At 44.6% G+C, this 63934-nt stretch overlaps 1 protein-coding gene across 1 annotated transcript; it reads right to left on the bottom strand.

The window, feature by feature from the left end:
* Nucleotides 1–20106: 20106 nt before the first annotated feature.
* LOC127046927 (C-type lectin domain family 1 member A-like) lies at nucleotides 20107–34176 on the bottom strand. The gene is made up of 8 exons (XM_050944611.1): nucleotides 34146–34176; nucleotides 33739–33834; nucleotides 25798–25893; nucleotides 25285–25377; nucleotides 23061–23228; nucleotides 21949–22100; nucleotides 21104–21207; nucleotides 20107–20489 (listed from the first exon to the last, which is right to left on the bottom strand). Exons 2-8 carry the CDS (start codon nucleotides 33830–33832, stop codon nucleotides 20372–20374), a joined length of 825 nt encoding a protein of 274 aa, XP_050800568.1. The 5' UTR covers nucleotides 33833–33834; nucleotides 34146–34176; the 3' UTR covers nucleotides 20107–20371.
* Between the last annotated feature and the right edge of the window lie 29758 nt (nucleotides 34177–63934).

Raw genomic sequence — 63934 nt, 5'->3', positions numbered from 1 at the left:
ACCCTACTCCTGTTGGCTCTGTCCTTGTCCCCCCCACTTCCTGCGATGCCAGTGCCGCCCCTGGCAATACCTCCCTGGGAGCGGGTTCACTAGTTCTTTCCTGTCCCAACCCCCCAGGGGCTGCTGTTCTCCTTCCACCGCCCCTTCCTGAATCTGGGAGCGGGGCGGGTCGTGTGGCGTCGGTCCATCTGCTGCCACGTTGGGGATCTGCCCCCTGCCTACCCGCCTTGGTGGGCCACGGGGCTGTGACGGGGGCCCCACTGGGAGCCAGTCATCGATCAGTGACCCCACCCCCCCATGCGCTGAGCGAGGAGCTGCAGGAGTTCCTTGAGGACGTCCGTGGCTCCCGGAACAAAGTCCATCTTGCGCTCCAGCGGTGGGGGGATTTCCATCAGGTCCTCCGGGCCCCGCAGGCCCTCATGGGGGAGGGTAAGAGGACCGGGAAGCAGGCCGCCGCGGCCTACCGGCGGGTCCGTGTCTTCCGTGACTCCTTACTCACCTTCGGGGTTGGTCACGGATTGCTGCGCAGCCTGCCGGAGGCCGTGGGCGTGTCTGCCAGCGAGGATCCGCCCCAGCCCTCCTCATGGCGCCGATCATCCTTGCCACCTTAAACACCCGAGGCTGTAGGATGGGTATCCGCAGGAGCCAGGTGCTCTCCTTCCTCCGGGAGGGGGGGTACTCTGTGGTTTTCCTGCAGGAGACCCATACGGATCCGGTCGCTGAAGCTAGCTGGCGGCTGGAGTGGGGGGACGGGGCCTACTTTAGCCACTTCTCTGTCTGCGCGGCTGGAGTGGCGACCCTGTTCTCCCCCGACCTACGGCCTGAGGTGCTAGGGGTCGCCGAGGCTGTGCCGGGTCGCCTGCTGCACCTCCGGGTCCGCATGGAGGGGCTTGTGGTTAATCTCGTCAACGTTTACGCCCCGACATCGGCCCCGGAGAGGCTACGTTTTTATCAGCAGGCATCCGCCTTCCTCGGCTCCCTGGACCCTCGTGAGTGCCTGGTCCTGGGAGGGGATTTTAACACCACCCTCGAGGAACGGGACCGCTCGGGGACCGATCAGTGCCCGGCAGCTGCGGACGTCCTCCGGGAGATTGTCGACCGCCACTCCCTGGTGGACGTCTGGCGCGACCACCACCCGGACTACGTCTCGACGTTCACCTTCGTCCGGGTGGAGGCCCATCGGTCATGCCACTCCCGGCTGGACCGTATTTACCTGTCACGTTTCCACCTTTCACGGGCCCACTCCTCCAGCGTTCGGCCGGCCCCCTTTTCGGATCACCACCTTGCCACCGTGACGGCCTCTCTCTGCGCGGAGAGGCCGGGGCCGGCCTATTGGCACTTTAATAATAGTTTGCTGGAGGATGCGGGCTTCGTGGCGTCCTTCCGGGAGTTCTGGCTGGCCTGGCGAGGGCAGAGGCGTGCCTTTTCCTCGGCGCGGCGGTGGTGGGATCTGGGGAAGGTGCGCGCCCGGCTCTTCTGCCGTGACTACACTCGGGGTGCCAGCCGACGGAGGGATGCGGCGATAGGGCAGTTGGAGCGGGAGGTCTTGGAGCTGGAGAGGCGTCTGGCCATCAACCCCGCGGATCCATCCCTCTGCGGAGCGTGCCGGGAGAAGCGGGAGGAGCTCCTGGCCCTCGAAGACCATCGGACCCGGGGTGCTTTTGTTCGATCCCGCATCCACCTTATTCGGGAGATGGATTGTGGCTCCCGCTTCTTCTACGCCCTGGAGAAAAGGAGGGGGGCCAAGAAGCACGTCACCTGCCTCCTGGCGGAGGACGGCACCCCCCTCACGGATCCGGCGGAGATGTGCCAGAGGGCCAGGGCCTTCTATGCCACTCTTTTCTCCCCGGATCCGACCGATCCTAACGCTTGCAGAGTGCTCTGGGACGGGCTCCCAACGGTCAGCACGGGCGACCGGGACCAGCTAGAGCTGCCTCTCACTCTGGCCGAGTTCTCGGAGGCCCTCCGTCACATGCCCACCAATAAATCTCCGGGCTTGGACGGGCTGACCGTGGAGTTCTACCGCGTGTTCTGGGACGTCCTCGGCCCAGACCTGGTCACTGTCTGGGCTGAGGCTTTGCATAGCGGGGTCCTCCCTCTCTCGTGCAGGCGAGCTGTGCTGGCCTTATTGCCGAAGAGGGGGGACCTCCGCGACTTACGGAATTGGCGTCTCGTCTCGCTCCTCAGCACGGACTACAAAATTGTTGCGAAGGCCATCTCGATGCGGCTAGGGTCCGTGCTGGCGGACGTGGTCCATCCAGACCAGACCTACACCGTCCCGGGCCGCACCATCTTTGATAACTTGTATCTGGTCCGGGACCTTCTGGAATTGGGATGTAGGGATGGTCTGTCGTTCACCCTCCTGTCCCTGGATCAGGAGAAGGCGTTCGACCGGATGGATCACGGGTATCTCCTGGGCACTCTGTGAGCGTTCGGCTTCGAACCCCTGTTTGTGGGTTTTCTGCAGGTGCTGTACGCTTCTGCGGAGTGTCTGGTCAGGCTCAACTGGACCCTGACCGAGCCAGTCAGCTTCGGGCGGGGAGTGCGGCAGGGGTGCCCCCTCTCGGGCCAGCTGTACGCTCTGGCGATCGAGCCCTTCCTCTGTCTCCTCCGCAAGAGGTTGACGGGGTTGGTGCTTCAGGAGCTGGGGCTGCGGCTGGTCCTGTCGGCATACGCTGACGATGTGCTCCTCATGGTCCAGGACCCGGGCGACTTGGCGCGGGTGGAGGCTTGCCAGGCTGTGTACTCGGCGGCCTCCTCCGCCCGGGTCAACTGGGTCAAGAGCTCTGGCCTGGTGGTCGGGGACGGGTGGCGGGCGAGCTCCCTCCCACCTGTGCTTCAGGCCATCCGGTGGAGCGCGGGTCCGCTGCTCTATCTCGGCGTTTACCTTTCTGCCACGCATCCGTCTCCACCGGAGAACTGGCAGGATTTGCAGGGCAGGGTGATGGAGCGGCTCCGGAAATGGACGGGACTACTCCGGTGCCTCTCCCTTTGGGGGAGGGCACTGGTGCTTAATCAACTGGTTCTGTCCATGCTCTGGTACCGACTCAATACCCTGGTCCCGGCCCCGGGTTTCCTGGCCAACCTCCGGACGGTGATTCTGGAGTTCTTTTGGCCAGGGACGCACTGGGTCTCTGCAGGGGTCCTCCACTTGCCCCTGGAGGAGGGGGGGCAGGGCCTGAAGTGCTTACGCGCTCAGGTCCATGTCTTCCGCCTCCAGGCCCTGCAGAGGCTCCTGTTTGGTGCGGGTAGTCCGGCGTGGAGCGTTTTGGCGCACGCCTTCCTCCGCCGCTTCTGCGGGCTCCGATACGACCGGCAGCTCTTTTACCTCCATCCGAGAGGTCTTCCGCGAGACCTCTCCGGGCTGCCGGTCTTCTACCAAGACCTCCTCCGGACCTGGAAGCTCTTTTCAACGACCAGGTCCGTGGCGGCCACCGTGGGAGTTGACCTCCTCGCGGAGCCCCTGCTACACAATCCCCAGCTTCGTGTGCAGGTGGCGGAGTCCCCCACGGTGTGCCAGAGGTTGGTCTCGGCAGGAGTCACCAGGGTCGGAGACCTCCTGGACTACGACCGGGGAGACTGGCTGGATCCCCTGACGCTCGCTCAGCGCATGGGGCTCTCCAGACCTCGTACTCCCCAGCGCGTACTTCAGGAGGTGAAGGCCGCTTTACTGCCCGCTGCTCGGGCTTACCTCGACCGGGTCCTGCGAGAGGGCACGCCCCGCCCTCCCTCCACCCCAGGCCCCATGGACATTTTTATTGGGCCCCTGCCCCGTGGACCCGATCGGCCCCCTCACCCTTTCACTGCCAGCCGGCTGCATGATCTGCAGCCGGTTTTGTTCCAGACCGCGCCACGGAAACATCTGTACTCGCTCGTGCTCCATACCCTTCACTACCTCACCCTCGCGTCCCGCCCTGATACCAAATGGCGGGACCTCCTGCCGCCTCTCGAGGGTGAGGAGCCCCGGTGGGCCAGCTTGTACTCTGCCCTGGTCCCGAGGCCTGCCGGGGATATCAGTTGGCGGGTCCTTCACGGAGCCGTGAGCACGGGCGTGTACTTGGCGCGGTTCACATCTGTCCCTAGCACCTGCCCTTTCTGTGGTGAGAAGGAGACCTTGGCGCACGTTTATTTGGAGTGCGCCAGGTTGCAGCCCCTGTTCCGGCTCCTCCTGAATATTTTCCTGCGTTTTTGGTTGCACTTTTCCCCTCACCTTTTTATCTACACGCTCCTCATCCGTGGCCCCACGAAGTTGCGGGATCTCCTTCTCCACCTCCTCTTGGCCCTGGCCAAACTGACCATCTACAACACCAGGGAGAGGAGGTTGGCCGACGGGATTTCCTGCGACTGTGGGGCCTATTTCCGTTCCTCCGTCTGCTCTCGCATCCGGGCAGAGTTCCTCTGGGCGGCGTCCACTGGCACCCTTGACGCCTTCGAGGAGCAGTGGGCGTTGTCCGGGGTTCTCTGCTCGGTGTCCCCATCGGATTCCCTTCGTTTAGCCCTATGACCTCACTCCCGATCCTGTTTTTTTTTCATTAGTTGTCCCCTGTAATTATTTGGTGTCCCAGACCTGTGGGTCCTCCCCTTAGGCTGGGGGGAGGCCCTTTAGAAGTGGGCGGGCTTCGCCCGCCCACCCCCGCTGGATGCCAATAGGACCAGTATATTTGCCCTCTTCCAGACTCCTGCACCCCACTGGCCTGGGTCTGTCACACCAACCAATACACATAGGTTTTTCCCCTCCTCTCACTTCCAACTGATAAATACCTGACTTATAGCAAAAATTCTTGTTGTTAGTCCCTAAGTGCATGAGCTTGCACTTTGCAATATTAAATTTCACCCCATTTCTATTACTACAGTTTACAAAGTCATCCAGATCTTCTTGTATGATATTCTAATCCTCCTCTGTATTGGAAATAACTCCTTACTTTGTGTCATCCACAAATTTTATTAGCACACTCACACCTTTTATGAAAAGGTCACTAATAAAAATATTAAATAAGATTGGTCCCAAGACCTATTCCAGAGGAACTCTGCTAGTAACCTCCCTCCAGTCTGACTTTTCAACTTTCAGCATGTTAACCAGTTCCCTATCCACCTTTCAATTCTCATATTAATCCCCATTTTGTCCAATTTAACTAATAATTTCCCATGTGGAACTGTACCAAATGCAATGAGGAGTCTTTGTGGCACCTTAGAGACTAACAAATTTATTTGGGCATAAGCTTTTGTGCGCTAGAACCCACTTCATCAGGTGCATGGAGTGGAAAATACAGAAGCAGGTATAAATACATGAAAAGATGTGAAAAGCAGGGCCTTACCAAATGTGAGATAATAATGAGACAATTCAATTGAGAGCAGGATACCAAGGGAAGAAAAATAACTTTTGAAGTGGTAATGAGAGTGGCCCATTTCAAACAGTTGACGAGACGGTGTAAGTAACAGTAGGAGGAAATTAGTATTGGGGAAATGAGGTTTAATTTTTGTAATGACCCAACCACTCCCAGTCTTTATTCAGGCCTAATCTGATGGTGTCTGAAACCTGAAGCCTGTGTCAAATACCTTACTGAAATTCAGGTAGATTAGATCTACTTCATTTCCTTTGTCTAAAACATTAGTTATCTTCTCAAAGAAGGAGATCGGGTTGATCTGGCAAGATCTACCTTTTATAAAACAATGTTGTATTTTATATCAATTACCATTAAGCTCGAAGTCTTTAACTATTTTCTTTTTCAAAATTTGTTCCAAGACCCTGCATATAATTGAGGTCATATTAACAGGCATATTGTTTCCCAGATCACTCTTTTTTCCCTTTCTGAAAAATAGGAATTATATTAGCAGTTCTCCAGTCATAGGGTACAAGACCCAAGTTCACAGATTCATTAAAAATTTTTGCTACTGGGCTTACAATTTCATGTGTCAGCTCCTTTAATATTCTTGGATGAAGATTATCCAGGCCCCTCAATTTAGTTCCACTAAGCTGTGTGAATTTGACTTCCACCTGGATGTGGTAATTTCTGCTTTCATATCCTCGTTCCCATTAGTGAAGCTGCCACTACCCCTAAGCTCTCTATTAGCCTTATTAAAAACTAAGGCAAAGTATTTATTTAGGTGTTGGTCCATGCCTAGACTATCTTTGATCTCCACCCCTTCCTCAGTGCTTACTGGTCCCACTTCTTCTTTCCCTGTTTTCTTTTTATTTATATGGCTATGGAACATTTTACTATTGGTTTTAATTCCCTTTGCAAGGTCCAACTCTGCGTGGCTTTTGGCAGTTCTCACTTTATCCCAACACTTTCTGACCTCCAAGAGATAGCTTTCCTTGCTGATCCCTCCCATCTTCCAGTGTTAATAAGCAACTCTGGATGTGACTCAAGGTCAAATGGGTGTGACAGAATGTACCGGTGTAAAGGAACCAGACGCAGGAGCCAAAGGTGCTGGGCCTGTGTGGAAGTGTCCCAGAAAGTTGAGACAGACTGGTGGAGAAAGAAAGCAGGGCCAGCAGGAAGCTATTGTTTACAGGATCTTTGGGCTGTGAGTAGTGGGTGGGCCTGGGTTCCCCTCCCCCTCACACACACACTTGCTGCTGAAGAAGCGGTGAGACTATGGACTACTAAGCGACTGCAAGGAGTGGCTAGACTGTTCCGGAAGGAGTACTCCAGAAGGAGGGAACCCGGATAGTGACATGGCCGAAGGGCTGTGCCATGAAGCAGAGGCAGTGAGACTGGAACTGCAGTGGGTCTGCAGGTGGAAACAAGGATGGGATAGCCACCGTCACCAGAGGGCACACCCACTGATAATTCCTGAAACGGCCAGCAGGAGGTGCCAGTGTGATGAGTGACCCCACAACACTCTCTTTATTCACATCCTACACACTATTGCAAAAATCTTTGAACAAAAGTATACCTTGTAAAGTATCATTTGAAAACTCATACTTTGCTGATATGTATCATCCTGATAACGTGTGTGGCAGCCGTTCACGTGAAGTTAAAAGATTCCACTTTATGGTGTTATTAACACATGTTCCAAATTGAGGTTGGCAAATAGGTCTGTCTCAGACAAAGGAACATGTGCTTTGCTTAAGTTGCATTTAAGCAGTAAACAGAATCATGAAGAATGAAGGGAAACAAAGGAAGCTCAAACATAGACTCTTTGTATCCTGTGACCCAGCTGCAAATGTTTTCAAGAGGGAGAATGAAACTATAAAAAGGCAGGACAAACACATCAAGGCACCCCTCTCATTTTTCCCATCAGTTCACTGAAACTGAAAGGATAAAGGAAACAGCTGTTGGACTGAGGGAGGGGTCTTGACCTCAGAAGTTTGGAAGGTAAGACTGCTGAAAGCATGTTGTGAGAACTTTGCTTTGAATTTAAGATATTTTACTAAGTTATGTAACAATAATGATTTATTTTTATTTTTTCTTGTAACACTTTCTGACTTTTTATGCCTCATTACTTGTACTCAAAATCTCTCTTTATAGTTAAAAAACTCATTTAATTGTTTTATCTAATCTAGTGTGTTTAAATTCAAGTGTCTTGAAAACTTAATTTGGGATGGCAAGTTGTGTGTGTATATTATTTCTATTAAAGAAATAACTGACTTAATGTAACTTTTATTGTCCATGATAGGGCTGAGCAGAACAGGACATACCCTTTGTCTTAAATTTTCCCCCAGAAATGTATGTTGGGGGTCACCTTGCAGTATATCCAAAGCGGGAGAGAGCCAGAATGTAACCTAAGTGTGTCTGGCAGGCTGCAGTTACACACAGACACTCAGAGCTTGGCTACACTGGAGAGTTGCAACGCTGGTGATGGCTTTACAGCGCTGCAACTCACTTGCCATCCACACTGGCAAGGCACATATAGCACTGTATATCCCTGGCTACAGCGCTGCTTGTACTCCACCTCAACGAGAGGAATAAAGACTATAGCGCTGCTGATGCAGCGCTGCCCCGCCAGTGTGGCCACCAAAAGCACTGTTATTGGCCTCCAGAGGTATTTGAAGGTATTCCAGAATGCCTGTTCAGCCACTCTGCTCATCAGTTCAAAATCTACTGCCCTGGCCTCAGGTGACCAACCATCTGACCTACCCTTTAAATGCCCCGAGAATTTTAAAAATCCCCTTCCTGTGTGCTCAGCCAGGTGTGGAGTGCAATCAGTGAATCTTTCCAGGTGACCATGCCTCCACGTGGCAAACGAGTCCCAGCATGGAGCAATGGCGAGTTGCTGGACCTCATCAGTGTTTGCAGGGAGGAAGCTGTGCAGTCCCAGCTGCGTTCCAGCAGTAGGAATTACGATACCTTTGGGCAGGTATCAAGGGCCATGATAGAAAAGGGCCATGACAGGGACACGCTGCAGTGCAGGGTTAAAGTGAAGGAGCTATGGAGTGCCTACTGCAAAGCCCGCTAGGGAAACCACCGCTCCGGTGCTGCGTCACGACCTGCCTTTTCTACAAATAACTGGACTCGATACTTGGGGGTGACCCCACCTCCACTCCAAGGACCACCATGGACACTTCAGAGCCAGGGGGAGGAGGAGGAGGAAAGCGAGAGTGAGCGTACTGGGTTGTGGGGAGACACCCCAGAGTTCCTGGAGGCATGCAGCCAGGAGCTCTTCTCAAGCCAGGAGGAAGGTAGCCAGTTGCAGCAGGTAGCCAGTCGCAGCAGTTTGGTGGAGGACAAACAGAGGAGCGGGTTCCCGGTAAATGGCTTTTATTTTCAGGGTGGAAATTTTTCGGGAGAGGAGGGAGGGTTAGGGCTGCATGCATGTATGCTTAGATGCAGAATAGCACATTGATGTGGTCTATCACGTCACGGTAATCGGCCTCGGTAATCTCTTCAAAAGTCTCATCCAGAGCGTGGGCAATGTGCTTGTGCAGGTTTCTTGGGAGAGCCACTGTGGTCCTTGTCCCAGGCGAGCTAACGTGTCCGTGCCACTGTGCCGCAAGGGTTAGGGGGACCATTGCTGCACATAGGCAAGCTCCATAGGGGCCAGGGCAGAATCCTCATTGCAGTAGAAGACCCTCTCGTGCTTCCCAGGTGATCCGCAGCAGCAAGATATCTTTCAGGATAAACTCCTGTGGAAAATATTGGGAAAGTGTTTAATGTACATGCCCCCTGCGGCTGTTTGCTTTCCCCAACGCACAGATACCCAGAGGACAGTACAGCCCTGAATCAATCAGTCCCCCTTACTCACCATTTCGGGGCTCCCGTGGGTTATATGCGCTCTCTTGGGGATGGGAAAATTATGTGCCCTGCTTCAATGCAGGGGAACTACTCTGTCTGGTATAACAACGCTGCCTCTGTTAAGTGTTGCATTTTGCCTTTACAGATGCAACCTTGAGATCTCGGCTGTCCTGTGAGATCACCAGCTGAGAGACTACAAAACCTCAGGAAGAGGCCGCGAAAAAGCAAAGAAGACATGCTGCAAGAAGTGATGCACCAATCTCTCAAAGAGAATCAAAAAGTGCAGAAGTGGAGGGAGAGGGACAGCAGGATCCGCAAGGAAAACACCGCGCAAAGGAAGCAATGCACGGAGTGGCTGATAAGCATCCTGGAGCACCAAGCGGACTCTATCCAGGCGCTCGTAGCCATGCAAGCAGAGCACTACTGCCCCCACCTTCCCTGCCGCCCTCGTCCCAAAGCTTTTTCCCTTGTGCCCCCATGTCAGCTCCACATCCCCTTCCCCAACATCCGGGTTCTTACCACCAACACCTGTACGTTCACCAACCAGCCCAGAAACTACAAACCTTACCCTTTGCACTCAACTCCCATCACCATGCAGGATAGCCATCCTGAAGTGCAGCAGGATTGCACAGCACTCCAGACAGGACATATGCAAACCTGTGATTGTACAGTTCCCCACTCCACCCCCTTGCCCTTTCAGATTCCAAAAAAGTTGAGTGTCTTTCAACAAAGTGATTTTCTTTTCAATAAATGAATTTTTGGCTTTGAAAACAGTCTTTATTACTGCAGAAAGTTAAAGATACCTTAGCCCAGGAAAGAAACAGGCATGGCAAATCAGCTTAGGAAACACAGATTCCTACTAACATTGTAACCACTGCACTTCTCTCACGTGCAAGGCACCAAACATTACTGTTGGTTTTCAGCCTCAAATTCCTCCCTCAAGGCATCCCTAATCCTTGCAGTCCTGTGCTGAGCCTTTCTAGTAGCCCTGCTCTCTGGCTGTGCAAATTCAGCCTCCAGGTGTTGAACCTCGGAGGTCCATGCCTGACTGAATCTTTCACCCATCACAAATATTATGGAGGGTACAGCATGCAGATATAACCATGGGGATGCTGCTTTCCCCCAAGTCCAGCTTCCCATACAGAGATCACCAGCGCCCCTTTAAATGGCCAAAAGCATACTCCACAGTCATTCGGCATTGGCTCAGCCTGTAGTTGAACCATTCCTTGCTGCTGTCAAGGCTCTCTGTGCACGGTTTCATGAGCCACGGCATTAATGGGTCAGCGGGGTCTCCAAGGATCACAATGGGCATTTCGACGTCCCTTACTGTGATCTTCCGGTCTGGGAAAAAAGTCCCGACCTGCAGCTTCCTGAATAGGCCAGTGTTCCGAAAGATGTGTGCATCATGCACCTTTCCGGGCCAGCCTGTGTTAATGTCAATGAAACACCCACGGTGATCCACAAGCGCCTGGAGAACCATAAAGAAATACCTCTTCTGATTAATGTACTCAGATGCTAGGTGGGGTGGTGCCAGAATAGGAAAATGCATCCCATCTATCACCCCTCTACAGTTAGGGAAACCCATTTGTGCAAAGCCATCCACAATGTTCTGCATGTTCCCGAGAGTCACAGTTCTTCTTAGCAGGATGCGATTAATGGCCCTGCAAACTTGCATCAACACCACTCCAACGGTCGACTTTCCCACTCCAAACTGGCTCGCACCAATTAGTTGCTGTCTGGAGTTGCCAGCTTCCAGATTGAAATAGCCACCCGCTTCTCCACCGGCAGGGCAGCTCTCAATCTCATGTCCTTGTGCCTCAGGGTGGGGGCGAGCTCCTCACACAGTCCCATGAAAGTGGCTTTTCTCATCCAAAAGTTCTGTTGTCACTGCTCATCATCCCAGACTTTCATGACGATGTGATCCCACCACTCAGTGCTTTTTTCCCGAGCCCAAAAGCGGCATTCCACGGTGCTGAGCATGTCTGTGAATGCCACAAGCAATTTCGTGTCATACACATTATGCGACTCGTTATCATCTTCGGACTCCTCACTGTCACTTTGGATCTTAAGAATAGCTCAACTGCCAAACATGATGTTCTGGCAAGACTCGTCAGCATATTCCTCAGCAGTTCGGGGTCCATTTCCCGCAAACCGAAATGGAACACAAAATCGCACTGCACAGAAACCGCGGAAAGATGGCGCCAATTGTGGATGGAAACACAGGGATTGCTGGGATGTGAAGTGATGCATCACGGGGCGTTGGGACAGGAACCAGAATGACCTGCACACTCCGCCCCCTTCCCACAACCCACGGCACCAGAATAGGAAGAGGTGCTCTGTGGGATAACTGCCCATAATGCACCACTCCCAACACCGCTGCAAATGTGACCACACTGCAGCGCTGGTAACTGTCAGTGTGGCCACACTGCAGTGCTGGTAACTGTCAGTGTGGCCACACTGCAGCCCTTTCCCTACACAGCTGTACGAAGACAGCTTTAACTCCCAGCACTGTACAGCTGCAAGTGTAGCCAGACCCTCAGGGTGTGGCTTGCATGCTGGAAGGCTGCTTGTGAGAGGCACAAGTGGAACTCTTTCAGCAAGGCATTGTAAGGCACCCAAGATTGCAGGGGAAGGGTGACACAGCTGCTCATAGTCTAGATTGTATCCTGGTATGTCACAATGGGATTGTCATATTGTTGATGATATGGTTTGTAAGAGCAATAACATGCTCTTCATCCCTCTTCAGTGCAGAGACAAGGATTTGTCTGTAGGAGAGAGAGAGAGCCTGGAGCACTAGGCCTGGTGGAAGACCTGAGACCTGAACCATAGTCAGCAAAGTCAGGCCATGCCAGGAACCAAAATCAGGTCAAGTATTAAAGCATATGCTTACATGTTTACTGTCCAATACATGACCTTGGCAAAGGTATCGCTAGTGTTACCAAAATACAGGCTTTCCTAAGAAACAACAGATATTGGGTATGTGTATGAACACATTCCAAAAGATCAGCCCAGGTACATCCTGACCTAACACAAAATGAGATGGTTTGACTGAAGTAATGAATAGGGATGTTTTGCCCAAGACACCTGGAGCAGGATACAAGAGGCGGTAACAAGCAGATGTCATGAAACACATAAGGGAATACCTAAGTTGTGTTCTATAAATGTCAAGGTACTTCCCTGTAATCCTTTGTGTGGTGTAGGAGACAGCAGAGATTCCTGCTGCTGACTGAGCTGTTCCTTGCCACAGAGAACTCATGTCTTAGTATACCTGTAACCACAGAGCCAGGGCACTAGTACTGTGCCGTGAGGACAATAAACCTATCTGAGTGCCTTTGTCACCAAACCGTACCTGTAGTCTTTCTTTACATTGAGGTCTGCTGAATTAGCAAGATGTGCTATTGTAATCTACAGGCCTAATAGGGAGATATCTCTTTAAGAGGTCTATTGGGGAGTGGATAGGAGTGGGTTGTGTCTGGGTCATTGTTGCTAGGCAGATGCACAATTAACACTCCACAACCTGAAGTTTCTGGAATTGGGTGTGGTAGTTTGGGGTATACTCATTAGATTCTCTGTTGCTGGGATCAGACTCCATGAGGGCAAGCAGTCATGGCAACTGCTTTGCAAAAGTCCATGTGCTGTGTATGGGCTGAGAGAAGCTATGCCCAGGAGCAGAAAGCAGGCTGTTTTCCCTAAGTCTGAAGCAGGTTAGTGATATTGTTAATCCTCCAACATGCAATTTCTGGCAGATCCAATACCATGGTGATGAGAGCTCTATAAATATATGTATAATAAAATAATTACAATATTAATAGTGATAATTTGCAGTATCTCAGAACTTCTATACTATGAAGTTTAGCCGTATCTGAATATAGTTTTCAGTAATTGTGTTAGGTGAATTATGGCTGAACATATATATGGAGAAGAACAAACATTCAGCATTGTGTTAGCTAGCCATGACTAAACCCTTACTATGAGGTCCATGATGAAAGCACAGTCTTTTAATCTGTGCAGTTTGATCTGTTCATTGAATTGAGACAAGTCATGAAGTGACTTATTCCTAACAAAAAGTTCAACAGAATCAGACCCATTGTGGTTATAATTGACAGCATCCAGGATTTTCCAACAAGATGAGCTGACCTCCCCCAAAACGAAGATAAAATGAAAGAGTAGGACATTTTTTTATCAATTCTTCATTGCTAGAATGTAAATCATGTCTTCATTCTCCTGCTGTCACTGTTTGAATTTCCCATGTTTATTGTGTAATTAATGGGAAGAAAAAAATGTGTTCATGTGACGGGTTGGATCACAGAAACCCCCCTGGGAGCTGCCGCCCGATATGCCAAGACTACTTCTACCCCTGCCTTCTTTGCCAGCTCAGGACTCCAGAACTCTGTCTTGCTGAGCCAGACGCTCCCATCTGCTCCAACAAAGACTCAGGGTCTGAATTACTTGCCCCAAAATTGCAGGTTTACTTGAAAGCAGCTCACAAAAGTTTGCTTGTCTTTAACACTCAGATGCCAAACTCCCAATGGGGTCTAAACCCAAATAAATCCATTTTACCCGGTATAAAGCTTATGCAAGGTAAACTCATACATTGTTCACCCTCTATAACACTGATAGGGAGATATGCACAGCTGTTTGCTCTCCTAGGTATTAATACATACTCTGGGTCAATTAAGAAGTAAAAAGTGATTTTATTAAATATAGAAAGTAGGATTTAAGTGGTTCCAAGTAGTAACAGACAGAACAAAGTAAGTCACCAAGCACAATAAAATAAAATGCGCAAATCTATGTCTAATCAAACTGAATACAGATTATCTCATACTTAGAGATGCTTCAGTAAGTTTTTCCCTCAGACTGGACACCTTCCACGATTGGGCACAATTCTTTCCCCTGGTAAAGCTCTTGTTCCAGCTCAAGTTGTAGCTAGGGGATTTTTCATGATGGCTCCTCTCCTCACTTTGTTCTGTTCCACCCATTTATATATCTTTTGCATAAGGCAGGAATCCTTTGTCCCTCTGGGTTTCCACCTCCCCTCACTGGAAAAGCACCAGGTTAAAGATGGATTCCAGTTCATGTGACATGATCACATGTCACTGTAAGACCCCAAGCCTTCATTCCTCTCAGCCTAATTTACAGGAAGGGGTGCCTGCAAACAGAGTCATCCAGTCAATTGTCCTGGTTGATGGGAGCCATTAAGATTCCAGATTTCAGAGTAGCTGCCATGCTAACCTGTATCCACAAAAAGAACAGGAGTACTTGTGGCACCTTAGAGACTAACAAATTTATCTGAGCATAAGCTTTCGTGGGCTACTGCCCACTTCATTGGATGCATAAAATGGAACATATGGTGAGGAGATATATATATATATACACACACATACAGAGAACATGAAAAGGTGGGAGTTGCCCAACCAACTCTAAGAGGCTAATTAATTAAGATGAACTGTTGTCAACAGGAGAAAAAAAACGTTTGTAGTGATAATCCAGATAGGCCATTTAAGACAGTTTGATAAGATACTTAACTTGGGGGAAATAGATTCCATGTGTGTAATGGCTCAGCCATTTCCAGTCTCTATTTAAGCCTAAATTGATATTTGCATTTCAATTCAAGTTCAGCAGTTTCTCATTGAAATCTGTTTTTGAAGCTTTTCTGTTACAAAATTGCCACCTTTATACCTGTTAAATCACTATATGTTCCATTCTATGCAGCTGATGAAGTGGGCTGTAGCCCATGAAAGCTTATGCTCAAATAAATTTGTTAGTCTCTAAGGTGCCACAAGTATTCCTGTTCTTATTAAGATTCCCAACCACCATTAATGGCCAACACTTTGCATAATTACAATAGGCCCTCAGAGTTATATCTCATATTTCTAGTGTCAAATACAAGAGTGATACCGTTATACAAATTGGATGACTACACTCAGAAGACAATAAGCTTTGTAATGATACTTTACAAGAGACCTTTTGCATGAAGCATATTCCAGGTATTTCCAGCGAAGATAAGGAGGTGTTAGTACCATTATACAAGGCACTGGTGAGACCTCATCTGGAATACTGTGTGCAGTTCTGGTCTCCCATGTTTAAGAAGGATGAATTTAAAATGGAACAGGTTCAGAGAAGGGCTAATAGGATGATCTGAGGAATGGAAAACCTGTCTTATGAGAGGAGACTCAAAGAGCTTGGCTTGTTTAGCCTAATCAAAAGAAGGCTGAGGGGAGATATGATTGCTCTTTATAAATATATCAGAGGAATAAATATTAGGGAGGGAGAGGAATTATTTAAGCTTAGTACCTGTCATAAACAGATAGTTAAGGGTTAATGCCTCTTTTTCCTGTAACGGGTTAAGAAGTTCACCTAGCCTAGCTGATACCTGACCAGAGGAACCAATGAGGGAACAAGATGTTTCAAAAGGAAGGCGGGAAGTTTTTCTTTGTTTAGATTTTCAGTTTCAACTGGAGTGAAAAAGATCAAGGAACCAGCCTCTTATCAGAGTAGTAAGTTTTAGAAAGGAATAAATAGGGTTATGTTTATTTCTTTGTAACCTATCTTGTGCAATTAGGGGTAGAATCAAAATGGGTATTTGGGTGTTTTCATTGGTGTACTAAATTTTTGCCCAGGGAAACATCCTCTGTGTTTGAATCTGTTGTTTGTGAGAGTAGCTGATATGCTAATCTCTCCCAGAGGGTTTTCTTTTACCTTTCTTTTCCTTAATTAAAAGCCTTTTTCTTAATACCTGATTGATTTTTCCTTGTTTTTAGATCCAAGAGTGTTGGATCTGGATCCACCAGGAGTTGGTGGGAGAAAGGAGGGGGGATGGTTAATTTCTCCTTGTTTTAAGATCCAAGGGGTTTGGATCTGTGTTCACCAGGAAATTGGTGAAGTTTCTCAAGGCTACCCAAGGAAGGGAGTGCTTGTAAATGGTGGCAGCCAGACCAGATCTAAGCTGATAATTGAGCTTAGAGCTTCTCAGGCAGGTCCCCCACATCTGTACCCTAAAGTTAAGAGTGGGGAAGGAATCTTGACCGTACCAATGTGGATACAAGAACAAATGGATATAAACTGGAAACTGGGAAGTTTAAACTTGAAATTAGATGAAGGTTTCTAACCATTAGAGGAGTGAAGTTCTGGAACAGCCTTCAAAGGGGAGTAGTGGGGGCAAAAGACATATCTGGCTTTAAGACTGAGCTTGATAAGTTTATGGAGGGGATGGTATGATGGGATAGCCAAATTTTGGCAATTAATTTGGCAACTGATCTTTGATTATCAGCAGGTAAGTATGTCCAGTGGTCTGTGATGGGATGCTAGATGGGATGGGATCTGAGTTACTACAGAGAATTCTGTTCTGGGTGCTGGCTGGTGAGTCTTGCCCACATGCTCAGGGTTTAACTGATCGCCATATTTGGGGTCAGGAAGGAATTTTCCTCTGGGGAAGATTGGAAGAGGCCCTGGAGGTTTTTCCCCTTCCTCTGCAGCATGGGGCGCAGGTCACTTGCTGGAGGATTCTCTGCAGCTTGAGGTCTTCAAACCACAATTTGAGGACTTCAATAACTCAAATATAGGTTAGGGGGTTGTTAAAGAAGCAGGTGGGTGAGATTCTGTGGCCTGCATTGTGCAGGAGATCAGACTACATTATCATAACGGTTCCTTCTGACCTTAAAGTCTATGAGTCTCTGAGTCTACATTATATTCACTCATTATCAATTTTTTATAAAATCATATAAACTGCAATGTCACAGTTCACTTTCCACTAAGTAAACTAATTCAGCTTAAGTATTGCTTTATTCAGGAAATACAGACTTTTCAAGGGACATCAAAAAGGAAATGTTTAGCTGCAACTGATATTGAATAGGTGCAATTGTACTGAATTAGTGCATTATCAGTGAGTGCCTACAATTTTTTTCTGTTAGATGAGATTTGCTGTTATGCAAGTAACTGTTAAGTTGGCTTTCACAATGAAATAAAACTGCTCCAGTGAAACCACAGCAGCAGCTCAGCGTCTCACACATGCAGACACCCACCTCAACATGTTAACTTCAAAATGTCAGTGGGACCATTTAAAAGCTATAATTGTTAAGCCAGAGCACTTAAAATTAGACACTCACATGGAGTCTAGGCACTCTTACTAAATAATGAATCTGGCCCTAAACGTTAAATAAAAAGATAGATTTTCTACATTATATATTCAGATCATTAGAAATATCATATATTAAATGTAACTACCTCACTAATCCTCACATTCCGTAATTAGTGCGCAGCTTTGTCAGGAGTCTTTCCCCATTCCCACAAAATCTTTAGTAGGGTTCTCAGTCTGTTGAATGAAATCAAGATTATTCTCTTGCTTTACACTACCACACAGTACAGTACAGTAACTACAAGATCAAAGCTTAAGTACTCAGAACCCTGGAATATTTGGAGTAGCTGCTCTACTATCTCCAGACTTTCGGCTAACAGGGAGTAAAAGTGTTACACTGACCTTATTCAAGTACATTTAGGGCTTGATCCCAAGCTCACTGAATCACTCTACCTCTCTTGTGTAGGTTGTGCAAGGATGTGCAGACTGACACTATCCTGCAGACACCTTATGGCATTAAGGTAACTCAATCAGTAAAGTTTAAATCATATTGAATTAGGTTTAATATCTTTTGGGTACATTATATTAAAAATGTTGCTGTGTCCATTCTTTTGTGGAATTGTATGCAACTGCACCAGGAGCACGTGGGTGCTAATGTAATTCCACAGGTCATGAGCCCTTTGTAGCCACGTGGAGAGGTTGCCACATATTAGTTCAAACTGGATTCTCTACAGACCAACAGTCAATGAAAGGATGTATGGATAAATACCCTAATTTTAAACAGGATCCCTGATCCACAGAGGTCCCAAGCCTTAGGGAAGCATTGGAAGGACTTGGCCTGCTGACTTCTCCCTGATCCTGGGGCTGGCAGGGACTAACCTGTATAAGTAGGGGCATTGCCAGCAGATCGAGGGCAGGAGCGGCACCAGGATTTTTGGTGCCCTAGGCAGGGATCCTTCCGCGCTCCTGGTTGTTGGCGGCAATTCTGCGGTGGGGGGTCCTTCCGCGCTCCGGGTCTTCGACGGCAATTCTGCGGCAGGTCCTGGAGTGAGTGAAGGACCCACCGCAGAATTGCCACTGAAGACCCAGAGTACGGAAGGACCCCCCGCTGCCGAATTGCTGCTGAGAGTGGCAAAATGCTGCCCCCCCCCCAAATCCTATCACCCTAGGCGACCGCCTATCTCGCCTAAATGGAAGCACCGGCCCTGATTGAGGGACGTGATCATTCCCCTCTATTCAACATTGGTAAGGCCTCATCTGTAGTACTGTGTCCAGTTTTGGGCCCCACACTACAAGAAGGATGTGGAAAAATTGGAAAGAGCCCAGTGGAGGGCAACAAAAATGATTAGGGGGCTGGAGCACATGAGTTATGAGGAGAGGCTAAGGGAACTGGGATTGTTTAGTCTGCAGAAGAGAAGAATGAGGGGGGATTTGATAGCTGCTTTCAACTACCTGAAAGGGGGTTCCAAAGAGGATGGATCTAGACTCTTCTCAGTGGTACCTGATGACAGAACAAGGAGTAATGGTCTCAAGTTGCAGTGGGGGAGGTTTAGGTTGGATATTAGGAAAAACTTTTTCACTAGGAGGGTGGTGAAGCACTGGAATGTGTTACCTAGGGAAGTTGTGGAATCTCCTTCCTTAGAGGTTTTTAAGGTCTGGCTTGACAAACCCCTGGCTGGGATGATTTAGTTGGGAATTGGTCCCGCTTTGAGCAGGGGGTTGGACTAGATGACCTCCTAAGGTCCCCTCCAATCCTGATATTCTTCGATTCTATGATTCTAACCTGGCTCTGTGCAGCTAAGACCAGCTGGGGCAAGATCTTCAGCTGGTATGATTTGGTGAAGTTTCATTGACTTCAGTGGCTCTATATCAAGTTACACCAGCTAGGAATCCAGCCCTTCATCTCTTTTTGTCATTTCAATTCTTGTTAAAAAATTGTGAACAAACAGGTTGCTGAAGGAGACTGTGAACATTCCAGAGAATAGCTTCAAACACATTTAGACTGGGACTCTAAATGAGCATCCGTAAAGTGCACAAACAGGAGAAGAGAAGGAGCAGCTCTGTTTTCCCAACGTAACCTGAATATTGTTCTGGTTTTGATAAAGTAACCAATAATCACATAGTCCAGTTCCCTGGGTGGCAAGATAGACTGGAATTCCCCAGGGGACTGGTCTGTGACTCCATAGTAAGGCAGTTATAATGCTTTAGGACTTCACACTTGTTACTGGGTTTGTGAAATCTAATTATAGAACACACAGCAAGTTTGGGATCTCTGCCCTGCTCCTTGACAGCCTGCCCTAAGGTTGACACTCATGGTTGTGAGCAACTCCAGGCAGGGTGACAATGCCAAAGTTAAATACTTCATTTGTTTAAGCACAACTCAAGCTGTAGAGACTCGTGATGTTAGCTCTGGAGGCCTCCAGTTCAATCCTTGGATGTACCCAAGATTGCAGTTGCTATAAAATGGAAGCTGATCTGGGATTCAAACTGCTGTGAGCCTGAGACATGTGAGACAAGCTTGCTCTGTTCAAGGAAGTATATAACCCACTGTTCAGTGTGAGTGACACATACCCCTGTGTGCCCAACCCACAGAGCATGTGAGTGTGTTACAGCTGCCAGCTGGAGAGTTATTTCTCTGACTCAGGCTTGTAGCTCTAGACACCCACAGCTCAATCCCCAGTCACCGAGATGGTGATTCTCTTCCTCTCCCATTCCTCTTTTGTCTCTGTATGAGCCTCATTGATTGTATTTTGTTTGAATTTACATTGCAAGCTCTTTGGGACAATTTTTTTTTTCTGTAAAACACCCAGTACTCAAATAACACTCTATATTTTTTACAAAGTATTAATTAATATTTGCACTAATGACCTCTGAAATCAACTCTTATCAACCCAGATGGGAATGACAGTTATTCAGTATGGTGGGAGTGCTCTGGTTGACTGGAGAAGATTCCAGTTTGGGGTCTCTGCCCTGCTTCTTTACAGTCTGCTGTGTGTTTTATCACCTGAAACTGCAGCCCCTCAGTCTGAATGGTAACACAGCAAATTGAAGTGAGTTCTCTTTGTCTTTGGAACACCCTAGGATGTGTGTCTCGGATGCTGTGATCCTCAGGCTTCAGCTAATCAGCTCTCTTCATACAAATACAGCGATATGGTTGTGTACAATCATAGGAGGAGGCTTCTCCTGCATTCAGAAGTACACAGGACTCCCCAGGCTCTTTCTTCTTTACTTGCAACCTGGGGTGGAAAGCTACATTTAACACTCAGCATGCCATATTTGTAAAATCACAAACAGCGTCATTGCATTTGGCTGCCTAAATATTGAGGTTAACTTGTCTTACCCATTAATTTCACTTCTCAGAATAACATGTCCTGCAAGATGAGCTATGAAAGGCATTTCTTTGTGATTTGGAATTTTTTTTGGTGTGAGATTGTTAATTTAGCTGAGATGGTCTCTTGTTTTCTATTTACTGCAGTTTACTACAATTTAATGTTCAGGGGTAGGAGGGTGTTCTCTTCTTTTCCTCATAAAGTGTAATGGTAACATCACTCTTAGTCAATGTTTCAGCTTTGAAATGTCCCATTTTAGAATATTTGTGAATCTATATTCATTTGTAGCTTTGACAGAGTTACACCTACCACTGTAAATGTTATTCAATTGTTTTATTATGTTTATTGGTTTAGATGTAAACAATCGAAATAGTACCACTCCTTCCTATGAAAATTTGTAAAAGTGAAAAATACACAATAATTCTATACGTTCAGTAGCAATGCCAGAGTGCAAATTCTATAAGAAATGCACAAGGATGTAAAACACAAGTGAACAACTTCTAGATCTGCCAGAGACTTACAGGTCAGTGGAATAAGCTGTGCCATCCTCCCACATCCAGTTTGTAGCAGCTCCTGTACGGAATAGTCCAATCCAGTGAAAACATGCCAGTCTGTTTATGAAATCCTGTTTGGGAACAAGACTAAATCATTTACATCAATCCATATTGGTCGGTATATGGGTACCAGGGATGAGAATAAGGTTGATGTGTCCCAAACAGGACCAGTGTTTCGTAATGCCCATATATTTGCCAGTCACACCCCATTTTTTCTAAAATAGTTAGCCATAGATTTTATGAGATTTTTGCCCAACTTAATCAGCACCTGTCCCTCACAGGAAGAATCGCAGCTACATCCTGGCTGAGAAGAACTGATAGGATACCCTGAAGAACAAGTCAACATCAGCTAGGAGTATCACTAATGAGAGAGATGAGGAGTTCTCTTCCCAAGCAGCACAGACACTAACCCAACAGCATTTCCAGCCTCTGTTAAAGAGAGACAAAGCTTGATTTTATTCTCAGATTCATTTCATTGACTTCAGTGGAGAAAGTCCTGATTCACGATGGACTGAGAGGAGACTCAGACCCTAAGAAAGGACTCTGTGCCTTCCTCATGCTTTACACTCCCTTTTAATCATTCCTGAAGTCAGTGATAAAATTTGCATTCACTCCTTCTCTGGTGCCCAAAATCTGCCCAGTGTCTCTTAGGGACACAGCTCTGAATACAACACAAGCAGTTTAGAGGGTCATTTTACCCTGCCAGTATTATTTTTCATTTTATACCCATATCCCACTTCACCACCAGATGGATATTGGGCAAGTATAGTTTGGAAAATACAGGAAAATAAGGCAAAGGGTAAATTCCCTACCAGTTCTTCCTTGTTCTCTATCCTCAGCAGTCTGGAGCCCTGAGATGAGCAGTATTTTTGACTCTTCTGCCAGGAGCTCCTTTCATGTGTAAAATGGTAACACTTCCCTCTATGCTGTATCCAGCCCTCAGGGCAAGAGCTGCGTTTATCTCCTTGAAAAAGAGAGCAATACCAAACTGACATATTTCTCTATTGATGAGTGTGATGCAGTTTGATACTGAATGTCACTGTGTACTAGCTAGTGTGTATATTTCTAACTGGAATGTAGTTTTTCTCTTGCCAGCTAGGATGAAGCTGATGTTGGTGCCCGAAAAATACTTGGGTCAAGGCTCTTTTCTGAATCAGGCAGAGCAAGGACTTAACCCTGATTCTCCCTCATCCCACGTGAGACCCCTCAACATCAGGCTATTGGCTGCTCTGGGGTTTCTGTTTTTTCATGGAAAACTTTGAAAGGTCTCCGTTTATCCCAACATGAAATGGGAAAATTTTGAATTTTCAAAAGTGCTCATGGGACAGGAAACCTGTTTCCCATCCAGCTCCATTCAGATCACAATGAACAAGAAAGGTAATGAGAGCAATTGTGCAGGAGCTAGCAACAGTGAGATGCCTTTCTGAACAACTTGCTTCTGTTGCAGATGAGTCATCATCATCATGGCCTGGTTTTCAAAGTGATAGCAATGATAATGTTGACTAGGATAAAAATCTGATATCCCATCTAGCGCAGTGTCAGCGCTGTGGGAGGGAAGTGCATGAGGGTCTCTATGTGCAGCAGCCTATTTGTCTGTTGCATTTGTCAAAATCCCTCTGTTTATCAGTGTCTTTCCCTTGTACTGTTGAGAGATACAAGTTGGGAAGGAGCCACCCAGGTTCCCTTACTTTGAAGCTAGTGAGCCACGGATCATTGATTATGTCAACTATTAAGGACACCATATTTTTGCTAAGATTTGTTTGTGTCTTTCCATGTAATTAATATTTAGATGAGGCCCTTGTACATTTTTTGCACAGGGGCAGAAGTACCTTTTACTGTTAAGAAGGACAAGAAGAGCTGGATTCTGATTAAGCAACAATATTACCATAAAGGATATAAGAAAAGAGTGAGCTCTGATCGATACCTTCTCTATTCACAACTTTTGAGAGTTCTCTGTTATTGGCTTGGAGATCATCTCTTTGTTGCGTGCAGTTTTTCAGGGTTTCCTCCAACTGGGTGAAGTTTTTCAGAATAGCCTGTTTCTCGATAAGTTCCTCTTTCTGTCTTCTCACTTGAAGGGAAGCCTGGAGAACTTAAATCCACATCCCAAGAAATCAGTTAAAACAAAATTCAATACACTTATATAAATTGTTTGCCTTTTGCATTATAAGGATGCTAACAGTGATTTTGACAGTTGTCATTATAGCTTACATACTGGGGATTGAACTGAAGACCTTCTGAGCTAAAAAGCATGAACTGATACAATTCAAGTGCAAAGACCTAGTCTACCCTGGAAGGATAGGTCAACATAGATACAGTAGTCAGGAGTGTGAAAAAAATATTACCCCAAATCACGTAATTATACCAACTTAACCCCAGCACAGATACAGCTATGTAAATGAAAGAATGCTACGCAGCTACCATCATTTCAGGAGCAGTAGGTCAAGCCTATACTTCGGGGTTATGCCGGCATAGCTATGACAATTTAGCTATGCTGGTACAGTATCCATAGCATAGACATACCCAAAGATAGAAAGGTCACTAGTTATGTGCTGTAACAAGTCATATCCTCTGTGGATCAGCACACAAGGAGACATGTAACCCACACTCATTAGTGGGTTACACAATGTGGAATTTCAGTTTTATTCTGAAGTTAAAGGAATTAAGGAATTGGTGTAACACTGCTTTGCCATTTACAAAACAATCTCCATGGGTTTATAATCTGGCTAACAGAATATGTGCCAAAGACGTTTTTGTCAAAATGTCTTTTTGTTTAAATTTCCAGGCTAGCTGTTCTCATAATTTACACTGATATAAGTGAGAAGAAAATGACGGCCCCTTTCACATTTGAACTGGCAAACTGAGCAAAATTGAAAAATCAGGAAACCATTCAGAAGCACAAAATATGGAGCCACTCAGTTCTGTAGCATGATTAAAGCTGAATGGATCATTAATTTTTTGGTTTGGAGCTGAAAAATCTGGAACAAAAATTGATTACTTTTGAAACAAAACTTATTTTTTTCACTTTTTCTTGCCAAAACAAAACAAAACAAACAAACAAAAAATTAATTTCAGAGCTAAAGGCAGCCAAAATAAAATGAAAAAACTGAAACAAAACAAAAAAATTGAGGGTTGTGGTTCACTTCATTTTAAGAGTGTTTTTCAATCCAAAATTCTTTTTTTCAGTTCTTCCTTTAGTTTTGTTTTCAGGTATTTTTCATACTTTTCATTCTCAAATCATTGAAACAAACCATTTCAATTTTTTAAAAAAATATTTTTTTGCCCAAAACTATTTAACAAATTCTATCTAAATTCATGAATAGTTTCAGTGCACAGAAAAATGGATTTTTGGGCTAATAAAATATTCACTGAAAAAAATTCACCCAGTCCTAGTCATGATGCTGTTTCTAACCACATTTAAACTGTAGTCAGAGTTTCAAATCAACTTTAGTCTTAAATCAGAAGGACTCTTAGGACCACCCCTCTCCCTAGGAGTCAGAGCTGGAGCAGCAACACAAGACGTAGCTTCAAAGTGGTGTCTATATAGGTATTTGTAGAGCATTAGTGCAACCCCTGCTAGCCTTAGGGTATGTCTATGCTACCCACCGAATTGGCGGTTAGTGATCTATCAGGGATCGATTTATCGTGCCTCATCTAGACAATAAATTGATCCCCGAACGCACTCCCCGTCTACTCCGGAACTCCACCAGGGTGAGAGGCGGAAGCAGAGTCGATGGGGGAGCCGCAGATGTTGATCCTGTGCCTTGAAGACAGGCGGTAAGTCAGTCTAAGATACATGTACTTCAGCTAGGCTATTCTTGTGTGGCTGAATTTGTGTATCTTAGATCGATTCCCCATCCCCACCCCATTGTAGACCAGGCCTGAGTCTGTTGACCTGGGCTAAAAGGTTTGCTCCTGCTCATTCCAAAATGCTGTGTAGACACACCCTTAAAGGCATCTCAGCTTCTCACATGTTTTACTGGGAAAATTCAAATCTGAATACCAATTGTTTTTCACAAAGTAATGCAAACTATGACAGGGCCTCACTCATGCATTTACACATATCACTCAAATACTTATTAGACTATCCCTTCTAAATGTTATAATGGTTCAGATAATGGTTTGTTGCCTTCTTGGCAAATACATACACTTGGCACCCAAAACCCCTGTAGTTACTAGCAAAGCCAGGCAGAGAAGCCCCAGAATCATTGTAAGGAGCCATGGTGAAGATGGAGGAGAGTCTAACAGAAATAAGAGAGAAAATGAAAGATGATTGTATCTCTGGTATCAGGTCAGAGCTCTCAGCCACACCAGTTTACCAAAGCCAGAACCAACCTGTATGGAGATAAACCAATCCAATAATAATAGCTATTGGATACATGCTCAATAAATCTTGTGTGAATTGCGAAGACGTGGAGAAAACAGTCTCTCCTGTGAAGTCCAGATCTGTCACATCCCAATTTCTGCCCAGGCATAGGCACAGTGTGGTCCTAAGCGAGCTCCCATTAACATGCCATTTCCTTCCACAGTAGACAAAATTCTAATTTTATTGTTCCTTAAACATGAGGCCACAGGCAGCCGCTACACCAGAAGGAGGATGTTTGACTATAAACACTTTGATAAAAGAAAGTAAGGAGCCAGAAGCTCATAATGCATAATACCTTTGCTCTCTGCAGTTGTAGGTCTTTGTTTCCTCTGCTGCTTTGAAGGAGTGTGAAACTTCAGATCAGAGTAGGTTATTTCCTGCTCACTGGTTTCTGGATGGAAAGACAGTTCTATGAAATTGTCATCGCAGTAGGTGGGAACATAACTTCATAGATGTTAAGGCTAGAAGACACCATTATGAACAGCACGTCTGAGTTCCTGCATAATGTAACACAGACCATAGAACCTCACCCTGTAATTCCTTTTTCCAAGACTAATAACTTGTGGTTGAAATGGGCCATATCTTTTAGAAAGAGAGTAAATCTTCATTTAAAGACTCCAAATGGTGGAGAATTATCACATTCCTTGGTTACCTGTTCCACTGGTTAATTACACACATTGTTGAAAATTGTGTCAGATTTCCAAGTTGACTTTTAACAGAGGCCTGGTCTACACTACATGTTTAAACCGATTTTGGTAGCGTTAAACCAATTTAACCCTGCACCCGTCCACACAACGAGGCCCTTTATATCGATATAAAGGGCTCTTTAAACCGGTTTCTGTACTCCTCCCCGATGAGAGGAGTAGTGCTGAAATCAGTATTACCATATCGGATTAGGGTTAGTGTGGCCGCAAATTGATGGTACTGGCCTCTGGGCGGTATCCCGCAGTGCACCACTGTGACTGCTCTGGAAAGCAATCTGAACTCAGATGCACTGGCCAGGTAGACAGGAAAAGCCCCGCGAACTTTTGAATTTCATTTCCTGTTTGACCAGCGTGGAGCTCTGATCAGCATGGGTGGCGATGTAGTCCCAAATCCAAAAAGAGCTCCAGCATGGACTGTACGGGAGATACTGGATCTGATCACTGTATGGGGAGACAAATCTGTTCTATCAGAACTCCGTTACAGAAGATGAAATGCCAAAGCATTTGAAAAAAATCTCCAGGCTATGATACAGAGTCCACAGCACAGTGCTGTGTGACAGGCGTAATGGAAAGCCAAAGAATCAAATGCATGCTCATGGAGGAAGGGAGGGGGGACTGAGGACTCCAGCTATCCCACAGTCTCCGAAAAGTATTTGCATTCTTGTCTGAGCTCCCAATGCCTGTAGGGTCAAACACATTGTCCGGGGTGGTTCAGGATATATCTCGTCAATTTACCCTCTCTCCCCCCCGTGAAAGAAAAGGGGAAAAAATCGTTTCTTGACTTTTTTCAGAGTCACCATATGTCTACTGCATGCTGCTGGTAGATGCGGTGCCGCAGCACTGAACATCAGCATTCTCTCCCCTCCCTTCCCCGGTGGTAGACGGTACCATACAAAAGGACTGATAGCCGTCCTTGTCATCATCCCGTGAGTGCTCCTGGCTGGCCTCAGGTGAGGTCGGCTGGGGGCACCTGGGTAAAAATAGGAACAACTCCTGGTTATTCCCAGCAGATGGTACAGAACGGCTGGTAACCGTCCTCATCATAGCAACTGGGGGCTGAGCTCCATCAGCCCCCCCTTCATGTCTAAAGAAAAGATTCTGTACTGCCTGGACTATCATAGCAGTGGGATGCTGGGCTCCTCTCCCCACCACTGTTTAATGTCCTGCCTGGACTATCATAGCAGCTGGAGGCTGCCTCCCCCTCATTTTATCTCACTAAAGAGTCAGTGTTTCTTATTCCTGTATTCTTTATTACTTCATCACACAAATGGGGGGACCCTGCAATGGTAGCCCAAGAGGGTTGGGGGAGGAGGGAAGCAACAGGTGGGGTTGTTGCAGGGGCACCCCCTAGAATGGCATGCAGATCATCATTTCTGCAGGATCTGACACGGAGTGGCTATGGTCTCTGGTACACTGGTTCTCTAGTACACTTGCCCCATATTCTAGGCAGGACTGACTCTATTTTTAGATACAACATAAAGGAGGGAATGACCCGGGGGATCATTCCCATTTTTGTCTTTGCTCCCCCGGTCGACCTCAGTGAAGGTCAGCCAGGAGCAGCCATGACAGCAGCAAATGGTACAGAACGACTGATAACAGTCTCTGCTACCTTGCAAAGGCAAATGAATGCTGCTCTGTAGCACTGCAGTACCGCCTCTGTCAGCGGCATCCAGTACACATACGGTGACAGTGACAAAAGGCAAAACGGGCTCCATGGTTGCCATGCTATGTCCTCTGCCAGGACAATCCAAGGAAAAAGGACACAAAATGATTGTCTGCCGTTGCTTTCACGGAAGAGGGAACGAGTGAAGACATTTACCCAGAATCACCCACGACACTGTTTTTGCACCATCATGCATTGGGATCTCAACCCAGAACTCCAATGGGTGGGGGAGACTGTGGGAACTATGGGATAGCTACGGGATAGCTATCCACAGTGCAATGCTCCAGAAATCGACGCTAGCCTCGGTACACGGACGCACACCACCGAATTAATGTGCTTTGTGTGGCCACGTGCACTCAACTTTATACAATCTGTTTTACAAAACCAGTTTATGTAAAATCAGAATAATCCTGTAGTGTAGACGTACCCGGAGTCATCCAGTTAGGAAGCAGAAACAATACTGTGTGACTTAGGTGACTGATCACATTGATCCAATAGTGAAATATGAACAGTGAATTCTTGAAGCAGTAGCCACTACAAATAGTTGACAGCCTACTCCAAGCTTGGAACATATACTACACATTGAATAATTTCATATAGAAACCCATCTTTTAAAAATTGAAGCCTGTTCTCAGATAAGTCATGAACAGAACAAGGGGTGAATTCTCTGAGAATCAGATTTTTCAGTTGTGACTCATGTTGAGTTGTATCTTATTCTGTGAATATGAATAAGGAAAAGAACTAGAATCTGGCCCTGAACTTTTTTCCCCTTCAGTAATGGCCTAGTTAAACTGAGTAAAATTTAATAAGGACATCAGGATTTGACCCAAAGGCTGTAGCCAGTTAGAGTATGTCCATCCCGGACAGAAAGCACATAGTAAGGTGGTGAGTACAACATTTGTTTCTTATTATTTTCTGCTATCTTCAAAAAAACCTGACCTTTTGAAGCTACATCCTGAGGACAGGGCCATTGTTTGGGGATTGTCTGTTCTCAGAAACTGCAGATCAAACACTTGAGCTGTATAAAGTAAGAGTTGAACAGTCCAGTTAGGTATCTGGCTTCTGATCATAAAAACTGACATGAATTCGGGACCAAGAGTTTGAAAGCCTCACCCTGAGCGCTGTGTTGGAGCTGGGGGTGACCTCAGGTAACCTTTTAGCATGCATATAGGTTCTTTTATTGTTTTAAAATATGTTTTCTCTTTAATGCTTTTTCCCTAAGAATAAATACAGTTTGCTTTGTGAAGGTTGGTTGGTAACTGGAATACAGTTATAGCCCTTGTAAAAGAGTTAACTGCAGGTGCTGGTCCCCGATCAGACCTGCTGGGAAATCACAATGAGGTGCAGAGGTACTGCAAGCCTAACCCTCCAGAAGACTAGATGTGGTCTCTGCCTCAAGAGATGTGACATCTGGGAAGCCGAAATCTTCAGTGGGTGCCCTCAAGGAAGAGTTGGAGGAAGGTCAAAGATGTAGTTAAGCCTGGAACCTCTGGTCAGACAGCTCCTGCGCTGTTGAGGAGGATTAAAGGCCCAAGGAAGCACAGCAGTCAATTAGAGCAGAGGGAAACCTTCCCACAGGTGGGACCCTCCTTCCAGATGGTGCTGAGGTTACCTCTCACATTGAGGTTACCTCTCCGGGGGAGGGAACTCCAGTTGCTAGGGAAAGGCAGGTGTTAGTAATGGGAGATTCGATAATTAGAAACGTAGATAGCTGGGTTTGTGATGACCGAGAGAACCATATGGTGACTTGCCTGCTTGGTGCGAAGGTTGCGGATCTCTCGAGGCATCTAGACAGACTTATGTGTAGTGCTCTGGAGAAGCCGGTGGTCGTGGTACATATAGGTACCAATGACATAGGGAAGGGTAGGAGAGATGTCCTGGAAGCCAAATTTAGGCTGCTAAGGAAGAGACTGAAATCCAGGACCTCTATGGTAGCATTCTTAGAAATGCTTCCAGTTCCATGTGCAGGGCCAGGTAGGCAGACAGAGCTTCAGAGTCTCAATGTGTGGATGAGACGATGGTGTAGAGAGGAGGGGTTTACATTCATTAGGTACTGGGGAAACTTTTGGGATGGAGGAGCCTATACAGGAGAGATGGGCTCCACCTAAACCAAAGTGGAACTAAACTCTGGCACTAAACATTAAAAAGGTTGCAGAGCAGTTTTTAAACTAGGAGATGGGGGAAAGCCGACTGCTGCAGAGGAGCTTGTGGATCGGACACAGACTTCTCTCAGGGGAGAGTCTAATGATAGAGAATCTCCAGGTTATAGTCAGGAGCAGACGATGGAAGAGGATAATGTAAGGGCCAGATCAGATGATAAACAGTCACATAAAAAAGAATCTGACACACCAGAAAAGAGCAGACAAATAAACAGGGGCAAGTTTTTAAAGTGCTTGTACACAAATGCTAGAAATCTAAATAATAAGAATGGTGAACTAGAGTGCCTTGTGATAAAGGAGGATATTGATAAAAAAGGCATCACAGAAACCTGGTGGACTGAGAGTAATCAATGGGACACAATCAATCCAGGGTACAAAATATATCAGAAGGACAGAACAGGTCATGCGGGCAGAGGGTTAGGAATTGGCACTATATGTGAAAGAAAATGTAGATTCAAATGAAGTAAAAATCTTAAGCAAATCCACATGTTCCATAGAATCTCTATGGATAGAAATTTCATGCTCTAATAAAAATATAACATTAGGGATCTATTATCGACCACCTGACCAGGACAGTAATAGTGATGATGAAATGCTAAAGGAAATTAGAGAGGCTATCAAAATTAAGAACCTAATAATAGTGGGGGATTTCAATTATCCTCATATTGACTGGGAACATTTCACTTCAGGATGAAATACAGAGATAAAATTTCTCGATACTTTAAATGACTGCTTCATGGAGCAGCTGGTACGGGAACCCACAAGGGGAGAGGCAACTCTAGATTTAATCCTGAGTGGAGCGCAGGAGCTGGTCCAAGAGGTAACTATAACAGGACCGCTTGGAAACAGTGACCATAATACAATAGCATTCAACATCCCTGTTGTGGGAAGAACATCTCAACAGCCCAACACTGTGGCATTTAATTTCAAAAGGGGGAATTATGCAAAAATGAGGGGGTTAGTTAAACAGAAGTTAAAAGGTACAGTGACTAAAGTGAAATCCCTGCAAGCTGCATGGGAGCTTTTTAAAGACACCATAATAGAGGCCCAACTTCAATGGAGACCCCAAATTAAGAAACACAGTAAAAGAACTAGAAAAGAGCCACCGTGGCTTAACAACCATGTAAAAGAAGCAGTGAGAGATAAAAAGACTTCCTTTAAAAAGTGGAAGTCAAATCCTAGTGAGGCAAATAGAAAGGAGAATAAACACTGCCAAATTAAGTGCAAGAGTGTAATAAGAAAAGCCAAAAAGAGGAGTTTGAAGAACGGCTAGCCAAAAACTCCAAAGGCAATAACAAAATGTTTTTTAAGTACATCAGAAGCAGGAAGCCTGCGAAACAACCAGTGAAGCCCCTTGAAGGTCAAGATACAGAAGGAGCACTTAAAGACGATAAAGTAATTGCAGAGAAACTAAATGGATTCTTTGCTTCAGTCTTCACGGCTGAGGATGTTAGGAAGATTCCCAAACCTGAGCCAGCTTTTGTAGGTGACAGATCTGAGGAACTGCCACAGATTGAAATGTCACTAGAGGAGGTTTTGGAATTAATTGATAAACTCAATATTAACAAGTCACCGGGACCAGATGGCATTCACCCAAGAGTTCTGAAAGAACTCAAATGTGAAGTTGCGGAACTATTAACTAAGGTATGTAACCTATCCTTTAAATCGGCGTCGGTACCCAATGACTGGAAGTTAGCTAATGTAACACCAATATTTAAAAAGGGCTCTAGAGGTGATCCCAGCAATTACAGACCGGTAAGTCTAACGTCGGTACCGGGCAAATTAGTCAAAACAATAGTTAAGAATAAAATTGTCAGACACATAGAAAAACATAAACTGTTGAGCAATAGTCAACATGGTTTCTGTAAAGGGAAATCGTGTCTTACTAATCTATTAGAGTTCTTTGAAGGGGTCAACAAACATGTGAACAAGGGGGATCCAGTGGACATAGTGTACTTAGATTTCCAGAAAGCCTTTGACAAGGGCCCTCACCAAAGGCTCTTACATAAATTAAGCTGTCATGGGATAAAAGGGAAGGTCCTTTCATGGATTAAGAACTGGTTAAAAGACAGGGAACAAAGAGTAGGAATTAATGGTAAATTCTCAGAATGGGTCAGTCCTAGGACCAATCCTATTCAACTTATTCATAAATGATCTAGAGAAAGGGGTAAACAGTGAGGTGGCAAAGTTTGCAGATGATACTAAACTGCTCAAGAAGTTAAGATCAAAGAAGACTGTGAAGAACTTCAAAAAGATCTCACAAAACTAAGTGATTGCGCAACAAAATGGCAAATGAAATTTAACGTGGATAAATGTAAAGTAATGCACACTGGAAAAAATAACCCCAACTATACATACAATATGATGGGGGCTAATTTACCTACAATGAGTCAGGAAAAAGATCTTGGAGTCATCGAGGACAGTTCGCTGAAGATGTCCACACAGTGTGCAGAGGCGGTCAAAAAAGCAAACAGGATGTTAGGAAGGGATAGAGAATAAGACTGAAAATATATTATTGCCCTTATATAAATCCATGGTACGCCCACATTTCGAATACTGTGTACAAATGTGGTCTCCTCACCTCAAAAAAGATATACTTACACTAGAAAAGGTTCAGAAAAGGGCAACTAAAATGATTAGGGGATTGGAGAGGGTCCCGTATGAGGAAAAATGAAAGAGACTAGGACTCTTCAGCTTGGAAAAGAGGAGACTAAGGAGGAATATGATAGAGGTATATAAAATCATGAGTGATGTGGAGAAAGTGAATAAGGAAAAGGTTTTTACTTATTCCCATAATATAAGAACTAGGGGTCATCAAATGAATTTAATAGGCAGCAGGTTTAAAACAAATAAAAGGAAGCTCTTCACGCAGCGCACAGTCAACTTGTAGAACTCCTTACCTGAGGAGGTTGTGAAAGCTAGGACTATAACAGCATTTAAAAGAGAACTGGATACATTCATGGTTGTTAAGTCCATAAATGGCTATTAGCCAGGATGGGTAAGGAATGGTGTCCCTAGCCTCTGTTTGTCAGAGGATGGAGATGGATGGCAGGAGAGAGATCACTTGATCATTGCCTGTTAGATTCACTTCCTCTGGGGCACTTGGCATTGGCAACTGTCAGTAGACAGATACTGGGCTAGATGGACCTTTTGTCTGACCCAGTACGGCCGTTCTTATGTTCTTACGTAACAAGTCAATGCTTATGCTCAGGTCCAAGAGACCTGGCTCCAAAGCTTTGCTGACTGGCAGAAAGATTCCTGGTGAGGTTGCAGGCCATGAAAGTTCTAGAAAACCTGAACAGGGAACTCAAGATATAAAATATTGGCTCACAGACCAATCCACCCAGGCACCTTCTCCTATAGACCAACTGGGGTCAGCTGACCTGTCACACGCAAACTAGTCTCTTCCCTCATAAAGGGCCAGTACCACTCTGTGACACAAGGGTTTATTACTTCATAATAAAATAATTGTGTTCCAGGGCTTTGTAGGCACAAAGCTAACTCCTTTCCATACCTGGAGGGCTGCTTTATATCACACAGACTGACACAAAACTAACAAAATAGTTTTACTGGCATTTGAGAAAAAACTCTGACACAGATTCTTGATGTATAACATTAGGATTTGTAGTATAAAGTTCAAGAAGCGGAGTTGAGTGGGGCTAAAAGCATAATGTTAGACATAGATTCAGGAGATTATAAATATACAGTACCTATGATCCTGGTGTGCTTTGGTCTTTGTTTTCTCTTCTGCTCTGCAGGAGTATGAAATCTGAGGTCCATATAGGTCACTGACTGATCACTCATTTCTGATGGGTTATGGGATAGAAATTCCAGAGATGGGGTTAGTGAACTGAGATGAACATTAGGATTTGTACTTCAATGAAATGAGCTTTTAGTGCCAGTAAGAGGAACAACATGAACAGGAGCAATGTAACAGGACAGCTGCTCAGTGGCTCAGTATGAGGGCTCCTGCTTTGCTCTCGGACACTTAACTCCCACATAACAAAGGCCACAAGAAACATATTCTACCATTTATGGCTAGCTAGGCCACTCCATCTCATCCCGGTGGGTGATGATTTGGCTCACATATACAAACTTTTATCTTACATATACACACCTGGCTGGTCTTGAAATGGTCTGTCTCTGGGCATGAAGCCATCAGCCTAGGGACACTCCAACAACTACAGAATGATGCAGCATGTCTCCTCAGCAACACAGGCTACTGCAAGCACCTCACACCAGTCCTCCACTCACTGTAATGGCTCCCTATAGAATGCCAGGTCAAATTAAAGATCTCAGTCCCTATCTTTATGGTGCTCGGTGCTGGCCCCACAATACCAAAGAGATTGCCTACAGCTCCAGAATCCGGCCATGTGACCAACAACTCTGCTTCTTTGGCACAATGGAACTTTTTACCACAAGGACAAAACTTGTCTATACAGGAGATGGAGCTTTTTCGGGGCCAGTCTGGGATCATGGAGCAAACTTTCACAGGAATTAAGAATCACCTCAAATATCACCATCTTCTGCTACAAGTGCAAGGCGCACTTTGTCTTGGCTAAAGAAAACATATAATACAGAGCACATATAATTTATTTTAAAAGAAAACAACCCCACCTCCTCCAAACTACACTTTTCACACAATTTCCCCCAATGCAGGGAGAAGAAAAGTACAAACTGTGATAGATGTTAGTCACCTCCCTTAGCGCACCTCTGAAAGGTACTCAGATATATGGTGATAAGGGTTGCATAAGAACGTGAAGAAGAGAGCACTTTCTCTCCTTCTGATACTGGTAACTGCCTGTATTTATACAAAAAAAATGTAAATATTATAGAATGATGCAGGCCCTACCTAATTATGGATGCAATTTAGTTTCCATTAGAAGTTCAATTTTGGTGTGCTACATAAATCAACGAAAAGACAACTTTGACTTAAAATTGATACGAGAAAACTTGGTCCAAGGTAAAAAAAATTCTGCAAAATTTGAAGTGATTTGAAACAAGTTATTGGTCAGATTTCTACCCTAAAAATATCTTTTTTCATTACACTTCAGATATTCTTGTAGACATTTTCTTTTTGCCATGTAATTAAAAAAACATAAATAAATAAAATTTAATTTACTAGACTCCCCTAGAGATCAAATAACTGCTGGCAATTGCTGCTCATTTAAAAAAAACAGTTGATAGCCCATTTCTTTGCAAGGGAAGAGCTCACAGTGAAACCTGATTACTGAGGACCTTTGTCAATGAGGGAAAAGAAATTTTTCACTGAAAGTCACACAAAGGGAAATGCTAAATTCCCTAGAGTTTGCTGATAGAGCCAGCTGAAGATGTTCCATCATAAATTTTTTGTAATGATAAATTGTGGGTTTGACCGAACATAAACATTTGAGGGAAGGATCTTCTTTTCTTTTCTTTTTTTTAGGAAGAAAACTCAAAATCCAATCCTCAAAATTTTCATCCATGCACAAAAAATTTGGGGCAAAAAACTGACAAAACACAAAACCAATAGTACAAATAAACATTTTCAGACAAAAACTAAAAATGTTTTGGTTTTTCCATTAATAGTCAAAACTTTCCATCGAAAAAATCCCACTTTCCAAAAATCCCACTGGTCTATTTGTGGAGATTTCTCCTCTTTTGCAGAACTCTGTAGAGGAATGTCCCCTCCCCATTCTCCACATAAGCTTCCTGTTCTAGCCCATTATCCCCTTCTCCTTATCACTTCAGCACTGGATCTCTGATACCTATAGGAAGGAAGACATGCTCCTTGTATGTCAGAGGAAATATGAACATGGGAAGGGAACCTGAAGAAAGCAGGAGGAACTGATGGGGAGAGAAATCAAAACAGCACTCCCCATTCCTGTAGTCCTAGTGAGATCTGAGACCTATAGCAAAGGAGAACACCTAAGAAACCTTCTGAAAATCACTGGATCCACTTTCAAGTTTCTGCATTTCCTGGGGTTCCTGAGTGTGATGTTTGTTTTATCTGAGGTTAGTTTAATTCTAATGTTCTTGAAAGGCTATATACATACTGTGTCCCTGCAATTTTAACTTCACCTTAACAAAGTTCTTGTGTGAAACTGAATGTACTTTGGTTACCTCCATGTTTACTCAAAGGATGTTGAAGAACAAGCAACTAAAACACTTTTTTATTTTTATTGAAAAAGATAAACTACATGTTTTAAACCACATATTTTACTGTATAAATCCTTGTGCTTCTTCATGGAATGTTAAAGAAACTACTTATAGCTTGACTCATGTCAGAAGAAGCCGGGAAGAGATACTTACAAGGAGATGACACGTACAGTCATGGTACTGTATATCAGAGGACAGCCTTCTAGCACTCTAGAAGTGCTGTGCTTTCTCCTTAAAATACTTTGTGTAAATTTCAGAGCCTCTAAACTATGAATTAATTAATTAATTAATTAAAGGAAATTCAGATAAAATTTAACAAAAGAACTGACTGATGAGGAAAGATTAAGGGCTTGATGTAAGAACTGCAGAAAAACCCTAACTCCCATGGAACTTAATGAAAGTTGTGTGTTGTTTAACGATCACTAAGGGGCCTATCATCACTGAGAAAAGAAAGAAAGTAAAATCACTAGAGATGGCATGGATGCTACTTAAACATTAATAGAGTCTCAGAGAATACTCATACTATTAAACAAAAAAAGAACCAGAAAGGCAAGGAATAAGCCAATATGGCTACATGGTAGGATTCAACAGGCAATTCAAGCCAAAGAGAGTTACTTCAAAATTTGGAAATCTGACTCTGCTGAAGGCAATAAAGAGGATCATAAATTACAGCAGGGAATAAGTAAGAATAAAAGAAGAATCAAAATGCATTTGGAAGAGCAAATAGCTAAAGGTGTAAAAACAAACAAGAGATTCTTTAAGTCTAGCAGAAGCAGAAAGCCTATAAAAGAATCTGTGGGTCTGCTGAATAATCAGCAGTTATAGGGAGTGATTAAGAATGAGAAATGATTTCTTTGCATCAGTCTTCACCACAGAGGATGTGAGGGGGAAATTACTACCCTGACCTGCCATTTTCTGGGAACAGAGATTGAACTGTGGCAAGAAGTGGTGCTGGGGCCACCTAATTATTTATAAATCAGTAAGTCACCAGCCTAGATGGTACATCTCAGAGTTCTGAAGGAGCCCAGGTATGAATTACCTGAGCAGCTGCTAACAACAATATGCTGTCTTATTAAAAACAGATAATTTGAGGGTAGTAAATGTTGTACCTATATTTGAAAAAGGCTTTAGGGGAGCTCCAGGAAAATATAAATCAGCATGCCTTATATCTGTAGCTGGTAAATTGCTTGTAAAGATATATAAAACAATAACAAAACATGTGGAAGATCATGATATGATAGGATCTAACCAGCACAGATTCTGCAAAGGATAATCATGTTTCATGAATCTTCTAGAATTCTTTAAGAGAACCAGCTGGCATAATCTCTGTAGACTTTAAAAAGGGCTTTGAGAACGTCCTACACAAGAGGTTAAGTCGTCATGGGGTGAGAGGCACAATGTAGTAATGGATCAAAAACTGGGTGCAAGGCAGAAAGCAGAGTAGAAGTAAATAATCACTTTTCATCTCAGAAAAAGGTTAACATTGGGGGCCTCAAGGTTTCCTACAAGATCTCATGTTGTAGAATGTGTCTTAAGTCAGTTAAATCCTGAAAAATTTAAAACTGGACTGGACACAGCCTTGTAAGGTAGACTGCAGAGAAAAAGTTCTTCACTGAAGGGTGATAAGACATCTTAATTCTATGTCTTTCCATCTTCCTTTTCTATATGTCATAAAACAGTTTTCATTCAGAATAATTATTTACAGATATCCTTTGCACTTGGCCCCTAAGAGGCACCAGCTGGAAGGTATGAAACAAAAATTTGCTTCCCTAGTTGTCCATTGCATATAAATTGCATAGAATTGTAGTGTTAGTAACTAGTCTTGTGAATTGCAGATCTCCTTCATTGCCTGCTGACTTTCATAAGGATTTCAGAGCAGATTAAGGGTTATTCAGCATCTCCAAGAATCCAGTCACTACTATCCGTAGTTCTGTAATCTTTTAGAATTTGATTTAAGTCATATTTAATGGCCATGCTAGAGTTCAGTGAATCATAGACATTTGAGGTGTAAAAGATACCACAATCTAGCTGTAATTCATTTAGGGTAATATTTTCAAAAGTGTCTTTGTCATTGAAAGTCAATGAGAGTTAGGCTCCTAGATTCCTAAGTCTCAATGAATATTTAACTTAGACTCTTGAAGTCACTTATGACCAGATTTTCAAAAGGTATGTAGGCACCTAAAGAAGTAGATAGGCACCTAAAAGGATTTTGAAAAGCACCCAGGCACATAATTCTCATGGGAGTTAGGTGCCTAGATGCTTTTCAAAATCCTATTAGATGCCTACCTACTTGTATAGATGCCTTTGGAAAAATGTTACCCCTAGTCTATTCCTTTGGTCAATATAAGATTGTCTCTATGGTATGAGAGGTAGGATTAAAATAACATTAATATAAGAAAAAAAACGTAAGGGCAAAAAAGCAATTAGTTAAAAAGAAAGTAGGCAAGGGCAAATGGAGAGCAAAACCAGACAAAAAGTCAAGACTTACAAACCCTATGAAAACACAGAGATAAATAGGGAAATCTTAGAAAGGAACCAATATTACAGAAGAAAGGAGTGCAGGGAAAGAAACATGACATTTGAACACTTCTCTCTTTCCCTCCTCTCTAATTAGACTACATGGGCTACAGGGCAAGGAATTCTCTTTTTCTCTCTGGAATCTTTCCTGCAGATCAGTGATTTTATATAAATAATCAATAGTGATTAAATTTTGACAATTTTTTTTTCAAAATTAAAACAAATGAGGTTTTTTTTATTTTTCATATTTCCCCCTCTCCCATTTTTCAATCACCTAAAAATTTCAATTACATTCAAAATTTTGCAAAACAAAAACAAAACTTTCCACAAAAATATTTGTCTCCCTTTTGGGGACCAAGTCTAGTACCTATATCTATAGGGCCTTATCCTACAATGTACAATGCATGGAAGGACTGCTGTGCTTGCATGGAGCTCCATTAAAATTATCTAGGCTGTGCCAGGGTTGTGGCAGTCACCCATACATTATACATTGCAGTATCATAGCCACCGAGTCCAATTCTGCAACAGGCTGAGCACCCTCAACTCGCATTGACTTCATCACCTCACAGTGCTTGATCATATTTCCACATGCTTTCTCCCATGTTGTTTGATACAGTTTAGTCTCAGTCTGTAAGAGGGGGGAAATGTCACCTCAGACATTAAATAAATACTAGACTATAATTGCAAGACTTCCCAATGCAGTTTGTATTAAATTTCATCCAAGGAAAAAATAATATAATGTATACACATATATATATCTATAGATATATTTCATTATAGCCACTGCTATTCATCTCCTGAATTACAGAACGGGTAAGAGAGATAATCTATAGCAATTACCTTAGTAAGAAGGAAAGCCCCTGGAGAAAAACTGGTATTACCTTTGTTGTGTTGGAAGGTTTACAAGCCAGGTTTTGAATCTTCTACTCTCCTTGTCTTTGCCCACAGAGAGAGAGATGGGCAGTGTGATCTCACCATTCGAGTGTCCTGTTATGAGAGGGACAGCACCAGCCAAGAGAGGGATAATTATTTGTTCAGCAGTGTTCCGGCTGAAACTGCACAGGAAGCGCTCTTGTAGCTGATTAGAGAGGCACGGCCCTTGTCCAAAAGCACTGAGAACAAAGAGACTTTCCTCTTCAGATGGCTGAACCAACACTGAAAACACCTGTTGTTTTAACTTCAAAAGCTACTTGGTGTTACTGAAATTCTGAAGCTCAGTAACTTTCAGAACAAATACTCAACTGAAGTCCAAGCACATACTCTCCTTGCTTTAGTTCTTGGATGGGACCTTTCATGTTTCCTCTCCAAAGCCATAGATGTCAACAGAAGGATTCCCACTGATTTCAGCGGTCTTTGGTTTGGGGCCCAAACAGGACTCACCACCATCAACATCAGAATTCTTGGTTTCAGCATCTTCCACCCCACAAGCAGCTTCCTATTTGGTAGTCAAGCATGGAAAGTGAGAAGATGGAAGCAACCTTTAGCTTGGCTGAATGGGTAGATTCTGGGATATATTGCCTATTAGTGACATTGCATCAAGTCAGGAATCCAGCCTTCTCCGAATTTAGCCCTTAGAGTTGGAAAGACACAAGAAGAACTTTGGATGAAGCCTTTCATTTTTGACATTTTTGAGTCTCTAGTGGTATGGATTGTGGTCTCTGCTACATCTCTCAGCTCTGAGAATGTGCAAGAAAATGCAAAACAGATGTTCACATCTGGAAAAGGGGCAGTGATAGGTGATGATGATGATGATTTAAGAAGTGCTAACAGTGTCAGAGCCCTGTACAAGACACAGACATAGACATAGAAACAAACCTTGCCCTGAGGTGCTCACAAGCTAAACTCAAATGAGACATAGAACACACAGGAAGGCCCAGAGGAAGTCTTTATCTTGGAGATTTGGAGACTGTTTCTGTGGGGGAAAACAGTGAACCAAATTCTGCTGTCACTTATACTGGTGCAAGTGAGTAGTATTTCCACGCATGTCAGTGATATTTAGCTCAGTCCTCCAAGGAAGGTGTCATATGAGAGCTGGCTAGCTCATTACACAATACACACTTCATAGTCATAGCTGCAAGAAAAGTAGCAGACACAAAAGCAATGGAACATGAAATTTTAGGCTCTTCTCACAATATTTTTCTGTTTTGCAAAAAATCGAAACATTTGTTTGCTGGAAAAGAACCCTGAAAATGGCAGCTTGAACCTTGAAGTTAGTAGCTGTTTCCATTGCAAGTAGCTTGAACTATAAAACGGAAACTGCTAATCTCAACCCAATGCCTTGCAGAAAACCATTTGCTTTAAAAAACAGCAACCACAGCTTAGCTCAGCTACTTTGAGGTGTGAACTTCAATATTTAACTGGACTATTTTAAGGCTAAAGATACTAAGAAATGAAATCTTCAAAATGAACATTTTGGTCATGTCCAGGCACCTTTAAAACAACTAAATCTGTATTAAATCAAACCCAATGGGTCAAATCCATCTTTAGTGGAGGAGTCAAGAGAGGATTAGACCTTTATATGGCTAATTCTGTCAACTGCCACCACTGAGAACAGCCTAGCTTCATCCAGTTTGGAACCCCCCACTTCACGTAGTTGAAGGCTGCTATCAAATCCCCCTTACTCTTCTCTTCTGCAAACTAAGCCCAGTTCCCTCAGCCTCTCTGCATAAGTCATGTGCCTCAGCCCCCTAATCATTTTCATTGCCCTCCACTGGACTCTCTCCAATTTGTCCACATCCTTTCTGTAGTGGGGGGCCCAAAACTGGACGCAATACTCCAGATGTGCCCTCACAAGTGCTGAATAGAGGGAAATAATCACTTCCCTCGATCTGCTGGCAATGCTCCTACTAATGCAGCCCAATATGCAATTAGCCTTTTTGACAAGAAGGGCACACTGTTGATTCATATCCAGCTTTTTGTCTACTGTAATCCTCAGATCCTTTTCTGCAGAACTGCCACTTAACCAGTCAGTTTCCAGCCTGTAAAAGTGCATGGGATTCTTCCATCCTAAAGTACAGGACTCTGCACTTGTCCTTGTTGAACCTCATCAGATTTTTTTCGGCCCAATCCTCCAATTTGTCTAGGTCACTGTGAACCCTATCCCTACCCTCCATCTTATCTACCTCTCCCCCAGCTTAGTGTCATCCATGAACTTGCTGAGGGTGCAATCCATCCCATCATCTAGATCATTAATAAAGATGTTGAACAAAACTGGCCCCAGGGCTGACCCCTGGGACACTCTGCTTGATACTGGCTGTCAACTAGACATCAAGCCATTGATCACTACCAGTTGAGCCTGATGATCTAGCCAGCTTTCTATCCACTTTATAATTCATTCATCCAATCCATACTTCTTTAACTTGCTGGCAAGAATACTGTGGGTGACCATATCAAAAGCTTTGCTAAAATCAAAGTATATCATGTCCACCGCTTTCCCCATATCCACAGAGCCAGTTATCTCATCATAGAAGGCAATCAGGTTGGTCAGCCATGACTTGCCCTTGGTGAATCCATGTTGACTGTTTCTGTTCACCTTCCTCTCCTCCAAGTCCTTCAAAATGGATTCCTTGAGGACCTGCTCCATAATTTTCTGGGAACAGAGGTAAGGCTGACCAGTCTGTAGTTCTCCAGATTCTCCTTCTTCCCTTTTTTAAAGATGGGCACTATATTTGCCTTTTTCCAGCTGTCCGGGACCTACCCCAATTACCACAAGTCATCAAAGATAATGGCCAATGACTCTGCAATCACATTAGCCATCAGTCCCCGCTGCAGCCATGGTAACTGACAGCTCCAGTCCCTGCTGCAGCAACAGGGGTTAAAGCTGAAGAAGTGACGGATGTTCATTAAAGAATAGGTGCATTACCACCTATTGCATCATTGATGCAATGATGATTGATGATGATAAGAGCTGGCTATGTGTCTTTCCATCACTGTGTCTGGAGGAACACAGCAAGTTCATTCACCAACTAAGTTACTATGCCAATATTGTTATATATGGTTTATGTGTGAAGCCAAAACTATTTACAACTCATATGACTAATAAGATAATATATTTCAGTGGGTCCTTCTTGCCCCATAATTGCTGTGACAGTTATCCCTTATAAGTGTCCCACGTTTTTATATGCTTAGTTCTGAGACTATCTGGAGTTCTATGGACATAGAGGCACTCAGAATGATTAAATACAGTCTAACACACAGAATTCGTGAACAGGGTTACTTATTGGTCAAGAAATAGTGTTCAGAGCTTTGGAATTGAACATAATCTTTGTTAATATCCTAAAGATTCTAAAGAATAGTTAATATATAAATGAATCAAACATATAGACAGTAAAGGACTAGAAGGGTCAATATTAACTAACAGATACTACAAATAACTAGCTACAAATAAATTTAGGCTGGAAATTAGATTTCTAACCATCAGAAGGGTGAAATTCTAGAACAGCCTCCCAGTAGAAGCAATAGGAGCAAACAACTTGACAGAACAAGAAGCAATGGTCTCAAGTTGTAGTGCGGGAGGTCTAGGTTGGATATTAGGAAACACTGCTTCAGTAGGAGGGTGGTGAAGCACTGGAATGTGTTACCTAGGGAGGTGGTAGAATCTCCATCCTTAGAGGTTTTTAAGGCCTGGCTTGACAAAGCCTTGGCTGGGATGATTTAGTTGGTGTTGGTCCTGCTTTGAGCAGGGAATTGAACTAGATCACCTCCTGAGGTCTCTTCCAACCCTATGATTCTATGAACTTAACTGGTTTTAAGATAGAACTTGATTTATTTATGAACAGAATTATATGAATGTGGGGAAGGGGTGTTTATCTGTGGCAGGAGGCAACTGGATTTGATAACCCAAGAGGTCCCTTCCAGTCCTATGTTTATAATCATTTCACAGGGTTTCTTTCTATTAGAGCTGATAGACTATTTATTGATTTGTTAAAGGCTGCTACAGTGGCAAAAGTTTAAGAAAATATTCAGTCAAACACAGATTTAGAAACATAATAGTACAATTGGTTTTAAAAGTCCATTTCTGTTCCTGTGATGTTATTAAAGATTGCCTCAATGCTGGCAGTTACTGCTTCAGCTGTCACCAGCTGACATGGGCTGCCACTCCTTCTGCTTACATAACATTTTGAAAACCAGGGGCAGGGTGATACTTAGTAAAAAGGCCAGAAAATCTTCTGGTGGTGGGAGGAGAAATGAGAAATGAGAATGGAAGGGCTCACATTTCTGGCAACTACCTTCATCCTCAATAGAGTTAGTATTTCCTGTGGACATCACGCAAGTTACACTAGTTCAATTATAATCATTCATACCTAACACACATACTAGAACTGAATTGCATAAAGTTGTTCAAAACTGTTCTTTTCTGAGCTACAAATAGACCAAAAAGCTGCTGCTTCTGTTTTTTTGACCAAGTTAGATGTGAGTCTTCAATAGGGCTTAGAGGCTGGGGTTTTCAAAGAGCTGAGGGCTTGTCTTGACACAGAAGTCACACCAGTATAAGATTTGTCAGTCCATTGCTACCAAAAAAATATATTAGAGTGCATTTCCACTGTGCAGCATCTGTGTTTGTGCCCACACAGAATCATGTTAATGTCCCTGAAACCAAGCTGTACTGTGGGTTCATATCCCAGTGTCCTCTAAAACACTTGAACATTCACTGTATTATAGCATTTTTTTCGGTGAATTGTTGGATACCCACAATGCCTTCTGGAATACCTGCTGGTGTGATAGGAAATTGTGGATTCATGGAGTCAACTGCCCAAAATTCCTTCTGACCTATCCATGGTTCACCTCTTTCATGCCCTTTCTGAACTGCACACTTTAAACATATTGGAGGAGAAAAGGAATGCTGCACTCCTGTCAGCCAGGATGGAAAGTATAATCCTGTCCTACTTGACAGGACACAGGAGGCAGGTAAACTCAACAGAGGACTTAAAGGCAGAGGGTGAGCACCTGTTCCTTGAGCAACTGCATACAGTCAAGAAGTGGGTAGCTATCTCAATAGGGAAATTTGCAACCCTATTCTGATTACCCACTAATTGGTAGCAATTTGGCATTGGGGACTCCTTTGACAATCCCATCCTGTATAAATAGAAGGCTTGCTGCCACTCTGACCATGAAGATGGGAGTTGACTGATATCTTTGTGCATGTTCAGTGAATTGGGTACTAGGGCCATAGATTTTTTAAAAGAAAACCTGAATCTGGGAATATCTTTTTTCCTATTTATCACCAAAATCAACTTGAAATATTAAGAATTGGTTGTCTAATTCTAAGTAAAGTTGTGTGAAAATTTTGAGAATTCGTTGTTATTTAACAATTCACAAAAGTTTCCAGTATACTTCCAGCTCTTAATCATTTTTTGCAAACGTTTAATATTTGTTTGGTAAAATTGCACTATATCTTTAAGGAGCACACTTTAGCCATATCCTTAACACTTGTATAGTGCTGCCTACTGTGTTCTGAGCTGACAATTTAACTCTGCTTGTTAATATGTTTAAGGAACTTAGTTTTATTTTCTCATAATACAAAAAAAAATCTAATATACAGAACAAAATTCCACCCTGATGTCATTCCTCTGGAGTCAGAAGTCACCAGTGAATTGAATTGGTTAACATTTTTTTACCAAAATATATTTCGAATGGAAAATGTAGTTTCATCAAAATTGAAATTTTCTATGGAAAATATAAATTTTGCCTTTTTTTTATTTTCCTGATCTGAAAATAGAAGTCATTCATTTCAAATCATCATTTGCAAACTCAAAGAAATGTTGGGAAAAAGTCAATTTTTCCCATTGGAAAAATCAAAACAAGAAAATTATTATTTCAAATCACCTCTCCATATGAAACTGTTCTTTTCTGAGCTACAAATAGAACAAATAGCGTTGTTCCAGGTCGGCCATAAAGATATTGGCATATTTTGGTTTTAAATATGCCAATATCTTTATGGCCGACCTGGAACAACGCTTTCTCAGCTCTCGTCCACTCACACCCCTTCTCTACCTACGCTACATTGATGACATCTTCATCATCTGGACCCATGGGAAGGAGACTCTGGAAAAATTCCACCATGATTTCAACAGCTTCCATCCCACCATCAACCTCAGCCTGGACCAATCTACACAGGAGGTCCACTTTCTTGACACCACGGTGCAAATAAGTGATGGTCACATTAACACCACCCTATATCGAAAACCTACCGACCACTATGCCTACCTTCATGCCTCCAGCTTCCATCCCAGAAACATCACACGATCCATTGTCTACAGCCAAGCACTGAGGTACAACCGCATCTGCTCTAACCCCTGAGACAGAGACCAACACCTACAAAATCTCCACCAAGCATTCTCAGAACTACAATACTCGCACGAGAAAATAAAGAAACAGATCAACAGAGCCAGACGTGTGCCCAGAAGCCTCCTACTGGAAGACAAACCCAAGAAAGAAACCAACAGGACTCCACTGGCCATCACATATAGTCCCCAGCTAAAACCCCTCCAACGCATCATCAAGGATCTACAACCCATCCTGGACAATGATCCCACACTTTCACAGGCCTTGGGTGGCAGGCCAGTCCTTGCCCACAGACAACCTGCCAACCTGAAACATATTCTCACCAGTAACTGCACACCGCACCATAATAAATCTAGCTCAGGAACCAATCCATGCAACAAACCTCGATGCCAACTCTGCCCACATATCTACACCAGCAACACCATCACAGGACCTAACCAGATCAGCCACACCATCACTGGTTCATTCACCTGCACATCCACCAATGTAATATACGCCATCATATGCCAGCAATGCCCCTCTGCTATGTACATCGGCCAAACTGGACAGTCTCTACGGAAAAGGATAAATGGACACAAATCAGACATTAGGAATGGCAATATACAAAAACTTGTAGGAGACCACTTCAACCTCCCTGGCCACACTATAGCAGACCTTAAGGTGGCCATCTTGCAGAAAAAAAACTTCAGGACCAGACTTCAAAGAGAAACTGCTGAGCTTCAGTTCATCTGCAAATTTGATACCATCAGCTCAGGATTGAACAAAGACTGTGAATGGCTTGCCAACTACAGAACCAGTTTCTCCTCTCTTGGTTTTCACACCTCAACTGCTAGAACAGGGCCTCATCCTCCCTGATTGAACTGACCTTGTTATCTCTAGTTTGCTTGCTAGCATATATATACCTGCCCCTGGAAATTTCCACTACATGCATCTGAGGAAGTGGGTATTCACCCACGAAAGCTCATGCTCCAAAACGTCTGTTAGTCTATAAGGTGCCACAGGATTCTTTGCTGCTTTTACAGATCCAGACTAACATGGCTACCCCTCTGATACTTGGTTTTAAATATCAAGTCAAAATGATTTTTTTCATTTTGATTTGACAAATTATTTGATTTTTAGAAAATGAACAATTTCAGCTTAGTGGTTTTGGGGATTATTTTGGGTAGATACTTTTGTCTACAGTATACTTTTGTCTACTTTTGTCTATGAGTCTATGAGTCTCTGCCTACCCCTTTGTCCCACAGGACAAAGGGCATGGGATAAGTTAGAAAGTGTGTGAAAGTGGTGGAAAACCCTATTTTTCATAGTTTTGTACAGTTTTGAAAGTGGAAGAAGTTGAAAACTCTAAGAAATGTTTACAAGTAAGTAAATAAAGTTGAAGAAATAAAAAGGGGGAAAATTTAAACCAAAAAATGGAAAAGTGAATTGAAAGCATATGATAAATTTAAACAAAATGAAAAGTTTTGTTACAAAATGTCATTTCGAAACAACTTGAAAGGAACCCTATTGCTTCAATTTAAAATAAAAATTCACACTGAAAACTTGACATTATTTCAGGCCAAAAATTTCAAATGGTGAGTTTCCCTGTTAAGTTTACTGTTGGAAGAAGTTTGGTTTTATGATCAGCTCTGTCAGTGTCCAATGAGGATACTTTTTTATTTACTATATAGAACTGGTGAAGCTTCTTCTCTCTGAGGATCTCAATGTGCTTTATGAATGTCATTTGATTTAACCTGTCACAGTAAACCTAGGAATTCAGTATTAATGTCTGTGTAACAGGACACTTGGAGGGCCGAGTAGCCCAGTAGTTGGAATGGTTTACTTCTAGCTCCCTGCTTGAGATGCCTCAGTCTTTAAGGCAGGAAGTAGAGTAGGGGGATCAGGGCTACCACTCCACTGGGTTCCAGCCCAGGGCCCTGTGTGAGTTCATCCCTGAGTAGCTGACCTCCCAGCAGGGAATCTATATCCACTGCCCTGTGTTAATTCCTACCCTTGCCCTTTCAGTTTGGGGTGTGGCCTCCACAGCCCAAGTTACTCTGGTGGCTTATCTCCAGTGGCCTGGACTTAGAGTAAGGGTTCTCAGGACAAATTTTTGTGTGGCTGTGAGTGCGGCCACCAACTCAAGTATCATTTTTCACAGAGGACTTACTAGCTAGCAGTAAACAAACATACAAGTATCACTTTTCACAGCAGACTTACTCGGCCCCAGTAAGCCTGGGGACAAATTAAGACCTGGATGGGGGGTCAGGGTAGGCAGCAGGAGCCAGAGATGATGGGGTTGGGGGAGGGGGAGCTGGAGGAAACAGTGAGGGGCCAGAGCCTGAAGCCCCATGACTGGGGGATAGGGATGGAGCCCAAAGTTGCACAGCTAGAGCCCGGGGCCAGCTCCTGGGCAACCAGAGCTGGAAGCCCTGCGGCAGGAATCTACTACCCCAGGGCTGAAGCTCAAAACCTGAGCCCCACCACCCCTGGGAAAGTGGGGAATTCACCAGCTGCCTGCTCCTCCAGCATTGTGCCCCTCTGTCTCCAGAGGGGTGGGGGAGCAGGGCCCAATCCCTGCTTGCAGACCCAGCAGCCAACACAAAGGGAATTCATCTAAAAACAACAGGGAAGGGGAGGGGCTGCTGCTTTGCCCCACCTCCCATCACAACCCAGGAGGCTGTGCCCGCAAGAAAAGTCCCTGATGGCTGCATGTGGCCATGGTGGCCACATTTGAGAAATGCTGGCTTAAATGCTGAACATTGTGAGAGGCGTGTGGCTTATGACATACCCCTCTCCTTGGTACCTCCCATTGGTTAGTTTAGGTAGATCTCTGCCTGGCATACTGGCTTTTGTGGATTGCATTTCTAAGGCACCTATATCTCTCCATTCATTGTATAAGGAACCTAGGCATCTAACTCGGGATTTGTAGATCACATTGTTGTTCCAAAAAAACCAGCGAGTTCTTGTGGCACCTTAGAGACTAACAAATTTATCTGGGCATAAGCTTTCATGGGCTAAAACCCACTTCATCAGATGCATGGAGTGAAAAATACAGTAGGCAGGTATATATATACAGCACATGAAAAGACGGGAGTTGCCTTACCAAGTGGCGTTTCAGTGCTAACGAGGCCAATTCAATCAGGGTGGATGTGGCCTATTCCCAACAGTTGACAAGAAGGGGTGAATATTAACAGTAATTTGTTCCAGTAATTTTCCAGGTGCCTAAAAGTTCGGTGTTGGAAAGTGCAGCGTTGCAACATATAAGTTCCTTTATGGATCCTGACCTAAATAATTTACTGTGTGGCTTTTGTTATTATTGATAATGTTCATATATTTAACAGAGCTGTTCAAAATATTTCCACTGAACTTTTTATGATGGAAAATTTGGTTTTTGATAAAATGAATATTTTTGAGAAAACTGTGTGGTTTCTTTCAAAATATTTGTGGTTTTTTTGGTAGGAAACCCAAAAAAGCTGAACAATATTAACTTTCAACCAAAAGCCAAAACTATGGAGGGTTTTGGTCAAAAACCTTTCGTTTTATTGCAGTTTCTAGTCATACATTTTTTGGTTTTCAGTTTTTCAATAAAAAATCAAAATTTTCTGCAAAAAATGTCAAAAAAATGTATAAATTATAAAATTCTTCCTTAACTTCAGGCTATTTTCTAGCAAGTTTCTGGGCCTTTTTGCAAACCGTTACTTATTTTGCTTCAAATACTTAAAAAACAACGAGCATGTATAATTCCTCCAGTTCTTTTTGTTTCTCAAATATGCCCTCATTTTGAGAAATATCATTTTCAGTCTTTCACTTAGCCTTTGTAAGCTTCCCAAGGCCCTGTCAAACTTTAGAAGCAGCAGCAAAGAGCCAGGTGCGCCAGTTCCTGGGACCTGCTGGCTACTATCAGCGGTTTCTTCTCCAAATTGCCGCAATCACATCCTCCTTGACCGGGCTTTTGACCAAGGACAGCCCCCAGCAGGTAGTTTGGACCCAGATGCCACGATGCATTCCAGATGCTCAAAGAAAGTCTTTGCCGTGAACCGGTCCTATATAGCCCTGATTTTGACTGGGGGTTCATCCTCCAGATGGATGCCGTGGAGGTAGGACTTGGGGCCATTCTGTCCCAAGAAGTGGATGGGGAAGAACACCCAGTCTTACACATTAGCCAGAAGTTGTTTCCCCTGGAAAAGAACTACGCAGTGGTGGAGAAGGAGGCCCTTGCAGTAAAGTGGCTTGTGATGCCTTGCATTACTATATCCTTGGAGTCCCATTCACGTTGATCACCGACCATGCTGCACTCCAGTGGTTGGCTTAAATGAAGGATAATAATATGAGAATTCAGCGTAGGTACCTGGCTCTACAGCCCTATACCTTTACTATTCACCATGGGAGGAGGGGAGTGTAGCGAGGCGGCCTGATTCCCAGCTGCTTCAGAGGGGAAAGAGCCCCTCCGATCGCCAAAGTGGGTGGAGCCAGTGGAGCTTGCACCCGCGCCCCAGAGATCAGGGCACAGGACAGGAAATACAAAAGCCAAACCCCAGAGCTCACTAGAGCCCCGGTCACCAGGGAACCCAGATGCCTGTGACCTAGCTCCCAGTGGGGAGACTCTGGCAGTCCGTGACTGACCCGAGGACTGGCCAGACCAGCCGAGGCCTGATGCTGACCAGACCCTGGAGAAGCTGTTAAGCCTGCCTCTGGCAAGCTACCCAGAGGAGCTGCCAAGTCTACCACTAGCCAAGTACCCCGAGGAGCCCATGGTGCTTGATTCCATGCAGGACCCCATCCAGACGCAGGTACCTCTAGAGGGAGAGGCAGGAAGTAGCTTGGGGGCAGCCGACCCTAGTCTGGCAGGAGCACACCCAGAGCCAACATCAATGTGTTGTGGCCAGGACCCCCACTGACACAGCATCAGGTCTTCTGCCGCTGCTAGGGCCCCAGACTGAGACACAGTGGAGTGGGAGGGCCTGTGTCCCCCCATGCCACCCAACTCGCGGGTGGCAGACTCCCCCTCTCCCTGGCCTTTGGATGCTTGGGTTTACTATCACTGCTCACCCCTGCTTGAAGGCCTGAGCTCCTGACTGTTTGCTGGCCCACCCTGACCCAGGGCCCAGGCCTGTTCCTGTTTACTCAGCCCCTGCCTTAGGGCCTGAGGGCTGGGGCTCCTGACTGTTTGCTGCCCAGCCAGGCTAATTCCCTGATTCACTGGACCTAAGTAGTGAGGCAGCTTGGTTCCCAGCCGCCCCGGAGGGGGACAAGCCCCAGCCAAACCTCTATACAGAAGGATATCGTGAAGCTTAACAATCTTTATTAAAATCTCTTTGTTCCAAATTGTGAATTGCGTTTTTTTCTTAAGAATGGTCCCCCAGATGTGTACAGATATTAACACTAGTGCTATCACAGCTTTATGGTGATTAGTTATCCTCAGGAGCATTGAATCTCATGGGATGCTGAGCACCTCATCTTACCAGAGCAGAAATTGTCTCTTACATGGGTAGTGGTTATTAAAGGCCAGGGCAGGATAAGCCTCCCCTGACCAAGGCCCTACCCATGTTCCTCCTGGAGGCCTCACCCTTCTGCCCCTTCTACCCTGAAGCCAGCCCAGCAAGGGGCTCAGCTCCAGCCAGTGGTCTGGATTGTTACTTCTGTACATTCCAGGAGCTATCTGTGTCTCAAGGAGACAGCCACTATAGTTGGGACTGTGGTGTAGACCATTATATTTATTGTAGTTAACAACTAGTAAGGGGCTACGATTTTTGCCCCCAGTGGCTCAGAACTGCAGGGTCCCACCGTGTCCTGCAGAGGTAGGGAGCTGTGGGTAACCCCACCTCCTGATGCAGTGAGGCCCTGAGCTCCCAGGCACCAGGCATGGCGGGGGTACCTTACATGTCCTGGTAGTTGGTGGGTGGAGGGGGATTCCTTCAGCTCCCCACAGACACAGACAGCAGGGGGACCCCCACAGCTTCCCAGTCCCCCTGGGCAGTAGGGGAACTCCCTCAGCTCCTGGCTGCTGTGGGCAGCAGGGGGATCCCTGCAGCTCCCTGCCACCAGTGGAAGGGGACCCTGAAGTTCTGATTTTGGCATGGATATTTTTAATAAAAGTCAGGGACAGGTCACAGACTTCCATGAATTTTTCTTTATTGCCTGTGACCTATCTGTGACTTTTACTAAAAATATCTGTGACAAAATCTTAGCCTTAATAATTAGACATCAAAGTATGGGTCAAGTGAGCCATGGTTTTGTCACGATAGTGGCATAAAATGTTTATTTCACTTGTTTGTACAGTTAATGGGGGAAATACATCATACAGATGGCAGGTACCCCACAGATAGCTACACAAAAGATCTGCATCTCACTTTACCTGTTTTACACTGGTGTATCTCAACTAAATTCAGTAGCTTTACTCCAGATTTACATTGGTGTAAGTTAGATCAGACTCAATCCCAAAATATTTGATGTTTTATCTTTGATGTCCACACTACAAAGTTGGGTCGACATATGCCACATTAGAACGAGTTAATAATGTATGTGTCTACATTTCCTAGTCCCTTCCGCCAACCCGAAGAGTTTGTAAAGTCGACTTCTGTACTCCACCTCCGCGAAAGTCATAGTGCTTCAGTCGACGCATTGACATGGGGATAATATAGACACTGCACTGTGTAATTTGGATGAATTGGCCTCCAGGAGATATCCCACACTGCTTCACTGTGACCATGCTGAAGAGCACTTTCAACTCCACTGAACATCAGCCAAATACACAGGAAACAGCTGTTAAAGCCCCAGGAACTTTTATATTTTAATTTCCTGTTTGATTGGCGTGGAGAGCTTGTCAGCGCAGCTGATCATTGATGCTCCAGGCCGCAAATGTGCTCCAGCATGGAGTACACAGGAAGTGCTGGATCTTATTGCTGTGTGGGGAGAAGAGTTTGTGCAGGCAGAGCTCCGATCCAGCAGAAGAAATGCTAACATCTATGCCAAAATCATGCAGGACATGGAGGAGAAGGGTTACACCAGGGACACAGCAGTGCCACGTAAAAATAAAGGAGTTTCAGCAAGCATACCTGAAGACAAGAGAGGCAAACAGTCGCTCTGGTTCTTAGCCACAAACATGCTGCTTCTATGAGGAGCTGCATGCAATCTCACCATTACCCAAAAATGCTTCATGGATACCTTCTGCAGTACATTGACTGCACAAAAGGAGATAGGGGAACCTCTCTGCTGCTTCATCTTTTGAATTTTCCCTAGTCTCTGTCAGAACCCTCCATATCAGAACCCTATAACAAAAGCTATAACATTGTCACTAGAAGAACCAGTGGGAGCAGCACTGGAGTCAGCAAAATCAGAATCAACATCAGAAAAGCCTTTGAAACTAATGGCTTCAGTATCAGCAGTTTCATAGTCTCTTTTATTCCTTTTATTAGTCACTTTAGTGCCTAGGTCAAGAGCAAAAACAGGCACAGGACAAAGACAGTTTCTGACTTGGGTCAGTGGGCAGATGGTGGGAAATGCCATGAGAATGTGACATGATCATAAAAGCAGGAACCAGGGGTGAAAGTAACATAGAGGACTTTCAAGTACAAGGCCCTGCTTCAGGCCCCTGAAAGGGGTGGGGCCTCGGGCAGAAGGGGCGGGGATGTGTGGTCAGCCTTTCCCAGCCAGCCCTTCTGCGCTGCCCAGTCCACACCGCCTGGGGCTCCAGCAGTAATTTAAAGGGCCCGGTGCTCCAGCCGCTGCTGCGGTTGCAGCACCTTTTACGTTGCTGGGCCCTGGGGCAGCTGTCCCTTTTGCCCCCTCTCCGTCTGCGGTGAGTCAAAAGGGGCAGCACTTTAACATTGGCTGTGTATGGGCCTGGACCATCAGCCACTTCTTAACTTGCTGTACCAGCCCGTACCAGCCCACTTTCACCTCTGGCAGGAATCCAACCCAGCCACCACAGTGCTCTTAAAATGGAGGAATCTTAGAGTTCAGCCTTGTCTGCTCTACACAGTTTTGTCAGCAAAAGGCAACTTTTGTCAATAAAACTGGCAGTGTACACACTACAGTGCTCCTGCCACAAACAAAACTGCCCTGCACCAGATTCTGTCTCAGGATTGGTTGTTTTCGGCTGCTGTCTGAACTTGAAACAGTGTGCTGACACACTTACTCCCCCCGCCACAGCCACTCCATCTCTGTCTCCTTCTCATGCACACACTCCTTGTCACACACTCTCCCCCTCCATACACACACTTCTGTGGGCTTCTTGTGTTACTATATAGAGATGTCGGTTTGGTCATATTGCCAAGTGCTACTTTAAAAAGTGATTTCAAATGTGTTACTTTTCGGGCACACAGCAATCATTACAAAGTCCATAGCATGGTGCAAACAAACAATGCCTGGCTCAGCACACAACAGCAACACACATCATTGTGCCTCAGTGTTAATATGCTCCTTCAAGGCAACCCCCAGCGAAGTAGTCCCCCACTGGGCTCCTTTTACAGCCTTGTGGTCATAACGCACAGCACAATACTGAATAGCAGTGCAGGAGCCATGCTTTCAGACAGAGATGGCTGGGTTGCAGGTTACTAGGACAGTTTAAAAGTGGCTGGTAATCTAGTAGGATGCCCATGGAATGATGAGATTGAAAAGCCTTCATCATGTGGTGCTGTACCTACCCCATATGGCATTGCAAACAGTCGCTGTGCCTCATTGGTTCCCAGATAAGAATACCAGATTCAGGACAAACTGCTGAAAAATAGGTCACACCAGCTCCAATCTGGTGGTTATTCTTCCATAAAATATACCAGGCCAATAACAAAAGTAAACTTCTAGGTCATCACACTGGGTAACAAGAATTCAGAAATGCAGCCTCCAGATCCCACCCCTTGTTTCACCACCCAGACACTGGATTTAATGATGAGTGGCTATCTAAAACCAATGAACCAAACAAAGGTTTCTTCTAATAGATCATCCACACAAACCAGGCCAATATATAACTCAGATCTCACTCAATAATCATGTCATTGCTAATCCTTTAGTATCTAATATACAAAGGTTTATTTATAAGATAAAAGAAAGAGGATAAAGTTATAATGGTCAAGGAAAACAAATGCATACATTCATTGCAAAGCTCTTGTATCAAGTTTGAAACAGTGATGGAATAAACTGCTGGCTTGTAATGTCTCCAATAACTTAACTTCCAAAAGATTGGAAAGTCCTCAGTCCATTGGTTGGAATGTTCCTTTTAATGTAAGTCTGTAGTCCAGAGATCAGATCAGGAAAGAGGCAAAGTGGAGATGCTTCCAGGGCCTTTTATAATTTCTCTCATGTGGAGGGAATACTCTCAGTCTTAGTTTGTGGAAAAGTACGGGTACAAGATGGAATCCAAGGGCACATGAGGAAATCATATACCCTTGCATGCTTTGATGAGTCATAGAGGCAGCCCTTACCCCTATTCTGGCTAAGATGTCCACAGGAAGGCTCACTAAGCAGGGATTCTTCTATGGCTCACTGTGTTCATTAATGGGCCATCAACATGAATTGTCCAGTCACAACATGCTGGTTAGACTGGATGTATGTGGGCGTTGCACTAGGAGCAAACACATCTGAAGAGTGAGCTCTCAAAACTGGAGTCCCTCATACAAAACCAGCCTTCCACACAAACTTCCACTTGGCTGGACTTTACAAAAATGAGACAAGCCATTTACAGTGCACACTTTACTTCTCTACAGAGGAAAAAGGACAGTAAATGATCTAAATTCCTACATGCCACACGGGCTACAATAGGGGGCTACCCTTAACTCACCCAATAATATTGTTAATCTATCCAACCACACACTTAGCCCGACAGAAAAGTCTGTCCTATCTCGGAGACTCTCTTTCTGTCCCACCATCCCCACATGCGTGATACAGGTCTGCCATGATCTGGAAGCCAACTTTCGCCATCTCCGACTCAAGGAATATTTTCAACACACCACTGAACAATGCACTGACCCACAGGAACCCTCCTACTAACACAAGAAGAAGAATAATTCTGCATGGACTCCTCTTGATGGTCAAAATGACAGACTGGACTTCTTCACAGAGTGCTTCTGCAGACTTGCACAGGCTGAAATTGTGAACAAACAGCATCACTTGCCCCATAACCTCAGCTGTACAGAACACAATGCCATCCACAGCCTCAGAAACAACTCTGACATTATAATCAAAGGGACTGACAAAGGAGGTGCTGTAGTCATCATGAACAGGTCGGATTATGAACAAGAGGCTGTCAGGCAACTATCCAACACCATATTCTACAGGCCACTATCCTCCAATCCCACTGAGGAGCACCAAAAGAAACTACACTGCCTGCTCAAGAAACACCCTGCTATAGCACAGGAACAAATCTATACAGACACACCCCTAGAGCCCCAACCAGGGGTATTCTATCTGCTACCCAAGATCCATAAACCTGGAAATCCTGGATACCCCATCATCTCAGGCATTGGCACTCTTACAGCAGGATTATCTGGCTATTTGGATTCGTTCTTCAGACCCTACTCTACCAGCACCCCTTGCTATCTTCGAGACACCACTGACTTCCTGAGGAAACTACAATGCCTTGATGATCTTCCTGAAAAGACCATCCTGGCCACCATGGATGTAGAAGCTCTTTACACCTATATTCCACATGAGGATGGACTACAAGCTGTCAGAAACAGTATCCCTGCTGAGGCCACAGCACACCTGTCATAAACAGATAGTTAAGGGTTAATAGAACAGGAGTACTTCATGTCTCTTTTGCTTGTAAAGGGTTAACAAGTTCAGTGAGCCTGGCTGTCACCTGACCAGAGGACCAATCAGGGGACAGGATACTTTCAAATCTTGAGGGAGGGAAGTATTTGTGTGTGCTGTTAGTTTTTGGTTGTTGTTCTCTCTGAGTTCTGAGAGCGACCAGACGTGCAGCCAGGTTTCTCTCCAATCTCTCTGATACAGGCTTTTATGTGCTCAGAATAGTAAGTACTAGGTAGATAAGGCGAGTTAGGCTTATGTTTGTTTTCTTTATTTGCAAATGTGTATTTGGCCGGAAGGAGTTCAAATGTGTATTTGGCTGGAAGAAGTTCAAATGTGTATTTGGCTGAAAAGATTTTAATTTGTACTTGAATTCTTAGGCTGGAAGGGTATTCCCAGTGTCTATAGCTAAAAGACCCTGTAACATATTCCATTTTAAATTTACAAAGACCATTTTTACTGTTTTTTCTTTCTTTAATTAAAAGCTTTTCTTGTTTAAGAACTTGATTGTTTTTTTTTATTCTGGTGAGACCCCAGGGGACTGGGTCTGGATCCACCAGGGAATTGGTGGGGAGAAAGGAAGGAAGGAGGAGAGAAAGGTTAATTTTTTCTCTGCGTTAGGATTACTTTCTCTCTCAGGGAGAGTCTGGGAGGGGGAGAGAGAAGGAGAGGGGAAGGTGGATTTTCCTTTCTGTTTCAAGATTCAAGGAGTTTGAATCACAGTGATCTTCCAGGGTAACCCAGGGAGGGGAAGCCTGGGAGAGGCAATGGTGAGGGAAAGGGTTTACTTTCTTTGTGTTAAGATCCAGAGGGTCTGGGTCTTGGGGGTCACCGGGCAAGGTTTTGTGGGGACCAGAGTATACCAGGCACTGGAATTCCTGGTTGGTGGCAGCGCTACAAGTACTAAGCTGGTAATTGAGCTTAGAGGAATTCATGCTGGTACCCCATCTTTTGGACGCTAAGGTTCAGAGTGGGGAATTATACCATGACAACACCTGATGGCTGAACTTTCTGACTTTGTCCTCACCCACAACCATTTCAGATTTGGAGACAACTTATACCTTCAAGTCAGAGGCACTGCTATGGGTATCCACATGGCCCCACAGTATGTCAACATTTTTATGGCTGACTTAGAACAATGCTTCCTCAGCTCTTGTGTCTTAGCACCCCTCCTCTACTTGTGCTACATTGATGACATCTTCATCATATGGACCCACAGGAAGGAGGCCATGAGGTATTCCACATGGATTTCAACACTATCCACCCCACCATCAAACTCAGCCTGGACCAGTCCACACAAGAGATCCACTTTCGGAACACTACAGTACAAATAAGTGATGGTTGCATAAACACCACCCTATACTGGAAACCTACTGACTACTATACTTACCTACGTGCCTCTAGCTTCCATCCAGGAAACATCACACAATCTATTGTCTACAGCCAAGCCCTAAGATACAACCGTATTTGCTCTAATCCCTCAGACAGAGACAAACACCTACAAGGTCTTTATCAAGCAGTCTTAATACTACAACACCGACCTGGAGAAGTGAGGAAAAAAATTGACAGAGCGAGACGGGTACCCAGAAGTCAGCTATACAGGACAGGCCCAACAAGAAAAATAACAGAACACCACTGGCCATCATGTACAGCCCCCAGCTAAAACCTCGTTGGCACATCATCAATGATCTACAACCTATCCTGGAAAATGATCCCTCACGCTCACAGACTTTGGAAGGCAGGCCAGTCTTCGCATACAGACAGCCCTCCAACCTGAAACAAATACTCACCAGCAACTACACACCACACCACAGAAACACTAACCCAGGAATCTATCCCTGTAACAAACCCCATTGCCTACTCTGTCCCCATATTTACTCTAGTGACACCATCAGACGACCCAACCACATCTGCCACACCATTAGGGGCTCATTCACCTGCACATCTATTAATGTGATATAAGCTATCATGTGCCAGCAATTCCCTTCTGCTATGTACATTGGCCAAACCAGACAGTCTCTATGTAAAAGAATAAACAGACACAAATCAGACATCAGGAATGGTAACATACAAAAGCCAGTAGGAGAACACTTCACTCTCCCTGGACATTTAATAACAGATTTAAGAGTAGCCATCCTTCACCAAAAATCTTCAAACACAGACTTCAAAGAGAAACTGCAGAGCTACAATTCATTTGCAAACTTAACACCATTAATTTGGGCTTGAATAGAGACTGAGAGTGGCTGGCTCACTACTAAAGCAATTTTCCCACTCTTGGTATTGACACCTCTTCATCAATTATTGGGGGTGGACCACATCCACCCTGATGGAATTGTCCCTGTGAACTCTGGTTCTCCACCTGTAAGGAAACTCCCTTCTCTTCATGTACCAGTATATTTATGCCTGTATCTGTAATTTTCACTCCACGAATATGAAGAAGTAGGTTTTTTTACCCACAAAAGCTTATGCCCAAATAAATCTGTTAATCTTTAAGGTGCCACAGACTCCTTGTTGTTTTTATTTATTTATTTATTTATTTAAAGGCTTGGAACTTTGCCCAAAACACAAACTCAAGCCAATCTTTTGGTTACACCAGTGACTGTAATTACACAGTACATAGGGTGCCAGTACTGTGTAATTACACTGTAGTTATGTTTTAAGCTAGTTATTGTGCTATATAACAGGCAGTTTATAACATCACTGAAATATCTATTACCCCTTTGGTTTCATATGTAACATATACACATTTAGACTACAGTTCTATTAGCTACAGCGTATTGTATTTACTTGGCTAGGTTCTTATTAATTAGTGACAGATACAGGTATCATAAAACACAAGCTGTGTTACTATAGTCACTGAATTATAAAGCGTTAACCAAACATTGATTCTGATCAAGTGCCATTTATTTCATTTAATTTGGCAGTTCCTGAACTTCCTGATTTCAGCTAGAAAAGTAAATAAAGGGAGGCAGGTTACTTGAGGGGTTCCCAGCCTAGTGCAGGAAACTCCCCAAGAAACCTTGACCTGGGAGAATTCCAGGCCAGAAATACCTAGGCATGATAATGAACTATGTTTATGTAACGTCCCTGATAAATTACTGGCTGCTCTACTAGGCAAGCATTGTGTTTTTGACCAGATTCTCCAGTAACTCTCAAAAGGATTGTGGTGCCTTCTGGTGCAAAAGATCTCCCCAAGAAATAGATTATCTTTCAGGGCTTAAACAAACTGGAGCCTCTCTAGAAAATTTATCATGAAGTATTACTATTGTCAAGGTTTTTTCCCCCACTTTGAACTTTAGGGTACAAATGTGGGGACCTGCACGGACACTTCTAAGCCTAATTACTAGCTTAGATCTGGAAACACTGCCACCACCCAGAATTTCAGTGTCTGGGGCACTTTCTGTCCCCTCAAAACTTTGTCCCCTCCCTGGGTTGCCTTGAGGGACTTCACCAATTCCCTGGTGAACACAGATCCAAACCCCTTGGATCTTAAAACAAGGAGAAATTAACCATCCCCCTCCTTTCCCCCCACCAATCCCTGGTGAGTCCAGATCCAATCCCCTTGGATCTTAAAACAAGGAAAAATCAATTAGGTTCTTAAAAAGAAGATTTTTAATTAAAGAAAAGAAAAGGTAAAAATTATTTCTGTAGAATCAGGATGGAAAATACTTTACAGGGCCATCAGATTCCTATAGACCAGAGGGTCCTCCCGCCCCAGCCTTAGGTTCAAAGTTACAGCAAACAGAGGTAAAATCCTTCCAGCAAAAAGAAACATTTACAAGTTGAGAAAACAAACATGAGACTAACACGCCTTGCCTCGCTAATTACTTACAAGTTTGAAACATGAGACACTGATTCAGAAAGATTTGGAGAGCCTGGATTGATGTCCTGTCCCTCTCAGTCCCAAGAGTGAACAACAACAACACAAAGAGAACAAACAAAAGACTTCTCTCCACCAAGATTTGAAAATATCTTGTCCCCCTATTGGTCCTCTGGTCAGGTGTCAGCCAGGTTTACTGAGCGTCTTAACCCTTTACAGGTGTAAGAGACATTAACCCTTAACTATCTGTTTATGACACACCCCGCAAATCTCAGACAGTGTGGAACCACACTGGCGGTGATTTCTTCTTAGAACTTTAGAATAAAAGGATTAATAAAACACATGCACCTTTACATATACTACTGATTATGTAAAACTACAAGACTTTTCGCATTTCAAGGACAATTTTTAACCAGTTGATTCTGGGAAACTTTCATGGGAGAGTGCATCAGCTACTTTGTTAGAAGCTCTTGAAATGTGTTGAATTTCAAAATCAAAATCTCGGAGAGCTAAACTCCATCGAAGCAGTTTCTTGTTGTTTCCCTTGGCAGTATGAAGCCACTTTAGCACAGCATGGTCATTTTGCAGCTGGAAACGCCGTCCTCAAACATATGGGCGTAGCTTTTCCAGGGCATACCCAATGGTGTATCATTCTTTTTCACTGATTGACCAGTGGCTTTCCCTCTCAGACAGTTTCTTGCTGAGAAACATGACAGGATGAAATTTTTGATCCGGTCCTTCCTGCATTAAAACTGCTCCTACACCATGCTTAGACGCATCTGTGGTTACTAGGAATGGTTTGTCAAAGTCTGGGGTCCTTAGCACAGGGTCAGACATGGGTGATGCCTTAAGCTGGATAAAGGCCTTCTGACACTCATCAGTCCACTTAACTGCATTTGGCTGGGTCTTTTTGGTCAGGTCTGTTAGTGGGGCAGCGATTTGGCTGTAGTGTGGTACACATCGCCTGTAATACCCGGCCAAGCCTAAGAAGGATTGAACCTGTTTCTTTGACTTTGGGACAGGCCACTGTTGGATAGCATCCACCTTGGCCTGTAGGGGAGTTACCGTTCCTTGACCCACCTGGTGTCCAAGGTAAGTCACTCTGTTTTGGCCTATTTGACACTTTTTAGCCTTAACAGTTAGTCCTGCCTGCCTGATGCCCTCAAAGACTTTTTCCAGGTGTTCCAGGTGTTCTGCCCATGAATCAGAAAAAATGGCCACATCATCGAGGTAGGCAACTGCATATTATCCCAATCCTGCTAGGAGACCATCTACAAGTCTTTGGAAGGTGGCAGGTGCATTTCACAGCCCGAAAGGAAGCATATTAAATTCATACACCCCTGCTTGGGTGTTGAAGGCTGACCTTTCTCTGGCGGGTTTATCTAGCGGTACTTTCCAGTACCCCTTGGTTAAGTCTAATGTAGAGATGAACTGAGCACGTCCCAATTTCTCCAACAGCTCATCAGTGCGTGGCATTGGATAGTTGTCGGGACGAGTTACAGCATTTAGCTTACGGTAGTCCACGTAAAAGTGTATTTCCCCATTTGGTTTGGGAACTAGGACGACTGGAGATGCCCATGCACTGTTGGAGAGGTGGATTATACCCATCTGTATCGTGCTTTGGATCTCCCATTCTATAGCAGCTTGGGCATGAGGAGACATCTGGTAGGGTGGGGTTTTAATTGTGTGAGCATTACCTGTGTCAATGGAGTGGTATGCCCGTTCAGTCCGTCCTGGGGTGGCTGAGAACATTGGAATGAAGGTAGTGCACAGCTCCTTGATCTGTTGCCACTGCAGACATTCCAGGGTTGTGGAGAAGTTCACCTCTTCCATGCCACCATCACTTTTTCCTTCGTAGTAGACACCTTCAGGCCACTCAGCGTCATCTCTTCCCTGGGCAGTAAACTGACAAACCTTGAAGTCTCTGGAATAAAAGGGCTTTAGAGAATTAACATGGTACACTTTAGGCTTTAGGGTTGAAGTGGGGAATGCTATGAGATAGTTAACAGCTCCTAGGTGCTCTTGGACCGTGAATGGCCCTTCCAATGATGCTTCCACCTTATGGGTTTGTTGTGCCTTCAAGACCATAACCTGGTCCCCTACTTTGAAGGCACGCTTTCTGGTATGTTTATCATACCAGGCCTTTTGCTCTTCCTGAGCATCCTTTAGGTTTTCTTTAGCAAGGGCTAAAGAGTGTTGGAGGGTGCTTTGTAGGTTGTTTACAAAGTCTAGAATGTTAATTCCTGGAGAAAGTGTAAACCCCTCCCATTTCTGCTTCACCAACTGTAATGGCCCCTTAACCTCTTTGCCATACACAAGTTCAAATGGTGAAAACCCTAACCTGGGATGTGATACAGCCCTGTAGGCACAAAGCAACTGCTGCAACACTAGGTCCCAATCATTTGAGTGTTCATTTACGAATTTACGTATCATGGCCCCCAAAGTTCCATTAAACCTCTCCACCAGGCCATTGGTTTGATGGTGGGAAGGGGTGGCAACCAAGTGATTCACTCCATGAGCTTCCCACAGATTTTTCATGGTCCCTGCCAGGAAATTAGTTCCCGAATCTGTAAGGATGTCAGATGGCCAACCTACCCTGGCAAAAATGTCTGTTAAGGCCTGGCACACAGTTTTAGCCCTGTTGTTGCTTAGAGCTACTGCTTCTGGCCATCGGGTAGCAAAATCCATGAAAGTCAATATGTACTGCTTTCCCCTGGAGGTCTTTTTTGGGAAAGGACCCAGAATATCCACAGCTACTTGCTGAAATGGGACCTCAATTATGGGAAGTGGCTGGAGAGGGGCTTTGACCTGGTCTTGGGGCTTCCCCACTCGTTGGCACACCTCACAAGACCGGACATAATTAGCAACGTCCTTGCCGATTCCCTCCCAGTGGAAAGACTTCCCCAACCGTTCCCTGGTTCTATTCACCCCAGAATGGCCACTGGGATGATCATGAGCTAAGCTCAAGAGCTTTACCCTGTACTTAGTTGGAACTACCAACTGTTTTTGAGGACGCCAGTCTTCCTGGTGTCCACCAGAAAGAGTCTCCTTGTATAAAAGTCCTTGTTCTACAACAAACCGGGATCAGTTAGAAGAGCTGAGAGGAGGTGGGGTGCTCCGTGCCACTGCCCAAACTTTCTGAAGGCTGTCATCTGCTTCCTGCTCAGCCTGGAAATTTCTCTTGAGGCTGGAGACATCAGTTCCTCCTTAGACTGTGGACTTGGGCTTGGTCCCTCTGGAAGCAATGTAGGTGATGGGGTTGTTTTTGTTGATTGTGAACTGCTTTCCCCTGGTGCACTATGTGATATTTCAGGCTCTGGCTGAGCCTCTTGGGTAGGGTTGTCTGCTGCTTCTGCCAGTTCAGGCCCGCTGGTGCCCTCTGGCGTTGGAGTTGTAGATGGGTTTGCAAGCGCTGGCGTCAG

The sequence above is a fragment of the Gopherus flavomarginatus genome, chromosome 1 (genome assembly GCF_025201925.1).
Source record: "Gopherus flavomarginatus isolate rGopFla2 chromosome 1, rGopFla2.mat.asm, whole genome shotgun sequence".
Lineage (NCBI taxonomy): Eukaryota > Metazoa > Chordata > Testudines > Testudinidae > Gopherus > Gopherus flavomarginatus.
This window is presented reverse-complemented; position numbering and strand designations above follow the sequence as displayed.

Excerpts from the sequence above, each read along its gene's own strand:
- LOC127046927 (XM_050944611.1), bottom strand. The coding sequence starts at position 33,832 with ATGAGTGATCAGTCAGTGACCTATATGGACCTCAGATTTCATACTCCT. Across the intron at positions 22,101-23,060 it reads AAAAGTTGTGAATAGAGAAG|GAGATAAACGCAGCTCTTGC; the intron begins GTATCGATCAGA and ends CTCTTTTTCAAG. Across the intron at positions 20,490-21,103 it reads ACAGCTTATTCCACTGACCT|GTTGCAAGTAAAGAAGAAAG; the intron begins GTAAGTCTCTGG and ends TTTCCACCCCAG.